Source organism: Equus caballus, chromosome 14 (genome assembly GCF_041296265.1).
Source record: "Equus caballus isolate H_3958 breed thoroughbred chromosome 14, TB-T2T, whole genome shotgun sequence".
Taxonomy (NCBI): Eukaryota; Metazoa; Chordata; class Mammalia; order Perissodactyla; family Equidae; genus Equus; species Equus caballus.
In genome coordinates this window covers 21978503-22050591 of record NC_091697.1, presented here as the reverse complement: position 1 = coordinate 22050591, position 72089 = coordinate 21978503, and the positions used below count along the sequence as shown (strand labels likewise).

General features: G+C 44.4%; 1 protein-coding gene across 37 annotated transcripts; it reads left to right on the top strand.

Annotated features, from left to right (window-relative positions):
- The first annotated feature begins 16297 nt into the window (after positions 1–16297).
- Positions 16298–61905, top strand: SFXN1 (sideroflexin 1). 37 transcript variants are annotated; one of them, XR_011425464.1, is made up of 15 exons: positions 16353–16437; positions 17331–17383; positions 27933–28126; positions 30353–30525; positions 42004–42174; positions 42906–43004; positions 44609–44684; positions 45242–45327; positions 46255–46382; positions 48539–48588; positions 54293–54365; positions 54790–54815; positions 54978–55291; positions 55693–55740; positions 59735–61905. XR_011425464.1 is itself a non-coding variant. In XM_023617204.2 (14 exons), the coding sequence occupies exons 5-14, from the start codon at positions 30362–30364 to the stop codon at positions 59829–59831; spliced, it is 969 nt and encodes a 322-aa protein (XP_023472972.1). In that variant the 5' UTR covers positions 16337–16437; positions 17331–17383; positions 18293–18392; positions 27930–28126; positions 30353–30361; the 3' UTR covers positions 59832–61905. The 37 variants fall into 37 exon arrangements, 24 of the variants coding, with proteins under 24 accessions (XP_070089990.1, XP_023472970.1, XP_070089987.1 ...); XR_011425463.1 differs by lacking the exon at positions 17331–17383 and having other exon boundaries at positions 16298–16437; XR_011425462.1 differs by lacking the exon at positions 17331–17383 and having other exon boundaries at positions 16312–16437; positions 27930–28126.
- The last annotated feature ends 10184 nt before the right edge of the window (positions 61906–72089 follow it).

Genomic DNA, 72089 nt, shown 5'->3' with positions numbered 1-72089 from the left:
TAATTGAACTGAGTCTCCATCTCAAGCCCCAATTTCACTGAGGTGGTTGAAAGTTTATCTTGGTTAGTTAAAAGTTCACCTACCTTCCCATTTTCTTAGGGCTGCATCTAAGTTCCAAGGCATGGTGGGCGGTCCCATTGATCCTTCATTAATTCAAAGAGGTTGCTATTTACATATCCCTAGAAAATATCAATATTTACATATCCCTCGTTCCTATCTACCAGGATCTTTGGATCTGCCAGCTCTGTTTCCATAACCCACACTTGGGAGTCTGACAATCTCAATGAAGATGAGACCTCATCTCCCTAGACTCATGATAGAGCCTGCCAGGGAAGCCGGAAGTGGGCTCCCTCCCCCGGGAATGTATTAATATCTGGATTTTGAACACGTTCCCTCTTCTCTCCTCTTCCTTCATCCTGAGGAAATCATGCCCAGTCTGGAGGAGGAGAAAATCACTACTGCCTTAAACCCCTGATCCACAGTTCAGGCGACAGTGTAGTGAAAACCAGCTCACTCTTTAAAGGAAAATAAATTAGAATCCCTACCTCACACCATATACAAAAGTAGGTTCCGGGTAGATCAAAGACCTAAATGTGAAGTGTAAAGCTACATAACTAAAGAATGAAATATTGGAGAAGATCTTTACAACCTAGCATTGGGGGAGACCTTCTGAAACAAGACCTCAAAAGTTCAGAACACAAGGCAACAAGTTGACAGCTTTAATTACAGCAACATTCAAGATTTCTGTTCAACAAAGCATACTGCAGACAAAGTTAACAGAAAGATGACAGGTTGGGAGAAGATATTTGCAATGTTTACAACAGTCATGGAACACTCAGAAAGTGACAAGGAGAGGAAACCTGATTTTTTTAAAAAACAGGCAATGAATGTGATCCAGCAAGTGCTAACAAGTACATGAGAAGATTCTCAGGTTCATTAACAACCAAAGAAATAGAAATTTAAAGCAACAATATGGTGCTTTATTCCCATCAGATAGGCAAAGACCAGAGAGAGGAATAGCACCCACTCTTGGTGAGACGTGGAGGAACAGGAGCATCTTTTGCACACTGCTGGTGAGTGTGTAGATGTTGCCACCATTCTGCAGAGTCCTCTGGCAGTGTCATCTAAATTGTGTGCTTGTGTGTGCAGAAATCTCACCCCTCGGTCTGTTCTCAGAGTCTTTATTAACAGGAGCATAGCTGGCTGTATGAGGAGGCGTCCATCACAGAGTTGTTTATGGCGTTGAGAAGTGGAAGGCATCCCAGGTGTCCATCATGAGTGGCAGATAAGGAAAATATGGTGGCTCCACTCCAAGGAATTTTATCAGCAGTTAGAAGGAAAATGCTAGATATGTACAAAAGAGTACAAACAGATCCCAAGAACTTAGCGGTGAGTGAAAAAGCAAGAAACAAAATGAGATCTACAGGAGAACATCATGTCTATAATTTAAAAACCATGCACCTGAAACTGCATTACAAGTCCTACAAAGATACAGAGGAACATGTGAGAGCTGCTGCCTATGGAGGGGAGGAAAACAGAGGTGGAGAATAAGGATAAAGTGAGTGAGTAAATCTAAGGGGGCCTTTTCTTTCAAACATATTGTCTCCACTCAACCTCTCTCCATCCCCCTAAGGACTCAGATTTGTTGAAGACCAGAGTCTAGAAACTTCCTTCTGGTGCACTGAGGAAACTGGCCCAGAGCAGCTTGGTCATTTGAAGGGGAAGGACGGGGACAGACAGCAAAGGGAGTTGGGGGAGGAGACCAATTAATCAGCTCACCAGCTAATCTCTCGAAATATTATCCCCCACGGCTGTTTCAGATTTCTTTGTGAGAGTTTTCAAAACCATACAAAATAACGAGAAAAATAAAATCTATTCCATCCTGCATTTTCCTGTGACTTAGATGAGTCTGTTTTAAATGAACCTCAGTGAGAGTTGCTACGTACAGTTGTACAGTCTGTACACTGCACAAAAATACCCCCGACTCAGGGAGTGACAGGGAGCTAGAATCCAGCAGGGGCTCTGCTTACACACTGGGTCAGTCTTTTTGTAATTTGTCTACCAGAAAGGGTGACCTTTTATAATTCCCACAAAAGCACTGTATATGCCAGCTGGAGTCCTGAGTCTCCGTCTGATCAACATTCTCACCAGAAATTCATATATCAGCTCAAATGTTCCTTTGCAGCCTCAGCTTTTAGGAAAATCCTGAGGCTGTTTCACTTGCCCTTCCCTCTGCCTGGAATGCTCTTCCCTGTGCCTCTGCATGGCTCCTTCCCTCCCTTCATTCAGTTCTCTGCTCCAGTGTCACCCTGCAGAGGGGCCTGCCCTGAACACCCCTCTGACACAGCCCCGTCACACCTTGCTCTGTCCTCCTGCCCAGCTTCCTCCATCCCACTGCTCGTGCCCGAAGACCTCACATCTGTTGGCTTGTCTGTGGCCCCTTGAGGGAAGGTCTCAGTTTCCCTGCCTGGTCCCCGTCCAGTGCAGGCTGAGGAGGTGTTGGTTAAATACCCGTTGGATGGATGAATGATGGGACCTGAGCAGCAAGCAGGGCATCGCATTCTTCTCAGAAGAGTTACAGAAATGCAATAGCAAGTGCTTACCCAGCACAAAAAGAAATGTGAAGTATTATTTCTCCCTTATTTCTGCCCTATTTTGTTAAGATTAATTTGACTAATGAACCAGTTCCTTAAAACCAAGAATGGAGTGACTCAGCTTTCTTGGAATAATCCACACTGTATTTAGCCTCCGGGACCTATTTAAGACACAATTGGCTTCCCAGTGATATTTAGCGTTGCTTCATTTTTAAACAAAGAGCCAATTCGTGATGTGTTTTTCACATGCCTTGTACAAGAGACACACTGGGCTTTCACTTCCAAGCAAGAATGCTTTTAGGATTATTGTCTGCACATTAGAAACACAAACCCAAGGCCCATCTACCTGCTGACCACAATCCAGCCTAACTAAGGGGCAGATGGCAGGGCAACTCAGTTACCACCAAGATCCTGCACCTAAAGAACAAATGGGAGGGGCCACTCTGAATCCACGATTCTGTCAGTTCTTTGGAATTTGGTCCTTCCCTTTACCACAGAGGTTGCCATCCCTGGCTGCATAGTGAAGCTTTAAAAATACAGATTCCAGGAGTGACGTCAGCAACATAGCAGAGTGAGCTGTTCCTTTGTCTCTCCCTCTTTTGAACTACAACTAAATGGACATTCACTGACCAAGGAGGAAGCCCACACAGCACAACAGGACGCCTGGGAGACACACACAGATGTACATCTGAGGGTGGATGGCCTGGCCCCCCCGGGAAGTGGTGGAGATAGGTGCGCACTCCCCACTCTCCCCTGGTAGCCCTCTGCACACACACAAATGCTTTCCGGCCTGTACAAGCACCAGGAAAGTGGGAACACGCACTGGGGTGACCATGGGAGGAGGCAGTGGTGACCCTTAGCCCACACTCGTGATTGCTCTCCTGGCAGTGGGGGAGCCCACTGTGCAAGTGCTAAGGAGTGGCCCTAGCTCAATCTCGGCAAGGAAGCCCCATCCACCAAGCACAGTGGCCCAGCGGATGGCAAGCAGAGACTGCAGCAGATCCACATGCCGGGGCAAGCACACTGCAGGCTCGTGCAAGCACCCATAGGGCCACCAGCCCCAAAAGAGGGAACATGTCTAAGGCGGCTGTGGGAAAAGCAGCAGCAACCCTTAGCCTACTGGCGATCACTTTCCTGGCAGGGGCGGGGAGCCCACTGTACCCCTGTGATGTCAAGGAGTGGCCCTAGCACAGTCCAGCGAGGAAGCCCTGCCCACGAAGCACATCCACATAAGCATCTAAACACACCCCAGGCTGGGCAAGTGCCCACAGCACCCCCACAGCTTCCAGGACATGGGCAGGGGCCAGAAACTCTGCTCCTGCTTCCCCCTAGTGGTAACAGGCGGAATCTGTGACCTAATATCACCACAAATGCCCCAACAAGATGAATTTATCAAACACCATGAGAAACCACAGCAACAACTCAGACCAGGAGGAAAATGACAATTCTCCAGAAACCAACCCTGAAGGCACAGAAATTAACAACCTAAATGACAGAGAATTCAAAATAGCTGTCACAAAGGAATTCAATGATTTATAAGAGAACTCAGAAAGACAATTCAGTGAGCTCAGAAATAAAATGAATCTCTTCACCAAAGAGATTGAAACTACAAAAAAAAAAAAAACTCAAGCAGAAATCCTGGATATGAAAAACACAATTAATGAAATAAAAAATAATCTAGAATCCTTAAGAAATAGAGCTGATATTATGGGGAAAGAATTAGTGATATAGAGGATAAAATGTAGAAATTCTACAGGTAGAGGAGGTGGCAGAACTAAGTTTTTTTTTTAAATGAAAGAATTCTTCAAGAAATATCAGACTCAACTAGGAAAAGCAACATAAGGATTATAGGTAATCCCGAGGGAGACAGATGGAGAAAGGAGCAGATGGCTTGTTCAAAGAAATACTTGCTGACAACTTCCCAAACCTGGGGGAAGTTCAGATTTACAATTACACTAAGCCAATAGAACTCCTAATTACAGCAGTGCTAAAAGACTTTCTCCAAGGCATATGACAATAAAAACGGCAAAAGTCAACGACAAAGAAAAATACTAAGAGCAGCAAGGAAGAAGAAAATAACCTACAAAGGAACCCTTATTAGGCTTTCAGCAGATTTCTCGGCAGAAACCTTACAGGCTAGGAGAAAATGGAATTATATATTCAAAATACTGAAAGACAAAAACTTTCAGCCAAGAATACTCTATCCAGAAAACTATCCTTCAGATACAATGGAGAAATAAAAGCTTTTCCAGATAAACAAAAACTAAGGGAGTTCATTGCCACTAGACCTTCCCTGCAAGATACAATTAAAAATGCCCTCATGCTGGAACCAAAAAGGCAAAGGTCTACAAAGCTCTGAGCAAGCAGATAAATAGACAGACATGATCAGAAACGTGCAGCCCTCTATCAGAACAGGGAGGCAAAGACCCAATTATAACGTAAAAGATAAAGGGAAAGAAAGCATCAAAAGTAATGATAAACACTTCAACTTAGTCGCAAACTCACAACATTAAAACAGAACAATTTGTAGCAGCAATAGCTCAAAAAGGGAGAGGAAAGGGAAGGAGCCTACTTAGGTTAATGGAGATAAGAGGCTATGAGAAAATGGACTATTTCATCTATGAGATTTTTTATACAATCCTCATGGTAACTACTAAACAAAAATCAGAGCAGAGCCACAATTCACAAAAAGAGAGAAAGACTCTTCAGAAAACCAGCAAGATGGAACGGCAGTCAGAAATACAAAGGAAGAGAAACAATGGAAACAGAGAACAACCAGAAAACAAGACATAAAATGGCAGTATTAAGCCCTCATATAACAATAATCTCTCTTAATGTAAACAGATTGAATTGTCTAATCAAAAGACACAGAGTGGCTGGATGGATTAAAAAACAAGAGTCAACAATATGCTGCCTCCAGGAAGCACATCTCAGTTCTAAAGACAAACATAGGCTTAGAGTGAAGGGATGGAAGATGATACTCCAAGCTAATGGCAAACAAAAGAAAGCAAGGGTTGCCACAATTATATCAGACAAATCAGACTTCAAGTTAAAAAAGACAATAAGAGACAAAGAGCAGCAGTATTTAATGATAAAACGACATTCCACCAAGAGGATATAACACTTATTAACATATATGTTCCTAACACAGGGGCACCAGAGTACATAAAGCAACTATTAACAGACCTAAAGGGAGAAATTAACATCAACACAATAATACTACAGGACCTCAACACCCACTTACATCAATGGACAGATCATCTAGACAAAAGGTCAACAAGGAAACAGTAGATTTAAATGAAACACTTGATCAGATGGACTTAATAGATATATAGAGAGCTTCTATGCAGAAATAGCAGAATACACGTTCTTCTCAAGTGCCCACGGAGCATTCTCAAAGACAGACCATATGTTGGGTAACAAGGCAAGCCTCAATAAATTCAAGAGGATTTAAATCATCCCAACCATCTTTTCTGATCACAATGCTATGAAGCTAGAAATCAACTACAAGAACAAAACTGGGAAAGTCAGAAATATGTGGAGAATAAACAACACACTATTGAACAACCACTAGATCAATGAAGAAATCAAAGGGAAATTTAAAAATACCTGGATACAAATGAAAACGAAAATACAACATACCAACTCTTACAGGATGTAGCAAAAGTGGTCATAAGAGGAAAATTCATAGCAATACAGGCCCACCTCCACAAGCAAGAAAAATCTCAAATAAGTAATCCTGGGATGCATCTAACAGAACTAGGAAAAGAAGAACAAACAAAGCCCAAAGTCAGTAGAAAGAGGGAAATAATAAAAATCAGAGCAGAAATAAATGAAATAGAGATTACAAAAACAGTAGAAAGGATTAATGAAACTAAGAACTTGTTCTTTGAGAAGACAAACAAAATTGACAAACCCTTAGCCAGACTCACCAAGAAAAAAAGAGAGAGGGCTCAAATAAATAAAATTATAAATGAAAGAGGAGAAATTACAACAGATACTAAACAAATACAAAGGATTATAAGAGAATACTATGCAAAACTATATACCCACAAATTGGATAATCTAGAAAAAAATGGATAAATTCTTAGACTCATACAACCTCCCAAATTGAAACAAGAAGAAATAGAGAATCTGAATAGACCAATCACAAGTAAAGAGATTGAAACAGTAAAAAACCTCCCAAAAACAAAAGTCCAGGACCAGATGGCTTCTCTGGAAAATTCTAATAAACATTCAAAGAAGATTTAATACCTATCCTTCTCAAACTATTCCAAAAAATTCAAGAAGATGGAATGCTTCCTAACTCATTCTATGAGACCAACATTACTCTGATACCAAAACCAGACAAGGACAACATGAAGAAGGAAAATTAGAGGTCAATATCGCTGATGAACTTAGATGCAGAAATCCTCAACAAAATATTGGCAACCCAAATACAGCAATACATTTAAAGGATCATGCACCATGATCAAGTGGGATTTATTCCTGGGATGCAGGGATGGTTCAACATCTGCGAATCAGTCAATGTGATATGCCACATTAACAAAATGAGGAATAAGAATCACATGATCATCTCAGTAGATGCAGAGAAAGCATTTGACAAGATCCAACATCCATTTATGATACAAACTCTCCATAAAATAGGTATGGAAGGAAAGTACCTGAACGTAATAAAGGCCATATATGACAAATCCACAGCCAACATCATACTTAATGGGAAAAACTAAAAGCCGTCTCTCTGAGAACAGGAACAAGACAAGGGTGCCCACTTGCACGCTCTTATTCAACACAGTACTGGAAGTTTTTGCCAGAGCAATTAGGCAAGAAAAATAAATAAAAGGGATCCAAATTGGAAAGGAAGAAGTGAAACTCTCACTGTTTGCAGCTGACATGATTCTGTATAAAGAAAACCCTAAAGAATCCACCAGAAAACTATTCGAAATAATTAAAAACTACAGCAAAGTTTCAGGGTACAAAATCAGTTTTTAAAAATCAGTTGCATTTCTATGCACTAACAATGAGCTAGCAGAAAGAGAAATCAAGAATGAAATCCCATGTACAACTGTAACAAACAGAATAAAGTACTAGGAATAAACTTAACCAAAGAGGTGAGAGACCTGTACACTGAAAACTATAAGACATTATTAAAAGAAATTGAAGAGGACATAAAGAAATGGAAAGATATTCCATGTTCATGGGTCGGAAGAGTAAACATAGTTAAAATGTCCATACTACCTAAAGCAATCTACAGATTCAATGCAATCCTGAAGAGAATCCCAATGACATCCTTCACAGAAATAGAGCAAAGAATCCTAAAATTTATATGGAACAAAAGACCCCAAAAAGCCAAAGCGATCCTGAGAAAAAGGAACAAAGCTGGAGGCATCACAATCCGTGACTTAAAATATACTACAAAGCTACAGTAATCAAAACAGCATGGTACTGGCACAAAAACAGACACACAGATCACTGGAACAGAATTGAAAACCCAGAAATAAAACTACACATCTATGGACAGCTAGTCTTCAACAAAAGAGCCAAGAACATACAATAAAGAAAGGAAAGTCTCTTCAATAAATGGTGTTGGGAAAACTGGACAGCCACGTGCAAAAGAATGAAAGTAGGCCATTATCTTACACCATACACAAAAATTAACTCAAAATGGATTAAAGATTTGCATGTAAGACCTGAAACCATAAAACTCCTAGAAGAAAATACAGGCAGTATGCTCTTTCACATTGGTCTTGGCAGCATCTTTTCAAATACTATGTCTACTCGGGAAAGGGAAAGAAACACAAGAAAAAGTTAACAAATGGGACTACATCAGACTAAAAAGCTTCTGCAAAGCAAAGGAAACCATGAACAAAACAGAAAGAAAACCCACCAACCAGGAGAAAATATTTGAATATCATTTATCTGACAATGGGTTGATCTCCAAAATATATAAAGAACTCATAACAACTCAACAGAAAGCAAGCAAACAGCCCAATCAAAAGATGGGCAGAGGACATGAACAGACATTTCTCCAAAGAAGATATACAGATGGCCAACAGGCATATGAAACGATGCTCGACATCACTACTTATTAGGGAAATGCAAATCAAAACTACAGTGAGATATCACCTCAAACCAGTCAGAATGGCTACAATTAACAAGATGAGAAATAATAAGTGTTGGAGAGGCTGTGGAGAAAAGGGAACCCTCATACACCGCTGGTGGGAATGCAAACTGGTGCAGCCACTATGGAAATCAGTATGGAGATGTCTCAAAAAATTAAAAATAGAAATACCATGTGATCTAGCTATCCCACTAATGGATATTTATCCAAAGAACTTGAAATTAACGATCCCAAGAGACTTATGCAGCCCTACGTTCATTGCAGCATCATTCACAATAGCCAGGATGAGGAAACAACTCAAGCGGCCTTCTACACATGAATGGATAAAGAAGATGTGGCATATATATATATATATATATATACACACACACACACACACACACAGTGGAATACTACTCAGCCATAAAAAAGACACAATCATCCCATTCACAACAACACGGATGGTGTTTAGAGCATTTCACCAGGAATCTGGCAGCCCTGGAGCTGCAGCAGCTCTGTGGCATTAGGCGCATTACTTCACAGCTCTGAGCCTCCTTCTCTGCCTTCCAGAAGCTCCCAGACAAGAAGAGGAGAAAAACTGTGATCACAGAAATATATGTGATGAAATAAGTGCTTTAACAACACGAATCCCAAAGCATGAGTAATACCAAATATTAATACCAAAGTGTGCACCCAATAGAAGGTACGATAGAGTGCCTGGCAAACTGAAGGCCAGCTTCCTGGAGGAGGTGTCTTTTGAGCTGGGCTTTGAAGGATATGTATCAGTTTGTCCAGGAATCAAGACTCTCTGGGGCAAAGCATTCCAGACACAGTTTGTACAAAGGCAAAAGAGGAGGAAAACAGCCTGACACATTCCGGAAACAGTGAGCAGGCAGACATGCCTGCAGCAGAGGGTAAGGCAGCAGGTGGAACTGACTGGAGATTGAGACCGATGTCAAAAAGCCTTGAATGCCGTACCAGGGAGGGTGTGCATGATCAGGAGGGCAAGAGCAGGCTTTCAGGTGGGGAGGGATGTGCGTTTCACACCCTGGAAATGCCACTCTGGAGGCAGAGCTGACGGTCAAAGCTTGTCCACCAAACGCTGAGAACTAAATGCAAAAAATAACTGTTCCTATGGCAGTAAAAAGTTTGTATGTGAAAGTTCATACAGAAGCTTTATTCATAAGAACTAAAAACTGGAAACGCTGGAAGTGCCCATCAACTGGGAAATGAATACAAAAAACTGTGCTATATTCATGTGAAACAGAATTCTACACAACGATGAAAAAATCACACTACAACTAAACCCAACAACATAGATAAATCTCAAAAAGACGCTGAGTGAAAGAAACCAGACACACATGCAAAAAACTGTCTACTGTGGGATTCCATTGAGATAAAGTCAAAGTTCCAGAACAGACAAAGCTAATTAGTGAGAGAAATCACAGAAAGCAGGTGATAGGAATCAGGGTAGCTGTTGGAGCGGGACTGGATTGACTGAGAAAGGGCTCGGGGGAACCGTCCGGGTGATTCAGTTCCCCGTGATGTGTACGTGCCTGTGCAGGGGCAGAGACCACGACCCCTACCGAAAAGGCCAGATGTCGTGCTGGCACATGACCTCAGCTCAGCCAGTCGGATGCCCCTGCCCAGAGAGTGGAGAACCCACTCCGGTTGTGGCTACAGCAAGCAGTGCCAGAGCAGGAGTGACTCTTGTGCGAGCTGCAGTGTGTGATGGTCAGGGCTGGAGCCAGAGTCCTCACCACCGTGGTTCTATGGCATGATTTGGGTGAGGGAGGGGCCGACTGTGGAAGGCACTGTTCGAGGAGCTGAAAATACAGTGGAAGATGAGGCAGACAAGATCCTCACCTTTATGGTGGAACATTCTAGCTGAAGAGACAGAGAAAAGACAATTCCACAAATAAATAAACAAGGTAATTTTGGATAGTGACAGTGCAGTAAAAGAGTGATGAATGATGAGCTCCAATATGAGTGGGAGGGGCTACTCCAGACAGCTGGTCAAGGAAGGCTTCTCTGAGGAGGTGACATTTGACCTGAAAGCTTTCCAGGTACAGGGAACAGCATATGCAAAGGCCCTGAGGTAGGAATAAGTTGGCCTATTCAGGATTCAGAAAGTTTGGTAATATTAACATGAGCAAGGAGGAGAGTAGCATATGGTGAAACTGGAAAAACAGGACAGGACAGATCATGAGGGTCCATAGGCCGCAATGAAGAGTTCAAATTTTATTCTAAGTAAAATTGGGAGCCACTGAGGATTTTAAAGCAGGGATTATAGGATCTGACTCATATCTTCAAAAGATAAGGGGATGGATTGTTAGAGACAAGAGTGAAAGTGCAGATGTAAAATCACGTAAGAGTAGTATGATGTTTGGTTTTACGTGTCAACTGGGCTAGGCTAGAGGCCCAGTTATTCAATCAAACACTAGGTGCTGCCATTAAGGTATTTTGTAGATGTGGTTACCATCTACAATCAGTTGACTTCATATAAAGAAGACTGTCCTACATAATGTGGGTGGGCCTCATCCAATCAGTTGAAGGCCTTAGGAGCAAAAATTAGTCTTCTGAGAGAATTTCAGCCTCTCAAGACTGCAGCATTAACTCCTGTCTAAGTTTCCAGCCTGCTCGCCCACCCTACAAATTTCAGGCTTGCCAGCCCCCACAATCATGTGAGCCAATTCCTTACCAGAAATCTCTCAATAGATAGATAGATAGATAGATAGATAGAAAGGTGGATGGATTGATGGACAGATGGGTGGATGGATAGATAGATGGATAGATAGAAAGATAGATGATAGATAGATAGACAGGTAGATAGATAGATGAATGGGTAGATGGATTGATGGATGGGTGGATAGACAGAGTGATCCATTGATAGATGGATGGATAGATAGGTAGATAGATGACAGATAGACAGATAGATAGATGGATAGGTAGACAGACAAAAAGGGATAGAAACCAAGACATACCCTATTGGTTCTGTTTTTCTAGTGATCCCTGATGTATATAAGTAGTTAACCACTTCGAGTTTCTGTGAGGACTAGAGAAGACGTTTGTGAAAGCGACTACTACGTGCCCAGCTCACAGCGGGCACTCAGTTACTATTATTCCCGTCCCTCCCTTCTATAAGGTTCTGCTGAGTTGCTGGACCCTGAATCTCCAGGTCTTCCCCTGTCCTGAGAAAAAACACCAGTCAAATGCCCCTGAGTGGAGAGTGGGAGTGAGGCCCCTCCCAGGTTGAGTGATGCTGATATAGCCACTCAACAGAAAGTTCTACAGTCATTCAAATGAGAAAGGACCCTCCCCCAGAGGTCGGCCCTGACCACACACCCTGCCACCTGCCATGATTTACGTATGGACAGCACTTGCCATCGCCACTGCTGTCCTCGTTCATTGTGTTCACTGTCCGTCTGCCCCTCCTGGAGTGTCAGCTGCCTGAGGGCAGGGGGTTAAATTTGTTCAGTGTAGAGTCCCCAGCACCTGGAACAGTTACGGATGCATAACTGGTGTCCGATAAGCATGTACTGAATAAAAGCATGAATGAACGAACAGTGAAGATTATAATGCAACCCAAGAAAATGTTTATAAAATATAACTTTAACTGAAGAAAGCAGATCATAAAATATGTGCATCATGATTCTAACCCCATATTTAGCAAAAAAGAATACTGGATCTTCCATATGTCCGCACTGTGCTGGGCACAGAAAGTTGAATAAGATCAACTTTCTCATTTTTACAGGGTTCACGGTCTAGCGAGAAGAAGGACCGTAAGGCTATGGTTAAATGCTGGGCGGTGAGAGCCTGCCGAGAGATTTACGGGGTGCTGCAGGAGCCATGACTCTGGAACCTGAATAACAGAAGCTCTCGATGATCAAGGCTCCCGGGGGCCAGGCGCCCTGCTAGTCTCTGCAAATACATCATCTCAGGTCCTCTTCACAACAGCCCCAGGACGCAGGTGACAGCCTTTTCCTACTCCAGAGAGAGAACCACGGCGTGAGAAGTTAAGGGACTCGTTGCTCAGGGTCTCACAGCCAGTCGGGGCAGAGGCGGGATCAGAGCCGGGTTGGTGGGGCTCCAGAGCCTGTGCTGGCAAGTGCCGGGCCCCGTGATCCCGGGTGTTAGTACAGAGAGCTCAGCCTCAGGCACAGGATGCACAGAAGTTTGATGAGTCAGAAAAGAAAAGGAAATATACTAAAAATCTAAAAGGGAGGTTGCTGGGAGTGGTAGAGTGGAACGTGAACTTTACCGTACTTTTCAAATTCATATGGTTATGTATTTTCTTTTACCACTGAAAATAACTTTGCTAATATAAGCTGGAATTGAAAGTTTTCATTAAAATGTTAATTGAAAAAAAATTTGATTCTCACTGAATGCCCGACTCTACCACGAGGAAACCTTCATCTTGTGACGGATTCAGCCAGCTCTTTCTTCAGCTCACTGAACTTTCACTGTGCTCAGAAATGTCCGCGTCTTTGCTGACTCGGCATTGAGTTGTTTTTGCTGTGCCCTGAAGGGTTCAAAGTCCATATTAGAATGCAAGGGTTTTGCAACCTTTGACAATGCAGGCCTAGCGAGAATTCCCAAGCACTCAGTTTTCCTATCAACAAAGCTGAAAAATACTATTTTTAGCTTCAGTGGAAGCTGTTTTTGAAAGATGCTTATTTAAACCAAAGGTGGGAACACACCCAGACACTTGCTTTTTATTCTTCAATCCTCAGCTCCTTTCTTCTTCCTTTATATGCCTCGTCTTCCTACTTTTCTCAAATTTAGTTACACTCAGCTCAAAAGTCACCACCGCTGTGAACCCCCACAGTTAGTCGAGGATAGAAATCTAACTCAAAAGAGCTTCTACTTAAAAAAACAAAAATATGCGTATGTGGGTGGATTTATTGGCTCCCATAACTGGAAATCCAGAGGGCAGATCCAGCTTCAGGAGTGGCTGAGCCCAGGGTCCAAAATGATGTCATCTGAACTCTCTCTCTCCTGCATCTTTCAGCTTTGCTTCACTTCTGCAGACTGGCAGAAAGCAGCACTGGCAGCCCCTGGTCCACGTTCTCCCAGTTTAGCAATCCCAGGCGGAACAGGAGAGGGGACGACTTCTCTTTCTTTTCGTATGTTGACATACAAATTCAGGGCTGGCTTCTGTTTGGCCCAGCTTGGGTCATGTACCCATGACTGTGGCAGGCATGAGAGAGAGAGTGTCGTGACCGAAAGTCTGACCAGGACCATACGCTATCAGGGAGGGGAGCTCCGCAAAAGAAATTGGAATGCTCGGCAAAAAAACCTACGTGGCAGAATTTTTGAAGAATGATGTCCCCAATTCTCCACCTGTCTGTATATCTACACCTATTTACAATGTCACTATGTAGCTCCTCTCATCGGGTGATAAAGTCTATTTTTCCCTAAATCTGGGCTGGTCTCGTGACTTGATTTAACCAAAAGCATCAAGTGGAAGTGAAAGTGTGCCAGTTGCAAGCCTTGGCCTTAAGAGACCTTGAGTCTCTCTGTCTTTCTCCCTCCCTTCCCCTGCCATTGCCACGTGAACGTGCCCAGGTTCACCTGCTGGAGGAATGAGACGTGGCACAGAGCCAAATCAGTCTGTTTGTCCCGGCTGAGGTCCCAGGCACACAAGAGAGCTCTGCCAAGATCCACAAAGCCACTGATAGCCCACAGCTGACCACAGACACACGTGAAGGCCTTGCAGAGGCCGGCTCAGATCGGCAGAACTGCCAGCCAATGTATAGACTTGGAAACAAAAATAACTGTTTACTGTTGTATACTCCCGAGATTTTGTGGTTATTCTGTATGTAGCATTATTGTGGCAACAGATAACTGATACACTGGGTATCTCCTATATGTCTCTTGCATCCCCATTCTGCAGGCAGAGCTTGTCAATCCCCACTCATAATACTTAGTTATATAGCTCACGTTACACTGTTGCAATTTTTATATTGAGTTGTAATCATTCATTGTAATTATTTGTTTACATGTTTATCTCCTTGCCAATAAGCTCTTTCGCCAATAAACTCTTTGAGAGAGGTTTTTCTTTTTTAATCTTTTGAGTCCAACACTTGGCAGTGGGTATGGTAAAGAGCAGAAACTGGTTAACCACTCATAGGAATTCTGAGAATAAGGACCATCACACACAAAAAAACTCTCTATGAAACCTAGGCTGAGTGCCCAAATTACTAGCCAGGGTCAATATGTTTTCTTCTGTATCAGAGCCATTTGTCTTCCCCCCTGTGTGAGTTCCAAGTATTCATGTTTGTTGTATGTTTTCTATTGGGTTGTTTCTCTTTCTTCTTATTAATTTGTAAATGTTTTTTATATTTTCTGGATATGTATCCTTTGCCAGATCCATGTGTTGAAAATATTTCCTCCCAGTCTGCGAACTCTTTCACTTTTATTTCGGTGTCACTGATGAGCATGGATTTTTGAGTTTTAATGAAGCTTAACTTTTTGATCTTTCCTTTATATTTCATACTTTTCGTGTTTATTTAAGAATGCCTCCTTATCTCAGGGTCATAAACATACCCTCCCCAATTGTCTGCTAAAAATTTGGGAGTTTTGTTTTTCATCTTTTGGTCTTTAATCCATCTGGAGTTGAGTTTGTATGTGGTATAAGGTAGGGATTCAAATGCCCCAGGATCATTCAAAGAATCTTTAACCTTCCCCGCCATCCTGGGGTCCCAGCCCACAGCAGGTTTCTCTACCTGCAGGGGCACCCGATGACTCTGTTTGGCTGTGCTAAGCTGTTTGTTGATCCCTGAACGAAGCACTGCCTCTCTTCTTTACCATCGCTTTCAACAAGTTTTATATTTACTTGGTAAATATAAGGGTAAGTCAGCCCACCTTGCTCTCTCTCTTCAAAATTGTTGTGGCTATTTCTGGGTCTTTATTTTTCCATACACGTTTTACAGTCAACCTGTCAAGTTATACACACACAGTCTTATGCACACTAGAGTTGTCAGAATTTTGTTTGGAATTACATTATATTCATAGGTTACTTTAGGGAGAATTTACAACTTTAAAAATGAAATCTTCCTATCTATGAAAATGATGTCACTATTTATCAGGTTTCATCTGCCTTCAAAATATGCCCCAAATCCAATAATTCTCACCACCTCCACTGTTAGCCCCCTGGTCCAAGCCACCATCGTCTCTCCTCTGATTGGTTAACCACGGCAGCCTCCCTAGTGGCCTCTTTCTGCCCTCACGTCATCCCCGCTACAACCTACTCTCCACACAGAGCCAGTGACTCTTTTTAAGACCTAAATCGGGTCGTGGCACTCGTACCACCTAAAATCGCCTTGTAGCACCAGTGGTGCCAAAGTCCACCCTTAGGGAAACACAAGTTTAGGTGAATAAATGAGGGAGCGAGTGAATGGATGCTGACTCCATGCAAGCCCCTGGGAAGAAGGAAACGAGCAAGTGAGGGGCGGCTTCCCCGGGGAAACCGGAACGGCAAACAGCGGCACCGGCCAGGGCAGAGCCGCGCACCGCCCTGAGCGCGAACGTGGGAGCTCCGGATGCAGACCCGGGGCGCGGCGAGGAGCGCGGGCGAAGGCGCGGGCACGGGAGCGGCCAGGCCTGGCCGCGTGGCTGGCCGGGCACGCGCTCCGAGGGCGCGCTCCTGGCGGCGGCGCGCGGGGCCGCGGCGGCGGGCGAGGGCTTCCGGCGGCGCGGAGGCGGCGCTGCGCGGGTCCGGGAGCGGCGGCCCCGGGAACGGTGAGTGGCGGGCGGCGGGCCTGGCGCGGCGGGTGGGAAGCGCGCGGGGACCTGGCGGGGGGCGCGGGCTCGGGCGGGAGCGCGCAGGCGGCAGGCTGCAGGGAGGCCCGGCGCTCCGAGTCGGAAGCCCCATCGGCACGCCCGGGACTCCCGGGGCCGGGGGTCCTTGCACCTGCGACCCCTGCCATGCCGCTGCCTGACAGCTCCCCTCCTCCGGCAGCCTGACCTCCCCCCGAGCTCTCCGGAGCGCCCGCCGCGGAGTGGGTCCCGCCGCCGACGGGAGGGGGCTCCGCCATCCACGCCCCCGCGCGCCCTGCCTAGCGGTCCCGGTGGCCGCATGATGAAACTCGCCGCGGGGAGGACATCCAAGATGGCTGCCGCGGGGACAGGCCACCGCGCGAGCGATTGCTGGGTGGCCGGGTGACCCCGACCCCCAAGCCCATCGTGCTCCCAGCTCTTGTCTTCTCCTCCTCGGGGCCGGTGCCCTAGAACTCAGTCTAGTAGGGAAGCGAGAGGCAAGGAATTGGATAGCAGTGGCGCTTGCATTTCCGTGCTGCCCTCCTTATCTTTCCCACATGGCACATGTCTCCAGCCTTCCCAGAATGACCATAACCACAATATCTACGAAAGGTGGCAGGTGCTTTAGGTCTGTTTACTTGTACATTCTTACAGCCCTGTGAGATACTTGGTTTTGCCTTCATGATCCTGATGAGAAAGCTGGGGCTCAGAGAGGCTGAGTAACCTGCACAAGGTCACACAACTGGCGTCTGTAGGGTGAGGCCATCTGAGTCTCAGCTTCCTCAAAGATGCTTTCTCCTCACAGTGTTGTCTAAAATTGCCCCCCTCACGCACACATCCTTTGTTACATTACCCCTGTGTGTTTTCTTTAATAGCATTTGTCACCAGTTGGAATTAACTGTGTTGGGGCCGGCCCGGTGGCGCAGCGGTAAGTGCGCCCGTTCCGCTTCGGGGGCTGGGGTTCGCTGGTTCAGATCCCGGGTGCGGACATGGCACGGCCTGACAGGCCATGCTGTGGTAGGCGTCCCACATGTAAAGTAGAGGAAGATGGGCATGGATGTTAGCTCAGGGCCAGTCTTCCTCAGCGAAAAGAGGAGGATTGGCAGAAGTTAGCTCAGGGTTAATCTTCCTCAAAAAAAAAAAAAAAAAGGAATTAACTGTGTTTCCTTGCTTGTTTTATTCTCTCTTTATGATCAGGGCCTGTTTGTCTTGCTTTCCTCTCTCTCCCCTGCACCCAGCATTTGTCTGCACTGAGTAGACCCCCCATGAATATTTGTTGAGTGCCTGCTTGAAAAAGCCCAGCTCTTAGTGACATAAGAGTATGGGCACATCACCAGTCCATGGGCCACTGCCCTCTGAATCCCCATGGCATTTTGTTTGCACTTTTCTCAAAGTCATCATCTCTCTTCTACCTCACTTTTGAAGTTTGATTTGGGTGCCTCTAGATTTTCCCTCCTTATGTCCATCCACAGTTTACTGAGCGGCTTCCATGTTCCAGGCATCGTAATGGATGCCAGGGGGTGGCAGGGGCCGGGTACACAGGGAGATGAGGGGGCTTTGCAGCTCTCACAGAGCTGGACTCAGCCTTGACACATAAGATATGTAAGATGAAGGGGAGCTCTTCAGGAGGATGAGCGGAGGCTGTACCAAGAAGTTCTGGGGCCCCACGGAGGTCCTTTCTCCCCTCAGGACTGCAGGTGTCTCGCTTGTAAAAAAAATGCTGTTTGGAGTGAAGGGTCTGTCCAGCTCTGATATCAGATGCTCTCAGTGTATTCAGGGTTAGACTGAGTGCACAGGCTGGTCCACCGTCCGACATATTTGCTCTCTGATGCCTTAGAATGAAATGGGCATTGAGACCCTACCACGCAAGCCGTCGTTAGGTGCATTCAGCTGGACTGTGGCCATGGGTGCAACCAAACTTCTGCTTGAGGTTAAAGGTAAGAAGTCAGTAGCAGTAATTAACAGTCTCTTAAAAAAAAAAAATAAGTTGACTGTTGTCTAGAAAGTGAAAAATTATGTCTCAGACTTACACTTAATTGTACAAAGTTCAAAGTTAAGTTTTTAGTTAATTATTAATTTGTAAAATATTTTCATAGGCAGTCTATCTAATCTGTGCGTCAATTCTTCAAAGTGGTGGTGAAATATTCAATGATGACTATGTCCAAAATACTAGTTTGGTAGTATTTGATCATTTTTACAGGCTGATGCCACTGTCTCAAGTGGAAACCAATAGAATTTTTTTTAAAAAATGGGTAAAAATTTTATGCATCCTAAGAAATTGATTAAGAAACCCAAACCCAAAGTTGATCTTAAGGACTGGGATATGAACAATGACTGAATTGTCCGCTGGGTGTTTCACAGTCAATAGAAGAAGGAGCTGTGCATTGTGCGCTGGGGAGGACCGTGGCAGGGAGACAGGCAGAAGGCAGTAGCTCTCCATGTCTTCCTGATTCTAGAAAGGTTCCCTGGAATACAGGAGGGTGTGCAGCAGAAAGCCATTGTTGAGTGGAAATGCCCTGTGAAAGAATCTAATTCTTTGTACAGGATTCAGCTTTCTGATTTGTAATTTGGTCTCCTGCCTGGCGACGCCCATAAGAAAGGAATGCTGAGTGTGGAGGACCAGCCCAAAGCCAAACGACTGGGTAAATGTGCTGTGTAGGGTGATGGCCCTTGGCAGACATGTCCTCTCTGGCCTCCCCAGGGTCAGCAGTGTGTTGTAGTCAGGCCCAACCCCCACTTCCACGCTGTGTCATTTTAGGCGAGACACTTGATTCTCTGAGCGACTTTACAAAATAGGGGACATTTTCTTGGAGGGCTGAAATTAAGATTTGCTATCTAACCATACATGGAAAGCCCAGTGTCTGTCACATAATGGGCACTCAGTCATGTCCCCCGTCAGTGACGTTGACAGGCTGTTTCACACCAGCCTGGCCCTTACTAAACAAACCAGGGCAGCCAGACTGTTAACTATTTCAAACTGCAGTGGTTGTAATCAACGCCAGGTTTCAGTTTTAATAAGTTAATTCTCATTGTTCATCTTTAGCCAGGGGTGAAGAGCTTTGTTACTGAATCCCTGATAAAGCACATTTCCTGAGAACTTGTTGGAAATTTTGGAAAATTCTTTTTCTAACAGTTAAGCATTTTCCTGGCATGTAGCTGAAAGTCTGAAATAAAGTTTATCTTGGAGGAAAGTTCTTTTTCCTAGACATTTCTTCTCATCTTTCGGAAGAAGCCCTGGCCACTGAGCCCCCTTGCATGCCTCCCCACCCCCGCCAGCAGTGCCTGCGCTGGTGGGCACGGCTTGAGCCCTTCCAGTCACCAAGGACTGGCTTGTTACGAATGGGCTCTGCCTTCATTTAGCATCTTGCAATAAATAAAGGTTCAAAAGCCCCCTCATACGCCTCAGCTTGCTCATCCTGCCAGCTCTGTGAGCCAGCCCTCAGCTCCATCTTCCAGATGAGGAAATTGAGTCTCAGAGCTGTGAAGTGACTCACCCCGTGACTGCCTGGAAAGGAAGGGACGGACTCAGGACTCTGGTCCAGATTGCATTTGTTCAGGTCCAGTTCTGATTCAGTAGGTCGTCAGGGTAGGCACTGGGCCGTGGGGCTGGGAGCCTCCCTCAACAGGAACCAGCCAGAAAGAACAGGGACAGCAAGCAGCATGATTGGCCAGGCAGTCACCTAAATGTGTATATTGCCCCTGCAGGAGGATAAGCATCGTCCCTCAAATGGCAGGGCCTTTGGTCATTATTTATTTATAATTTTTATATTCTTTCCAGCATAGTGTTTCCAAGACTTAGCTAATCATAGGATACCCCTGGGGTACTTCCTGAAATATCTGATTCCTAGGTCCCACCACAGCTCTACTGAATCCCGATGTCCAGGGAAATGCTTTCTGGGTCACAACCACCTCTCCAGGGAGCGGGGTTCTGGAACTGATGACTAGAGCTTGTAACCAAACTGGTCTGAGGGTAGATGAAATGATATAAGGAAAGCTCTTAGAATAAGTGGGTGTTATTAGGCCATATCCTAATTTTGTCGATAAAGATAGAGAAACTGGGAGCCATGGGCTAATGGATACGAGCTCACAGAGTCGTCGGTGCAGTTGGAGCTGGAACTCAGGTCTGCTGCCTCCACAGAGACGGTCTCTAAGCTCTGCTTATGCCTCCCCTCAGCCCTCCCGTCCAGAGGGTCCAAGTTACAGGACAGTTCGGGAGGTGCAGCCTGGAGCCAGGAATTCAAGTTCAGCTAACCAGCTGGTTCAATGAGCGTATTTGGAAACTAAACTGATCACCATTGCCTCATTGCAGCAGACGTTAACCAGCCGGGAAGGCTTCTGTGCGGTGGGAGGCGGTCCTGGGCCTAGGAGTCAGGGGACGGTCCTCGTGCTTGCATAGCTGTGCGCTGACTGTGTGACACGCAGGCAAAAGGAAGGCAGCATTGCCCTCCCAGAATTGTGGATGAAGATTGTGATGTAATCTGAATAAGGACTTGACAAAAGATGGAGTTAACTCACATTTCCAATAGGCTTATAGTGTTATGAATAGAGAATCTGTGGCCTGGCCCTCACTTCCACTTTAAAAGCTTAGAAATCCTGTAACTGAATTAGTGTGGATTTCAAAGCAGGTTTACTTCGTTGAAATAATGGGTATTTTTGAAAAGCGTGTCCAAACTTGGATACTAGGGTCATTCATATCACAGTCTTCAGTAAGATATACCCAGGTCAGTAAGAGAGTAAGTTGAAGACTTCACCAGCCGAGTTGGGTGATGTCCACACAATAAGCTCTGCGTGGGAAGGGCGTCTGTAAGTGTTCGAGGAAATTTAGGCTCTATTTATTAGAATGTGTTTGCTGGGGCCGGCCTGGTGGCACAGCGGTTAAAGTGCGCGTGTTCCGCTTTGGCGGCCCAGGATTCGCCGGTTCAGACCTGGGTGCAGACGTGGCACCACCTGGCACACCATGCTATGGTAGGAGTCCCACATATAAAGTAGAGGAAGATGGGCACGGATGTTAGCTCAGGGCCAGTCTTCCTCAGCAAAAAGAGGAGGATTGGCAGCAGTTAGCTCAGGGCTAATCTTCCTCAAAAAAAAAGAATGTGTTTGTTTTTCAGCTTATTGTTTCTTGTCTGTTGTGTCTGTCCAAACCCAGGGCCAAGCCAGTGTTGGGTACAGTAAAGGCCTTCAGTGGATATTGAATGCATAAATTACTTTTGTTTTTGGATGAATGAATAAAAACACTTTGAGAAATTTATTTTGATCAGGCTCCATGATACTGTATTTACCCAAAGCCTTAGCCAAGAGATTAAATTTTAACAGGTTTTTTCCCCTTTAAGAGGTTATTTCTGTCCCCTTTGAGGGCTTAATTAATGCATCAATAAATATATAATATGTAAAATAACCTCTTTAGGAATGACTCATTTTGATGCAATCTAATGCTGTAATTATTAATGGGCCCAGATAGCTGACATCCCTAGTAAGTGATTTTGTCTTTAAGTGACTTTGTTTCTTAGCATAAAGGGGTGTCACTCAACCATAGAAAAAAAATTTGTTTTTTTTAAAGATTGGCACCTGAGCTAACAACTGTTGCCAATCTTCCTTTTTTTTTCCCGCTTTATCTTCCCAAACCCCCCCGTACATAGTTGTATACCTTCGTTGCAGGTCCTTCTAGTTGTGGGATGTGGGACGCCGCCTCAACGTGGCCTGACGAGCAGTGCCATGTCCGCGCCCAGGATCCGAACCCTGGGCCACCGCAGCAGAGCACGCAAACTTAACCACTCGGCCACGGAGCCGACCCCAGAAAAAAATTTTTTAATCCTACTTTTTTTCTCATATCAAAAAAATATTTTAATACCTTTGAAATCTAAATTTATCTTTTAAATCATTCGTGAAAAAGATTCTCAAGTCAGAATGAGCGCCTCAGTTGGTCAAGCTTCAGGAAGCTACATAATGCTATTTAAACATACAGAGACATCCCTTCACCAGGCATTTCCTCCTGAAGTCTCTGTTCCAGAATCTTATGTCTCCTTCGCTTCTCTGCACCCCTATTCCATCATTTCATCAGATCTTGGAAAATGAGTTTGTTGAACATCAGAAATCTGCCCATATGGTGTTGTGTCAACCGTAACGTCTTGCTGCTGACCATCTGCAGTTGCTGACCTAGCTGGTCAGTGGTTAGTGAACTGCTGGGGGAGCTCTTCACATGGTCCCCCTGTGGCTGTGAGGCTCCGCCATCCCTGTCTCCTTTCCCAGCCTGAATTTGTGAAGGTGTTTCGCAGGTTCTGCATAACTCTCAGAGCCTCAGGCAGACACGGCAGGGTCGATCCTCCCCACTGCTGTCTTCTGAGTCTCTCCATGGCGCCCTTCGCTTGCTCCAGGTGTTATAAAGCTGATGAAGTCACATTCTTGAACACTTTCTTCGGCGTGCTTTGCAGTCTGCCCCTTTGAGGGAGGACTGTCCCTTGTCCTTGCCACCTCTGCAGTTGGAAAATATCTATCTTGTTCTCTGAGACTTTCTTTTGAACCATGGGGCTCCATGATCGTCCATGCCACCCCCAGGGTCATCATTAAACTGCACAACGTGATGACTTCCCCCAGTGTGCTCTGCAGAAACTCCTAGTTGGGAAGCACCTGCTGTAAAACTGTCACCATCCATTGCTCATGAAATACTGTCACATTTGGGTGGTCGGGGTGCTTAAGAACACCTTCTAAAAAAGATCTCTTAATCTGGACCAATTTCAGTCTTGGTGGGGAGAGGGGCAAGTCCAGAGACAGCAGGTGCCAGATGGCTGTGCTGTCTCCACATCAACCACACTGCGGGGACCCTGATCCATCCCCTCCGCACCAGCCCAGCGACTTTGCCTCCTTCCCACGAAGGTGCCCGCGGAGGCCCCGGCCCCCCACTGCAGCCCGCTGGTCGGGACTGAGTGTGCTAGGAGCTGGGGGAACGACAGGACACGCCCCAGAGCACAGATCTGCGGGATGCTGCAGGCCGACCAAGTGGCCAGACCCCGCCCAAGCCACAGCGGGCGGGTGCAAAGGGGACTTGCCCAGGTACCCCGCATGGTGGCCGAGGCCATGGGGGAGCCTTCGCCCCAGAAGCCACTGTGGGGTCAGGGCCCCAAGCTGCAGCCCTCTCTGTTGGCCGCCTCACGGTATAAAATGGAGCGGGTCCAGGCTTCCATGACAGGGATCCCCAGCGCCCCGTCGGCCTGCCGCTGGCGCCCTGGCCCAGTGCAAAGAGCCGCTCTCCGCCCACCACCAGGCGGCCAGGCCAGGCTGGCGGACGGTGGGTGAGGAGGGAGTCGAGTGACCCAGGACAGTGACGGGGACAATGCCTGGCCCCAATGTTTTCAGTGTGGAATAGGAAATAAGTTTAAAAAAAAAAACATGGGACTCCTAAGTATGGAAACTGGTTGGTTTATTTAGAGTGGAAGAAGTGAAAACTCTGCATGCCCTTGAAGGTTCGTGTGTGACAATGCCGTCTAATGAGAACGGGAGAGTCCTAGTTAATCATTAGAATGTTCTCCGGCTTGCCATCAGCCACCTGTGTGACAATGTTCCTTGGCATTCCTGATGACCTTTCTGTTTGTGACATTGGTGAGGCGGGGACAGGTTACCAAGTCTGGTGTTTCTCATGCCAGTATAGTGGTGTGTTACCTTCCTGTTGCTGCTGTAACAAACTACCACATGTTTAGTAACTTAAGGCAACACATCTTCTCACAGTCTGGAGGTCAGGAGTCTAAAATGGTTCAGCGTTTCTTCTGGGGGATCCAAGAGGGAATCTGCTTCGTGCTGTCTCCAGCTTCCAGAGGCTGCCCGCATCCCTTGGCCCGTGGCCCTGCGTCCTTCCATCCTCTGCTTGTCCTCCAGTCTGCTTCTCTGCCTCTCCTGCCTGCCTCCTTCCCTTGTAGGGACCCTTGTGATTACATCAAGCCCGCCGTCGTAGTCCAGGACAGTTTTCCAGTCTCAGGACCCTTAAATGCCTCACATCAGCAAAGTGCCTTTGCCATATGAGGTAACATATTCACCGTGCGTGGGGATTAGGATGTGGACCTCCTGGGGGGCCTGTCATTCTGTCCACCACATACAAGCCAGTCGATCCGAGCTCTCAGTGTTGTTTTAGTGGGCGTGGCCTGAAGTCTGAAAATAAGCCTGCTTCCTCCCTTGCTGGATAGACAAGGGGTGGATGTGTGTGACATCTCAGAATCTTACTTTCCTCTTCTGGAAACTGTGCACCGTGGGCATAAAGCACACCATTGTGAAAACTGAGATAGAATGTTCTGCACTGGCGCACGGCAGGAGCTCGCTCTTAGACAACCTCTAGCACAGTTCCTTGTATGTGACACAATCTCCAGAAATGTCGTGGTTCCTTTCTCCATCTCTCTCCTGTTTCTCTGCCTGTCGAAGAAGAGTCTTCGTGAGGCCTCCGTGCCGGTCTCCTTGCTCACACGCGCTGCGGAGCCACCCCGGGGTTATCGTGGTCAGAACTGCGCATTGTCAGTAGACTGGTTTTTATTTCAAAGGAAAAAGGAGGGCCTCAAAGAGACCAATTCTGTGGAGACAGCACTTGATATATTTGAGGGAATAAAACAGCTAAAAGTGAGTAGTAGAGTACAAAGCATGGCCTGGCAGGGCTGGGAGTCCACTCCCACTTTGGGACCTCCCAGACTTTCTTCTACCCCAGCACCGGTCACACAGCCCACGAAGTCACTTCTCTGTCTGGGCCTCGCTTTCCTCATCTATATGGTGAGCTTTAAAATGGTGGCTCATTTTAAGATCCTATCCAGCTCTTATGCTATTAGAACATTTTTATTTTATAAAGTAGTCATATTTTAAAACTAGATCATGTTTGCCACAACTTGACCTAAATGTTGCTTATATTTAACAAATTGGTGATGGTTTGTTATTAAAACTAGAATTCTATGAAAGCTACTTTGTAATTTTTAAAAACTATTTGTATGAAGCGTAAAGGAGAAATAGCGACAGTGAGAATTATACTTGAAAGGGAAGAAAAATTACTCGGTGCTCAATTTTATGAGAAAAATCCGCGTCTGATATCCGCTGGGGAACACGGCAGATTGCTCAGGCCGGAGAGAGGGCACAGGCAGTGCAGAGAAAGATGCAGGCAGGAAACGGCTCCCAGCTTCATGTATAGCCACAGCCTGGTGCCTAGAGAGCCGGGGGTGAGGCCCAGAGTGCCTGCGGAGTCACACGCCCGGCCTTATGCTAGACCTGCTGAACAAGAATCTTGAGAAGGGGGATGGCATTTGTCTTTGTTGAAAGCTCTCTGGGTGATTTCCATGTGTGCCATGGGTTAGGAACCACCGGTCTCTGCCAGGGGCTTTGCAGGAATAAACAGTTCCCAGAGAAGGGGCATCTAACCGGCCGTGCAGTCTCTCCCGACTTGCTACGACCGTTGCTTAGAAGTTTCAGAACTTACAAAGGTGACTGTCTTTGCAGTGTTCCCACCCCTAGGCTGGCCCTCGGGAGTTATATCCCTCTCTCTTCACTAGCCCAAAATGGGAGTAAGCACCTGCCAAGGTGTTCTTCCTTTTGGCCAATGGGACTGCGCTAGCCTCGCTTCCCCTGCCTTCCAGGACACCACACTCTCCAGATTCCCCACCACTGGTCCCTCCCTCAGCCTCCTCCGCTGTTAGACTTCTCTGACCTCTGAACGCGGAGTCGTTGGAGCTCTTCTCTATTTTCATTCGCTTCCTAGGTGATCCCACCCCATGGCGTGACTTTAGATACAGTCCCAGTGCGGACCATGCCCAGATGTCTATCTCCTGATTGGGCCTCTCCCCTGAACTCCAGACTCACCTGCTCAGCCGCTTCCTGGACGTCTCCGCTTGGACGTCTCCTGAGCATCTCAGACTTAATCCGTCCTAGCTGATTCCTGTTTTCTCCCTGAGACTTGCTCCTCCTCCGGTTGTTCCAACGAAACGCCTTGGGAGTCATGCTTTTTCTTTCTCTCATACCGCACATCCAAGCTGTCAGGAAATCCTGTTGGCTCCATCAGTAAAATATCCAGAATGTCAGCACTTCTCACCACTCCTTCCTACCATCCCCGGCCTGCGCCTCCACCAGCTCTCTCCTGGATTACAGCAGGAGCTTCACAATTGCTCTTCTGCGTCTGCTCTATCTCCCACTGTATCCTCCACACAGCGGTCAGAGAGAGCCTTTTAAATTGTAAGTCCTTTTAAATTTTAGTCTTCTGATCAGAACACTCCAGTGACTGCCATTTCCTTCAGAGTAAAATGCAAAGGCCTTACAGAGGCCACAAGGCCCCAGAGAGTCTGGCTCCAGCTTCAGTGTCCCACCATCACCTGTCTGACCGCCTCATCCCCTGTCTGTCCTCCTCACTCCCCTCCAGCTGCAGGCCTTCTTTCTGTTCTTTGAAGACACCAGACACTTTCCTGCCTTAGGATCTTTGCAATGTCTGTTCCTTCTGCTCTTCCCCCAGATACTCACGTGGTTCAGCCCTCCACTTCCTTCTGGTCTTGCTCCAATGTTATTTTCTCAATGAGGCCCACCCCGATGACCCTATTTAAAGAGGCAGTCTGTCCTCAGATCTTTCTTATCCCTTCTGTTATTTCCCTACACCGTTTATTACCTTCTGATATAATGAACAGTTGATCTGCCTTTGATGTTTTGCGCTGTTGCCTGTCTCCTCTTCCATCCCCACCATCCCAATGTCAGCTCCACTGGGGCAGGAATTGCTAATTTTGTTCACTGATGGAGCCCAAGAATGTGTCATATGGTAGGTGCCTAATAGGAGAACACTAAAGGCAGCAGCATTTTCTAGACCTTAAAGAAAAAACAAAGCTAAAAGATTTGTCCTGCTAAGAATTTCTTCTGTTTAAACTTTGGTCTAACTGAGAGTATGAATTGTTGCTTTTATTCACCCATTCAGAAATGGGAGGGGATAAGACCCGATTATCCGCATAATTATATGTAGCAATTATTTGGTGACATTTAAGTGTAGAAACAAATTGTGAACTATACACATAAGTGTACATTCAAGTTATAACCCGTGGACAAGGCCAGTGGGACCTGTTTCTTACAGGTCCGCATTGAGGTAAGTACAGAAATTGAAAGTAAGCATTTTAGAAACTTTCTTAACAATGTGACAGAGTCATATTATAGTTGCTGAATCTAATAATAAAAAATTAGGGCTTTTATTTTATAGCTAACATTTTCATTTAATTTGTCTCAAAATTCGTTTTTAATATATTTTACGAAAGTATTGGTTCATGATAGGGATTGGAAATTAGAAAAACCAGAGCAGGTTCTTCCCCACGTGTGGTTTGAGAAGTGCTGGTCAGATGACACCAGGGTTGACGTATGAAGTTGGCGTGAAAAAAAGATTGAGAAATTTTGGGACCTTCTGGAACTTTATGAATCATCTCGTGGATTTTCATAGTCTTCTCTTGTAGTAGTTTTCAGCTTTTTCTACTTTTGTCTTTTTTCCCCCCAAGCAGTAGAAGTCTCTCTTCAAATGATCGCTGCGATAAAACCCGGATGTAGACGGCGAATACAAGCACACCTGCTCTAGTTGAGTGCAAGCTCAGGGGCTCGGAGCCCCCCGGCCTGCATCCCCGTGCTCCGGGAGGCCGCTGTGGAACCTCGAAGAGCCTCACGTCCCTGCAGACCAGTCTAGAAGCTCTGCCCCCTGGTACGAACTGGAATTTTGTTTGGTGTTTTGTATGTTTTATAAATAATGCATTTGATGTATTCTAATTTGAAATTTAGATATTTCTGCATACAATGACACAGCTCTTTGATGTCCATTCTATTTCTTGTATCCCTGGACTTATTAAACATGCATGACTTTGATGTGTTCTAATTTGAAGTCCAGACATTTCTCTTATCATAGCACAATCGGCGGAAAACCAGCAGGGACAAACCTGTCGTCTAAGGAAGTTGTTTCTTGGTTTATTGCAACCACACGCCAGAGGAACCGGGGGTCTCTCACCAGCAGAGGGGAGAGGGGTCTTTTAGAGCGCCTTGGAGAATGGCAGGGTTCAGACGAAGTCTAATGAAGCAGCTTTGTTCGGCTCACAGCAGGGCTGGGTGTAAAGGTCTGGACCGTGAGGTGGACCCGCAGCCTTGTTTCCTTGGAAACTACAAATTAAGAAAGACGTGGAATGTCGAGTCCAGAGACTCTCTAATCGGAGACCCCACCCCTGGATTGTAAATCCTGGCTCCTCTGCTCCATCGAGTGGGGTGCTTCCTTCTTCCTGTTCTGGCTTCAGACAGCACAGTTCCCAGTGGTCTGTGATTATAGAGAATAAGGTTTCTCAGTGAGATAAGAAAGCAGTGGTCACTCAAAGAAGGGGGTTGTGACACTCTCTGGCTGCATTGTGACCTTGGGAGAAGTATGGCTTCCCACAGACTCTGCAGCTGGCTTTCTCTGTGCAAGCTGTCCCAGCCTGCGCGAGTATGGTGGGGCTGAGTTTTACTTCCTCACTCTCACTGACCGGCTCTTTCACCTGCACTAGATTGCTCAGATCCATGGGCCTCACATGCTCGATGCTGATCCAGTGGCATGAGATGTATTCATTTGAGGTTGTGATACAGGACGAATGACGGGAGTGCCTAGCATCTGCACCTGACATCTTAGCGTGCCTGGGAACTAGTAAAGCACTAAGAAACAGCCTAGTGAAAAATGACCTAGGAAAGAAAACTGCTATGAGAACTGGTGTTAGAAATGCAGGAAAGGGAAACAGGAATAAGAAAGTGATGGTGTGAAGCCTTCATCGTGGCTGCATCCTTTGACCTTCTGATGCTGTGCAGAGCGATCTGGTCCAAGGCAATCACCAGCTACAAGGGGCTGACTCATAGACAAGGATGCAGCGTCACTTATCCTTGTGAAAACTGAAAATGACATAAACACTAGAGGTGTTGTTATATTCCCAAAATGAGTGCTTAGTACCCTGGGGAAAATTCATGCAGTAAGTGCAAAAAGTATCAGGATAGTAAGATATAGAGTATGGCATCAACTTTATTTTTTTCTATTATATGATAATATTTTAGAAAATGTCTGCAAGGAAATGGACTAAAACAACAGTGGTTACTTCAGTGTGGCTGAATTATAGGAGATTTTGTTTCTTTATTCTTTATTTCCTATAATCAGCTTATATTATTCAGAATGTTACAGTAAGCACATATTACAATACAATGCCATTCCAAAGATAAGCATGTATTACTCAGAGAAAGAAATTAGTTGCTTTTGGAAAAAAGTAATGGTTCTTAGCCAGAAAATAGGAGTTTTATGAGGGAAATTATATGCTGCAATGTTATTCCTGTTCAGGGGGTTGTCAGAATGTGTTTTTCCCATTATGTCCCAGTTAGATTTAAGAACATAATTTTTCGTTTTCAATTGGCACTTTATATGCTGAACTAGACTGAATGAATCTGAATGTTTTTTAATTATAGAATTTTTAGCAATTAAGCCTTTTTTTGCACAATTAGTCACTTCTACTGGTAGAAATAACAAATTCAGTAAACCAGAGTACAGTAGTAGTTTGACATTGGTTATTTCACCCAGGAAAAGGGTTTCAAATTTCAGACCCTGTTACTGTTGATGTATTTTTAACTTTTTATATTTCTAGTTTTTCTACAATTTTCTAGATTTCCGAAAGTAAGGAATGATAAAATACAGTGTACTTACAAAGAGAAATATGTGGGAAATTACTGAAATTTGGTTAAGATCAACTGAGATTTGTAGACAAAATTCGCTTTGGATTTAGATTGTCTTTCTGCCATTTATAGCAAAGTTATTTTTGTAAATAGCAATGTGCTCAAATCTTTACTTGAAGATTAGCGTGACTATGAAGTTTCTAAATGTGTAGCAGCATTATAAATGTTAACTAGACTTGTCTTTTTGACCCTCCTCCAGCCCAGGACGATGTCTGGAGAACTTCCGCTGAACATCAACATCAAGGAACCTCGATGGGATCAAAGCACATTTGTGGGACGAGCCAATCATTTCTTCACTGTAACTGATCCCAGGAATATTTTGTTAACCAACGAACAACTAGAGAATGCAAGAAAAATAATACATGATTACAGGTAACATTAATGACTGTGCTTTTTGGCTTATGATATTAATAGATTGTCACGTTAGCCTATTGTCTTTAAACCTTCACTGAGTGATTTTACCACTTTTTTTTGCAATGGAATCCTTTCTACAAAACAAAGAAAAAATGTGGGAAATAGGAAGACTTGTTTTATCCCCCATTTCTGACCCTCAATACAGATATCAAGAGTTCACAGTAATCTGAAAATTAGGCAACCCTCCAACTCCTAGGTACTAAGCTGTGAGGTCCCTGTTTCCCAGCACCCTGCCTCCTACTCCACCGCAGCCGCCCCCTGCATCTGCAGCCGCCCCCTGCATCCACAGCCGCCCCCTGCATCCACAGCCACGCCCTGCATCCACAGCCACGCCCTGCATCCACAGCCGCCCCCTACGTCCACAGCCGCCCCCTGCGTCCACAGCCAGCCCCTGCATCCACAGCCACCCCCTGCATCCACAGCCAGCCCCTGCATCCACAGCCACCCCCTGCATCCACAGCCATGCCCTGCATCCACAGCCGCCCCCTGCATCCACGGCCACCCCAGGCATCCACAGCCAGCCCCTGCATCCACAGCCACCCCCTGCATCCACAGCCGCCCCCTGCATCCACAGCCACTCCAGGCATCTTTCTGTCTCTGTATGGAAACAGCATCATGCAGAAAGCAAGTTGCCAAGAATTAGGGTGAGTTGGTTGCTTCTGAGATGAAGCCCCGCTGAATAGGCCCCACAGGCAGGAGCTGAGATGGGAGGACGCTGGTGGCAGTGCCTGTGGGGATTCGTAGGTTTGGGATGCACTCCATCAGTTCAGAAGGCCAGGCAGGAGGTGAGAGAAGAGAGAGACTCTAAGGCAGTGGTCACAGATTTCTCAATAAAAGACCAGATAAGAAATATCTCAGGCTTTGTGGACCACCAACAGTTTCTGTCACATATTTTTTGTTTCTGTTTTACAATCCTTCAAAGCTGTAAAACCACCCTTAGCTAGTGGGGCCTAGAAGCCATGGACAGTAGTGTGCTGACTCCCGCTCTGTGGAAAGTCAGCCAGAAGCTGCGAGCTGGATTAGCGGGGGCAGATAGTACGTGCAAGACAGGTGTCTGATGGGCACGTGGGTAGTTGCGGGGGAACCAAGGGCAATTTATAAACTTTGTTGTGGAACGCCGAGATGGCCATATCTTACCATGTGCCAACGTGCATGAAGAGGGAATGCCCAATCAAAACAACAGAGCATCAAGGAGCCTTCGGAGACAGTGCTGAGGACAAGGCAGACAGACAGCAGAAGCCCAGGTCAGGAGCTCAGGAGAGTAACTTCTGTGAATCTGGAACAAAAGCCATAGAAAGAGGAGAGGTTGAGATGAATAGACAAGCGGAAAAGAAGACGTGAAGAAGATTGCAAAGAACTAAAACTGTTAAGAGCGAAATTCAGATCTTCGCTGGCGGCAGTGGGAGAGAACTAACTCGGCAGAAACCACACGGAGAGGAAGCAGAGGCAGAGATGCCAGAAGAAGGCGGAGACGCTCTCCAAGCATGGAGATCAGAGGCTGACAAACTCTTCCTGCAAAGGGCCAGCTGGTAAACATTTGAGGCCTTGCAGGCCATATGGTCTCTGTTGCATATTCTTTTCTTTTTGTTGTTGTCTTTTCTTTTACAACCCTTTGAAAATGTAAAAACCACTCTTAGCTCACAGGCCGTGGGCTGTGGCTTGTTATCTCCTGATATAGATGAAAAGGTGAGAGGTGTGAAAAAAATCCTGTTTAAGGGGAATAGCGAATGGAGAGTGCAGAAGTCACTAACTGTTGCTTATACAGGAGAAACTAAGAAAATGCAAAAGAAGTGATATTAAGTAAATAAAGAAAGGAATTTGCCTCCGGTGAGTAAAAATATGTCTGCAGATTAAAGAGACTCACCGTTTCAACCAAAGGGATCCACGCCTGCAATTTTTTTTATTTTCTTTTTTCTACAAAGAAACTTTAAAAAATTTCATAAGCATCCAAGAACAGGAAAAAAGTTACTAAAAAAGAATAAATGACAGAGGGGCTCAGTCTTGTCATCTGTACACTGAATCCAGAAGACGCGGGGCAGTGTGTGCAGAGTGTCAGGAGAAAGCACTGTGACCCAGGAATTTTATACCAGATGGTCTTTATTTACAAAGGCAACAGAAAAATATGCAACATCAGAAATAAATTCCTCATAAATCCCTCCTGAGTTCAGGAGATGAAGCAAAATTGAGTTCAAAAATAAGAAATCCATAATACATGATGATTCCTCAAACAATTAAAAATAGAATTACCATATGACTCAGCCATTCTACTTCTGGATATATACACAAAAGAATAGAAAGCAGGGTCTTGAACAGATATTTGTACACTCGTGCTCATAGCAGCATTATTCACAACAGCCAAAAGGTGGAAGCAACCCAGTGTCAATGGATGGATGAATAGATAAAATGTGGTATATACATACAATGGAATACTACTCAGCCTTTAAAAAGGAAGAAATTCTGGGGCCAGCCCAGTGGCGCAGTGGTTAAGTTCGCACGTTCTACTTTGGCAGCCTGGGGTTTGCCGGTTCTGATCCCAGGCACGGACATAGCACCGCTTGGCAAGCCATGCTGTGGCAGGCGTCCCACATATAAAATAGAGGAAGACAGGCACAGATGTTAGCCCAGGGCCAGTCTTCCTCAGCAAAAAGAGGAGGATTAGCAGCAGATGTTAGCTCAAGGCTAACCATCCTCAAATTAAAAAAAAAAAAAAAAGGAAGAAATTCTGACACATGCTAAAATATGGATAAACCTTGAAGACATCTTGCTAAGTGAAATAAGCCCGTCACAAAAGGACAAATTATTGTATGATTCCATTTATATAAGGTCCCTAGAGTAGTCAAATTCATAAAGACAGAAAGGAGAATGGTGGTTGCTAGGGCCTACGGGGCAGGGAATCAGGTGTTAGTATTTAATGGGTAACACTAGTTTCATTGGGGAAGATGAAAAAGTTCTAGAGATGGATGGTGGTGATACATGTTGCACAATAATGTGAGTGTACTTAATGCCGCAGAACTGTGTATTTAAAAATGGTTAAGATGGCAAATTTTATATTACCTATATTTTACCACAATAAAAAAAGAAAAAATAAGAAAGCCATAATATAAACAGACTAGCAATGAAATTGAAACCTGTTAAAATAGAAACAATTGTTGTATTTCTAGTTATACATTTTATAAGCCAAAAGCAATAAAAAATGTTTGTAAAAGATAGTGATATTTATCCAAATCTAAAGCCCTAGATTGTAATATCAAAAAAGAAGAAGAAAGTGGAAGAGTTCAAAGTATACCAAACATCTTGTTTTAAATAGGAGGTAAACTCAAAAATATACATGGTTTTAGTCTTTACTGTGCTAGAGAAACGCGTTATAGAATGGCTTGGAGAGCCTTAATGGTAACTACTAGTCAAGTGAAACCTTAGTATATATCTTCTAAAACCCCAGAGGCTCTATAAAAGCAAAGACAATGCAATCAATGTAACTAAAACTAAAACCAAAGAACTGACATAGAAGCCTTAAATGCCACATAAAATGAGATGGAGCAGGCCAGAGAGCTTAGTAACAATATATGTAAAAAGGATAAAATCAGACTTTAAAAGTGAGTGAAAACACTTAAAAAGCCCAATAATGACATGACATCCCAGTTGGAAGGCATGAGGGTTTCCGGCCACATGACAATTGCATATGTGAGGTCGTTGCTCGTGGGAAAATGCAATGCATTCTTCCAAGAGCCTCTGAGGGCCTCACCTCCTTCCCTCTTCACCTTTCAAGGCATATAAACCCCTAAAGTCTGTGTGGTAAGCTGCCCAGGCCTGCTCCAACTGGGGGTTTAGGGGGATTTGTTGTGGTTTGATGCTGCTTTTGTATATGTCAGCTTATATATATATGTATAATCTGTATTATATAATATGTATATAATATTATATATTATAAACAAAATAATCATGTAATATATGTTCATCAGTAAAACCAATTGCTGAATTAAGGGGTAAGAAATACCCCAGAGTTCCCCTCCTCCCCAGCAAGAGACATGTTCGCCATGGGCTTTCAGGGGAGGGAGCTCAAAGTGCCAGTTGGGGTCAGAGAGATGCTAGGTCATGTTGCACCTGCAGGAAGTGTGTATACCAACCCACAGTTCCAGTGGGACACCAACAATGCTATTTCACTATGAACCCTAAAGGAGGTAATAAAAATAGCTAATATTCCAAAGCAAGGCAAAGGTAACTGCAAATAAAAAGGAAGCTGTATGAAAATCAGACAGAATACAATTCAGAACAAATAGATCAAAAAATTTTGATGTTGATAAAGTGAACATGGAACAGACAGCATTCACGAGCCAGTTAATGTTGCATCAAAATAGACAAAGAAAAGACTGTTAGAAACACAAATAGAACTAGATTAAACCAATAATCGTAGGAAATCCTAACACGTCTTTCTCACTCTTTGCTAGATCGTCTAATCAATCACATCAGAATTATTAAATACTTTCCTGTAACTGTACAAAAGAAAAACCAAAGGTAAAATTAAAAAGTAAAAACAATGAGGAAATTAACATGAAAACTTAAGGGATTGTGCCAAAATTGTACTCGGAGGGGAAGTTTATAGTTTTACGTGTCTCTATTATTAAACAACAAAGACTGACAATAAATGAACGAGAATTCGGCTTGAGAAATTAAAGAACAACACAAAATAACAAAAGAAAATAGCAGACACTGCTTAGTGCATACCGTGTGCTGCTACAGCTTGAAGCACGTTGCGTTTGTTAATTCAATCCACACAACAGCCCTTGAGGTAGATGCCGTTGTTCGCTCCCTTTTTCAGATGAAAGAACTAAGGTTTAACTATCTCAGGGTCCTGACACCAGTAAGTGGTGGAGCCAGGATAGGAACCCGGACAGGCTGACTCCAGAGCTCATGCTTGAACCACTGCAGATACTGCTTTTCAAGGAAAGCGGAGGGGAGTTAATATTTTTTACCAGTCAGAAATTAACTAATAGAATTGAAAAATAAATGTAAGAAGTAGTTCTTTGATAAACCCAGTAAATAAGTAATAAGCCCCTAAACACGTTGAATCAATACAAAATAAATAAAACCCCAAGTTTGTAACAAGAGGAATAAGAAAGTTACCTAAAAGAGAAATAGAAATGTAAAAATAAAGATTACTGGGGCTGGCCCCATGGCCTACTGGTTAAATTTGGCACCCTCCACTTCAGTGGCCAGGGTGTAGTTCCTGGGCATGGACCTACGCGCTCGTCAGCAGCTGTGCTGTGGTGGCAACCAACATACAAAATAGAGGAAGATTGACACAGATGTTAGTTCAGGGTAGATCCTCTTGAGCAAACAGATAGAAATAAGTAATAAATAAATAAAGACTGCTATTTAGCTTTTTGCTAAAAATTTTGGAAATCTTGGTGAAATATATCACCTTCTGTGAATATACAAATTACCAAAATTGACTCAGTCCAGAGAAGGCAAGGAAAGAGAAAAAAGGAACAAGGAAGAGATGAGACAAATAGAAAACAAATAGCAACATGGTAAAAAAAAAAAAAAAGCTTTCTACAAAAATCTCTGAGGCCAGTTGGCTTTACAGGTAAAAGGAATAATTTCTTCATGGGAAGAAATAATACCAGTTCTATCACAAACTCTCTCAGAAAACAGAACAGAGGGGAACACTTCCCCATTCATTTTGTTATGTTCTTTTTTTTTTTTTTTTTTTACTGGGGAGATTCACCCTCAGCTAACATCTGTGCCAGTCTTCCTCTTTTTGCTTGAGGAAGATTCGCCCTGAGCTAACATCTGTGCCAGTCTTCCTCTGTTTTGTATGTGGGACGTTGACAAACGGTGTAGGTCCATGCCCAGGAACAAAACCCAGGCTGCTGGAATGGAGCGTGCCAAACTTAACCACTAGGCCTCAGGACAGACCCTCCGCATTCATTTTATGAAACCACAAATACCCCGATAACAAAAGCAGACAAAGGATTACAGGAAAAAAAAATAGAGATCAATATCCCTCATAAATATAAACACAGAAGTCTTCAACAAAACCCAACAAATTAAATCTAGCCGTATACAAAAAGGATAATACTCAGAATAAGCAGATTCCAAGTGAGGTTATAACAAGAATGCAAGATTGTTTTACATTAGAAAACCACTCTATCAGTAGAGTAAAACAGAAAGCCATATGATCATCTCAGTAGATGCAGAAAAACAGACAAAATCCAGCATCCATTCATGATGAAACTCTCAGCAGATTAGGAATAAAAGGGATACAGTACATCCACAAAAAACCTACAACGAACATCAAACTTAATGGTGAAAAAATGGAAACTTTTCTCCTAAGATCAGGAACAAGGCAAGGATTTCAGCTCTCGCTAGTTCTATTCAGCATTGTGGTGGGTCCTAGCTAATGCAATAAGAGAAAAGGGTAACAGCAATAAATGATACACAGGTAGGAAAGGAAGAACTAAAACTCTCTTAATTCACTGAAAACATGATGTACTGTCATGCATCACTTCTCAGTATGGATACCTAGACTGTGCGGTACTGATCTCATGGGAACACATCATCTATGTGGTTCATCATTGACCAAAACATCATTATACAGCACATGACTGTATATAGAAAGAACCTACCAAAAAAAAAAAATGCAACTAGAGTAAGTGTGTTTAACATAGTCACACGATATAAGATCAATAACAAAAATCAATTATACATCTATGTAGTAACATTTAACAACTGGAAATTGAAATTTTAAAAATAATACTATTTTCAGTAGCAACAAAAATATTAAATACTTGGAGATCACTTTAACAAAATATGTTAAATACACCAAAATACATAAAAAAAAATTACAGAGAGAAATCAAAGAAGACAATAAATGAACTGAGAATTCTGCTTAAGAAATTCAAGAACAAGACAAAATAATAAAAAGAAAATACGAACACTGCCTAGCACTTACCTGTGTACTGCTGCTGCTTGAAGCAATTTAAATGGAGAGACATGCCATGTTCATGGATTGGAAGACTCAATATTGTTAAGATGTCATCTCTTCCCAAATTGATCTAGAGATGCAGCATAATTACCTAAATCCCAGGAGGTTTTTTGTGGAAATTGACAAACTAATCCTAAAATTTATATGGGAATACAAAAGACATAGAATATTCAAGACAATTTTGAAAAAGAGCAAGTTGAAGGACTTATACTATCTGATTTCAAGACTTACTATAAAGCTCTAGTAATCAAGACAGTATAGCATTGCTGTAAGGATAGACATATAGATTAATGGAACAGAATAGAGAATCCTGAGATAGACTCAAACATAAAAAGTCAATTGATTTTATATAAAGGTGCCAAGATAATTCAATAGAAGAAGGATATTCTGTTCAGTGAAAGGTCCTGGCAAAATTGGGTATTCATATAAAAAATGAATGTTCATCCTTACTTCACAACTTAAAGCAAAATTCAACTCGAAATGAATGACAGACCTAAGTATACAAGCTAACAGTATAAAACTTCTAGAAGAAAGCAAGAGGAAATCTTTTTGACTTTGGGATAGGCAAAGATATCTTAGATAGGACATAAGCATGAAGAATAAAGGGAAAAATATGTCTTTCCACTTCAGAAGACACTATTTAGGAACAAAAATGCAAATCAGAGACTGAAAGAAAATATTTGCAAAACTTATATCTCATAAAGGACTTGTGTCCAGAAGTTATAAAGAACTCTTAATTCCAACCCAATTGTTTTAAATGGTCAAAAGATTTGAGAAGAAGTTGTGACAACGCTTCACCAAAGGAAATATAGGAATAGGAAGTAAGCATATGACAAGATACTCAACGTCATTCATTGCTGGGGAAGTGCAAATTAAAACCACAATGAGATACCACTTCGTACTTACTAGTATGGCGAGAGAGAGAATTGATAAATAACTGTAGTTCATTCATGGAATGGAATGCTACTCAGTGATTAACCAACTATTGATACAACAAGAAAGATGCATCTCAAAGCGTTATGCAGGGCGGAAGAAGCCAGACGCAAACTACTCCTCACTGTATGATTCCATGTATGTGCAGTTCTCAAGGAGGCAATACTGAAGTGCTAGAAAGCACATCACTGGTTGCCAGGAGGTGGGAGAATGACTCTGAGGGGGCCTGAGGGAACTTTTGAGGAGATGGAATGTTCTGTACCATGATGCTGGAGGTGGTTACGCCACTGTGTACATTTTTCAAAGCTCTTCAAATGGCACACTTAAAATAGGTGACTTTGATTATATTTCAATTACACCTTCATAAAACTGATTTCGTTATTTAAAATGTTATGGGAGTATAGAACACAAGGAGATGCTTCCCAATTCTTTTGCAGCCCTGATACTACAGAAGGCAAAAGGACACAGAAAGAAAACAATGGTCCATCTTCCAAATTAAGAATGCAAAAATCCAAAATAAAATACTAGAGCATCAAATCCAACCTTATGTTAAAACATGAATGAGTAGGATTTATTCCAAGAATAAAAAGATGATTTAATTTTAGGACATCTATCAATGTCCTTTATCACATCAAAGTAGAAAAAAACCCTTCTTAACAGATGCCCAAAAGAAGGTAAAATTCCATCTATTTCTCAGAAAATAATTAATGAGCTGGGAATAACGCGCAGTACTTTAGTATGATAAAGAACACATAGCCCGAGTTAGCAGCCAGCATCACACTGAATAGTGACACTTCTTGAAAACAGTTCTGCAGAGAAATCATCCTATGGAATATTTGCCCCAAAAAAAGAAGATGATGGTTTTAGTAGTGAAGTTTGGGAAAGTTTACATCGCACCTTTGAGGATGTCACATCCCATTAACTTTTTTTTAAGATTCCAGGAAGTCCTGCAGTAAGGAAAGTTGTTTAATCCATTTTCCCAGACTTAGGTACGGGCCCTTTCTTTTTTCCCATAACGTCTATCAACATCCGAGAGAACGCTCCCCTAAAGATGTTGCCCCGAGAGCCTTCTCGTTAAATCCAGCAGCCGCCCAGGGTTGCCCTTACCTTCACTATTATGTAACGTTGTTCTGGAAGCCCTAACCAGTTCAGTAAAACAGAAAAAGAAATGAGATGGAGAGATACTGAAAAGATGAGAATTTTTTTTTTTTTTTGCACATGATGATATGCTCAACAATCAACTGGGAAACAAATGGAACAAATAAGGACCTATGAGGGGGCTGCTTATAAGACGCAAAAAGTCAGTAGTTTCCTATACACCAGCAATAACCAATTAGATGATATTTTTTAATCTCATTCATAAGAATGATAAATATGTGTATAAAATATCCTGGAATAAACTTACCTGGAATTGTGAAACAGTGACAAGACCACTAGGGGTCATTAAAAGAAGCCTTTGAGTAACTGCAGAAATGTAGTAGAGCTGGATGAAAAGTCTTAATTTGTAGAGATGTCACTTCTCTCCGGATTAATAGTTTCTGTCAAAATACAATGTGATCACCCATAAAATTGCCAAATAATTCCAAGGTTTATCTAGAGGAATAAATTAGTGTGACTAAGGCATTTTTGAAAAAGAAAGAGTAATGAATGAGGGGCCATTCTTCTCCCAGATGCTAGAACGAACTGTCAAATTAAAATGGTGGGCGTTGGCCACCGGAAGATGCAGACCACGGGAACACTATAGAAGGTCCAGAAGTCCAGCCTGGCGTTCACCAAATCCCAAGTGGTGATGAATATAGCGTTTAAATCTTAGCGTTGGAGTGGCAGACCAGCCAAGCGGAAAGGAAAGTTAAGCAAATTTCATGTTTTCGTATCTTAAGATACATTCCAAATAGATTAAAAAGTTAAGTGACAAAGAAAACCATTTTGAAAATGCAAGAAAGTATAGGTGAACATTTGTATAATCTTGAAATGGGTCAGACCTTTCTAGACAGAAACTTCATTTGTTCCCACCTCACCACATGAAAATAAAGGTTTTCGAGACAGCTGATAACACTAACTAAATTATCTGCAGTGTATAATATATATACAAGTTACCTAAATAGTAATGATGCTGCTGCTGATGATGATAGAAAAGACATACTCAAGTAGAGAAAAAGGATAAAAGACATATTTACAGTTTTCATGTTTTATGCAGCCTTTGTCTCAGCAAATGTACTCATTTCTTTCTAAGTAATCTTGGATGTGGGGAAAGATTTATTTATGAGGATATTCACTTTCTCATCCTTTACAAATGGGAAAGATTAGAAGCAATTCAAACGTCCAGCAGTAGGGAATCGGGATCATAGACTGTTTCACGGTCGTCCAGTGGAGTCCTGGGCAGCATTTAAAAGGATGATAGGTCGAGTTTCCTGGGGCTGCCAGAACAAATTACCACGAACTAGGGGGCTGAAAACAGTAGGAATTTATTCTCAGTTCCAGAGCTGGAAGTCCGACATCCCGGTGTCGACAGGGCCATGCACGCTCCCTCTATCAGCTCCAGGGGACACTGCTTCCTTGCCTCCTCCAGCTTCTGGTGGCTCTAGGTGTTCCTTGGCTTGTAGCTGCATCACTCCACTCTCTGCTCTGTCATCACGTGGCCTTCTTTGTGTGGCTGCACAGGCCATCTTAGAAGGGCACCAAGTCTTGGCTTTAGGGCACATGCTAATCCAGCATGACCTCATCTTAACTAATTACATCTGCAAAGACCCTATTCCAAATAAGGTCATATTCTGAGGTTCCAAGTGGATGTGAATTTTGGCGGGACACTATTCAACCTGGTGTAGATGATATAGAAGAATATGTAAAAATGTAGAGAAACGTTTACAAGATATTATTGAATAAAAAGGGTGGTTATGAAGTAGCAGATTTGGTGCGATACCTTTAAATAAACACATTGTGTATGTAGATCCTAGCAGAGAGTGACAGTGTGTTCACCAGAAGATTCCCAGGGGTGATGAGAAGGTCAAGGCTTGAATGATTTTAGTTGCTCTAATGAATTTCTGTATTTTCTAAATTTCTAGCAATGAATATGTGTTTCTTTGATAAGGAGAAAAAATAATAAGCCTTTCTAATCTAGGTTGTCCAACTATAGGTTTAAAAATGGATTACTATTCCTGAGTGCCACACCTTTAGTCGAATCAGTTAAAAATATTTGAGTTTGCAAAGTGCAAAATACATTTATAAATATGTCATTTAAAACAAAGAAGATTTCAATGTTGAATACTTCCCTATCATATAAGTCTTTGTTTTTCCAAATTGCAGCTAATTTGAGATATATGGGTTTGAAGTGTTCATTTTAAGTGTTTATTGCTGTTTTTGTTATTAAAATTTCACGGGCTTTGTGATAATTAGCTGTGTCCGCCATCCAGGCACAGTTGTCTAAGGTGAGTGTGAACTTGAGAACCTTCTAGCTGTGTGTGTCTCGAGCGCTGTGAGATATTTGAAATGAACAACTGCCGTGTTTGTTGTTGTCCTAGACAAGGAATTGTTCCTCCAGGTCTTACAGAAAACGAATTATGGAGGGCAAAGTACATCTACGATTCTGCTTTTCATCCTGACACTGGCGAGAAGATGATTTTGATAGGAAGAATGTCAGCCCAGGTGCCAATGAACATGACCATCACAGGCTGTATGATGACATTTTATAGGTAAGTTAAGGAAATGTAACGATTCTCTTTATATGACAGAAGCTTAAACTACGTTTTTGTATGTAAATAGTTACATTGAAATAAATGTCATTTCATGTTACCATTTTGTATAAATGTTGTATCTCTGGGCCTTGTTGACGTTTTCCCTCTGCTGGATAGTATTCTCTTTCTTGTTCAAACAGAAGTTGAATTTTTCCTTAAATCTTAGACCCAAAAGAAAATGAGATGGAAAAAGAAAATAAAGAGAGTCTCTAAACAAATTCTCTTTTTAATCCATCCCGATGATAAAGGTGTAAGCGTAGGTGCGGGTGTAGATGTGGAAATAGACACTTAGACTTGTACGTGCAGTGAGGGGATCAGGACTATTTAGCCTACAAAGGGCTTCTTTTTTCCCCCAAGAGAAGGGGCCTGACATTTATTGAGCGCTTACTCTATGCCAGGCTTTCTACAAAATTAAGTTTGCAAAATTGAGTGAGGTAATGTCATCCTCACTGTAGCCCTCCAAGCTTGGTGTTACCCACATCTAACAAATGAAGAAACGGAATCACAAGGACAAAAATCTTTCTAGCCGCACGGATCCTAAGCCTTTGACCCAGAAGGCACAGCCTTTGTCTCAGAGTTCTCCCCTCTCCAGCCCTCCGCCCTCCAGTTACCGGGGTTCCCACTTTCCGTTCTGCACAGCGGCCGGGCCCCGAGCGATGGTGGGTGTGTGATGGGCTGCTCTGTTGCAGGACCACGCCGGCTGTGCTGTTCTGGCAGTGGATTAACCAGTCCTTCAACGCCGTGGTCAATTACACCAACAGAAGTGGAGACGCGCCCCTCACTGTAAAGTAAGACTGTAAGATGTAGCCATCCTCTTCGCTCTCCAGCCTTCGTTTGATTCAGTGGTGATGCTCTCCTGTTTAGGTGGCCCAGGGTTCACCGGCTCAGATCCTGGGCACAGACCTACACACCACTCATCAGGCCATGCTGTGGTAGCATCCCACATAGAAGAACCAGAATGACTTACAACTAGGATATACAACTATGTACGGGGGGTTTAGGAAGGACCAAAAAAAAGGAGGAAGATTGGCAACAGTTGTTAGCTCAGGGCCAATCTTCCTCACCAAAAAAAAAAAAAGTATATTTGGACAAATTGTTTATATTGTTCAGACTATTATGGAGCATATTTTAGTGCTTCTTTTCTTCCCTTTCTAGCAAGATAACTGTTTTCTCCAGCCTCCCTTCTAGGCACTCCTAGTGCTGTTAGTGGTGCTGGTGGGAGCATAGCTCTCCCACACCTCAGCTCCTTCTCCCTGCAGAACACACAGCAGGCAGTTCAGATATACCCTGAACCTGGGGACAGATACCAAGTCAAAATAGGGGATCAACAATGTGGTCTCTGCAGAAATCAAGACAGCTTTTTTTAGATCGGATTTGTCTTTAAAATAGGTCATCTTTGGAGCTAAAAAGAAAGAAAATGGGCTTAAAATTTTGCCTCCTGTAAAAGAAATTTTAGACAGGCTTAAGTGATTAGTTAACCAGAGCTTTCAGCACAACTTGTGTAACACTTCGAAGTGCTTTCTTTTTTGTGTTATCACTTTAAATTGCATCTGACAGTCTGTATTCTTCTACTGTCGTCACCTGGAATGAAGGATTTGGAAATCTGCAGCCAGCAGTGTTACCACCCCTTCCTTTCGTCCATTCTTGAATTAAAATTTATTTTAAAATAAGGTAGACTTTCTTGGGCTTAATTGTATTTTGAAGGTGAAACTTTGAGGATTTTTATACACTAAGATGTAATTTTAAGAATGGCAGCATTGTATTTTTACTTTCAATAAATGAGAAGTTTTTTTTTGAGGAAGATTAGCCCTGAGCTACCATCTGCTGCCAATCCTCCTCTTTTTGCTGAGGAAGACTGGCCCTGAGCTAACATCCGTGCCCATCTTCCTCTACTTTATACATGGGACGCCTGCCACAGCATAGCTTGTCAAGCGGTGCCATGTCCACACCCGGGATCCGAACCGTTAAACCCTGGGCCCCTGAAGCGGAACATGCGAACTTAACCCCTGTGCCACCGGGCTGGCCCGAGAAATGTTTTTGATTTAAGCAAACATACTAGAAGCATTTGGCCCAGTGTGTGTTTCTTTACGTTTGTGGGTTTCTGCACACTCACAGCTCCCTTCCTTTCTTTCCCCTGCACGTCCATATGTTCTCTGTCTGCTTGTTTTGGGTCCTAGTCAGGTTACATGTGAAGAAGCACATTTGTTGTGGGTCTACTTGCTTTTTCTCTGGATTTCTCTACTTGTAGAGTAATAATGAGTATTATTTTGTGGCATCTCCATTCTCCATTCTTAATCATGCTCTTTCACATTTCCCTCTCATTTCTTCAAAAAATGTTGTCTCTGAGTTTCCTGACACGCAGTCGTTTATGCACTGTTCTCTTTCTTCTCAGTGAATTGGGAACGGCTTATGTTTCTGCAACAACGGGTGCTGTGGCAACAGCTCTAGGACTCAATGCATTGACCAAGGTACTTGGATTTTTATTCCCATAGTATAGCTTCTTAATTTGTCCTCACCTGCCGGGCTCTAAGTCTCTCTATTATTTCTCAAAATAGCTCAAGTCTTGGTACTTTTTTATTATAGTCATTATCTTCAACTGTATATTTTAATTATATCTTCCAGTAAGCTTGGGAAGGGGTGTCACCGGTAAGATCTGCCAAGCCCCTGGTCTCTTCCTGACACTGTGCTTTAAGTGCTAAATTCAATGCTAAGTGCTCACCCTCAGAACCCCCCCTCTGAAGAGGTGGGGGAGCCAGCATCTGAACTCAGACTTTGGGACTCCAGAGCCCCCTCCTCCGACAACCACACTAAGCTCTCAGAATGTTCTAGAAGTCTGCATTGTCCCAGTGTGCCCATGCTGGAAATATGAAAATATCTCTAGGAAACAAGTTTTGAAAGTTCTCTTGGCCTGAGTTTCTGTACAAACAGGACTCTGCATTTTTAGCAATTTTCAAGAAGAAACAAGTATTTCCATCCAATACTGCAGGGAAAGTCACACAACACTCTTGGACTCTCGTTTCTGCAGCACGTCTCACCACTCATCGGACGTTTTGTTCCCTTTGCTGCGGTGGCTGCTGCTAATTGCATTAATATTCCATTAATGAGACAAAGGTAAGACTAACGTGCACTCTTAGGACTTGTGCTTGACACTGGAATCTCTTGTAATAATTAGCTTTGTTGAAACTCTTAAAAAATTATTTTAATATTTACAGATGAAATTATATGAGATCTGAAATTTGCTTCAAAATAATCTGGCGTTGGGGGCGAGGATGGCTCCATTGATGAAACAAGCTTAGCCGGGAGTTGTTAATTGTTGAAGCAGGCTGATGAGTACCTGAGGGTTTAGAATAGTCTTTCTACTTCTGTATAATAAAAAGTTAAAAAAATATATCTCACACTTACATTTAGTTGTGCTAGGGCTGGGCAGAGAAAGTCTACGCAAAGAAAGTTTATTCTCTAAAAAAGGTTCTTTTTCACCCTAGAATTTTTGGGGGAGATTTAAAATAATCTATATCTTTGAAAGTACTTTATAGAACGGCAAAAATTAAAGGAGAAGAAAGAATGAGAAAAAGCATTTAGGAGTGGATAACGAAAAACGGGGTAACGCTAGGAGCTCTCCTTCTGGTGTTAGTGTAGTTAGCAAACGTCAGAAGTGCCGCGACCTATGACGCCCTTGTCAGTGTAGTCAGTTGGCTTACTAACGCTCCGTACTGTGTCTGTCTCATTTGAAGACTTGCTCAGATTTGCACATCAGCATAGAAATTAGCCTTTCCTTTATGTTAGCGTTCGCCCTTTGAGTCATATTTTTCTTAAAACTGCTATACCTTTTTTACAAAGTTTATTAGTGTTATTTTACTTTTGTGCCTATCACACGAGATTAAACTTGTCCGTGCTATTTAAAGTAGACTTATTAGTGCCGCAAATGACACTTGAGCAGGTTTTTGGATCAGTAGGGACCTGACCTTTCACAACATAAGCGCTGTTTCCAGCCATTGCACACCGGGATCTGTGAACGCCTGTGTGCCGTTTGCTCCATAGGGAACTCAAAGTTGGCATTCCTGTCACCGATGAAAATGGGAACCGCCTGGGCGAGTCGGCAAATGCTGCCAAACAAGCCATCGCACAGGTAGTCATCTCCAGGATTCTCATGGCAGCCCCAGGCATGGGTTAGTAGAACTTTATCCTCCCCTCATTTATTCCATAAACATAGATTGAGCGAGCGTTTCTGCATCTTTGAACCAAAGAAAAAGTCATTCCCCTTGGTGGAATTTACTTTCTAGAGGAGGAGGCCGAGAATCAACAAAATAAGTAAGTGAAATATATATGTGAGATGATGATGAAGCCTGAGGGGAAAAGGAGGAACGGGGGTCTTGGGTGGAAGTAGACGGGATGGCCAGGAAGGAGTGCTGGGCAGAGGGGGAGGGAGCTGCGTGGCCCGGGGGCAGATTCTAGCAGTTAGAACAGCAGGAGGGGGGGCGCCTGCCTGGTGTGTCAGAAGCATTGCAACATGGCAGGTATGGCTGGAGTAGAAAGAGGGAGACGGGAGCAGGAGAATGGAGTGAGCGAGGCCCCAGAGGGCAGAACATGGATGGCCCGCAGGCCTTTGGAGCCCTGGCTTTTAATCTGAGGGGTAGGAAGCCATAGAGGGTTTTGAAGGGGAGTGGCATCATTCATGTGTCCACGACTCCAGGGTAGGCTGGTCGGGACGCTGTCGCAGTGCTCCAAGCAAGCGATGACGGCAGGTTGGACCAGGGCAGTCATAGTAGAGGTGATGAGAACTTGAAGGGAAAGAATTTGATCTTTGTAAATCTTGCAAAGAAACTTCCCGAAGTTCTTGAATAGGAATTTCTCCTGAAAATGTATTTGTATCAATTGGAAACCCTTAAAACACAGAGCAAGTTGGGTCGGCTAGAGCAGCCATGAACAAACTGTGCACCAGGTTCCTACTCAGTTCCGTCCTTAGGGCTTGGCAGCAACATGACCAACAGCAGAAAATCTACATTGTGTTTTCTCCTCTGGGAATCACCGGTCCACTCCCAAGGCTTCTTAGAGCTCTCCTCAGGCCAGGGGCCTAGAGAAGCTTCTCAGACTTACTCAGGACCTGGAGGGCTGGGAGTTACAGTGCCCTTTGCAGAAAAAATAGAAATTAGTGCGTTTAATTTCCTCATCTAAACTGTATGCAAACAGCACTTGGCTGTTAACTGAGCTCTCAACAGAAGCATACGTAATCAGCCACTCTCAAGTTTTCCCACTACTTGTTGTTGGCTTTAAATTCCTTTCATCGCTGTGAATGCTCATCAGCAGACAAGTAGGAGTGGGCAACAAAGTTGAAAAAGAGGGCATGAAGGAAAGCTTTGATGACCGTCATATTCACCTTCCAGCTCATGGGGGTTATCTGACTGAAGCCCCATTAACTGATGTAACGAGGTGCACTGTGGAAACCACAGTCGTGAAATGTAGGCCAGGGGTCCCCCGAGCCACTGACCTGCCAGGAGGTGGCGGGGACGCCCGACACGCCTGCGGAGCCCAGATTTCCAGATTTGCCAAAATCCAGCTTCTCCGCTGGGCTTGCTTTTGGTTTTGTACTTTCCCATTTTGAAGTATGAGTCTCCGCTTTGGAGTTCAGCCAGCCCAACAAATCCATTTCCTCTGGCTTAGATAATAATCTAGCCCCCAGAGGAAGAACATAGTTTTTCTATCCCAGTGAAAAAGGTGATTGACATATTGGAGTTATGGATGTCACCATTTAGTCTGATAAAAACTGTGAGTAAATCATCTAACACTGCCCAATGTTTTACGAGTGTTATTACATCCAATCATCCTGTCCAGTTTGGGCCAATTCTCCCCCTGTTATGGATGAGGAAAGCAGAAAACTAAGGCTCAGAGAAGTGAGGTAACTTTTCCAGGAGCACCAGCTAGCCAGTGGTCTGCCTGAGTCAAGGCAGCAATCTTTATGCTGCTTTATACGCGTGGAATGGACACCCAGGGGAGGTTGGGTTTGTCTTATTAGTACGGGGGTAGAGGTCCTCATGTTTGTATTGTTACATATTTAATGTTAAATATAAAGTTCTCTTCAAGATTATAAAATTTTTTGCCTGGCAAAGAGCATTACATTATTTTTCAAAAATCTAGAGAATGGGAATAGTGGATTTTTTCTTAAATACTAAAGTAGTTTCAAGAATTATTGCAATTGGCTTCACTCTGCTAGTGTGAAAATAGCCAGAAAGTGACTTAAGCCTTTTGTGAAATTGTTGGGGGAAAAAAATGTGAGCTAAAAATAGATATTAAGTGAAGATTTAAGTAGATCTATTTTTACTTCCAGCTATCCCTCCATTTATCATGAACACTTTGGAAAAGAAAGCCTTTCTAAAGGTAAGCCCCAATTCTGTTGATCATTGTCTCACTCTTTCAATTCACTTTCAGACTTCAAACTATACAGATATTTCCTCCTACATAAGTACTGAGTAAAGAATTCGGGGGCTGGTTACATTTGCTCACTTATGCAAATAAAAAGATGTTTCCAGAAACATTTTGTTTCTAATCTCAGATAGTTGAAAAAGCTCTCATAAATGCAGACTGCTCCCCACTTCTGTTGAGAAGTTGTCCCGCAGGTACATGCTTAGCTTAGTCATCAACTGGATGCTTCGCTAGCTAACAATGAAGAGGTGGTGTGAATTTGGAATTCCATGTTTATAACTCTCTATACATACTATCAGAAATGAAGAAATAATATGGAGTAGTAGCTTCATGGAACACTGAATTTAGTATCCTGATGTATTTTTCTTTGGTGATCTTATCTAATGATTCATTAATCTAGCAGCTGCCTCCCCTCAAGGTCTAAAAATATTACAGGATGAATTTGTAACCAAGGAATGTCCATGCACTGTATACATTCTTTCTGCATTGCTTTTTGTAGTTTCCATGATTTAATACAATAGTATTTATCCTTCACGTTAGTTTTCCAATTCTTGTAACAAGTAGGAGACAGTGGCGTAGGGTGACTCATTGGGCTCATGCTGTTTGGGAAGTGACACCATTAGATCTGCCAGGAGAAATGGGTCAGGCTCCTCGCTGGAGGGGCAGCTGTGTTGTGGTGAAGACCACAGCTCCCTTGGAGTGAATTGTTTTCAGTCTTAGAACCGTGCCATCGATGGGACACTAGAGCTTTGAAAAAAGGACATAGTTCTCAGACCAAGCCCTTCCTGAATGATTTCAGTGATTGAGAAAATTCTAAATGTCAACAGGTGTGTTCATGAAGCTGTAACCCTCCCTGTGGGCCGCAGATGGAAAACTAAGGCCAACACTAAGTCAACACTTCCTAAACACTCTTAGTACAATCACATTTTTCGAAAAATAAGCTAAGAAGTTTGCTATGAAGAAACAGTGCTGTCGAGCATCTCATTTGACTGACACACCCAGGTTGTTACGTGTTAATGCACCAACCCCGTGGGAGTGAAAAGGGCCCCTCTCTGCAGCGCCCCCTCCTATTGTCTCTTGGAAACGTTAGGAATCTGGAAGCCTCACATTCCATGAGCTTCCTCCTGTTGCAGTCTTACACAACACTATGAAGTGTTAGGTAGAGCGTCACAGTGGCTCTGCATTGACCGAATGGTCCCAGTGCTCCTTGTCCTCATAGGGAATCCAGAGACCCCTGGGCTACCCCAGGAAGCTACACCCTCAAAAACCCTCTGAGTCTCCATCCATCTCCTTTGTGGGTTTTTGACAGCCTTCGTTGTAAGATTAAGCAGAAATACAAAGCAGTTACGTGTATTTAAGCGGTAAAGCTATTAGTGTGGACCAACATGTAACTGTGCCTTGTTTTACATGTTACCTACTTCGTAGCTCTTGTTCTGATGATTCTTGAAAAAGTTTTCCAAAGTCATTTTCTGCTGCAAGGTTTCGAAAAGATACATCTAACCTCCGCCTCCCACTGAATTTAAGCAAAAGCAGGTTTTTTAAAGCAAGACCAGATTTCTGGGTAGGTACAGGGCTTGGAAACCGTCATCTTACCATGTTAGTTTGTCTGACGTGAAAGTGACAGCTTTTACGAAAGAAGAGAAGTAACAGGTTTTGCGAAAGAAGAGGGGTAAATGCGGATCATTGCACCCATAGGATAGCAGGGTTCCAATTGCGTGAATTTGCAGGTGACTGTGAAAGCAGTGGGGAGGCCGCATGCCCACTGTGGAGGCTTCCCCATTCCTTTCTCTCTGCCTCTCAGAGCCACCCAGCGCCCAGGTAGCAGAGGGGTCCAGCAGCTGGGCTCTGGAGCAGAGGCTCTGAATCTTGCCTCTTGCCACTGCTGCTGGGACGTTTTTCTGTGGTGTCTAGCTCCAGCCTGTGGATGTTGGGCACACTCTGGCTGCTAACATGTGTCCTGATCATGGCTTGGGATTCCAGAAATTCTCTAAGAAAGTCTACAATTGTACCTACATTAACGCTGAAAAGTTAGGTCACCGGGGAAAACTTGATTCTCCCGATTCAGGCGTTCCTTCGAACTCCTGGGGGCTCAGTGCTGTTGGCAGAGTTGCCGCAGTTACTCTAATCTCTCAGTGACAAACACTGAATAGAAGACATAGTTGGTCACACTGCATAATTTTCTTGCTGTGACAGACAGAAATTGCTATAGACACAGCCTGGCATTTTCTTACATGAAGGAACCAGCAAATGATACAAGCGGTTAGCTACCATTGCCACACTCTCCTAGGCTTTTTCACAATAATAAGTGAATACATCTTTTGTTTTCCTTCCTCGTGTTAGTTTGCGGTTTTTAGCTTTGCTTGATACCGTACCCTTCAGTAATAATTTGGAGATGTGCCATCTTGCTTCCCTTTCCCAAAGAAGCCCTCTGCCTGCCCCGGCCCACCCCCCCAGAGCCAGAAGGGGCCACTGGCTGTAGAACCTCCGTGACAAGGTTGGGAGGAAGGATCAGAGTAGCTGGTGCGTGAGTCCGAGTGCCTCGCTAGCTGCAGGGGGTCTGGCTGGAGCTATACTCCACAGCTCAGTGGAGGATGTTGCTTTGAAAACGTAGCAGCTAAATGTTGTTGAGCTCCTCATACACACGTACCACTCCCAAGTTCGTGGTTGCCGTTACACTGAAATACGGCATTCTGCCCATGTGGAGAAGACCGTAAGACTTAATTGATAGTGTAGCCATTACAAAAACATAGGCAGAGTCGGCTTATATTAACTTCCATATGTTTCCATCTCCAAAGCATTTTCACGTGCTATTTTGAAAGGCAGGCTTTCCCGAGCGCCCTTACAAAGTCCCGGAGACGGTCCTCGGTGGCTCAGAATGTCCACGTGGGTGGCGTCTGCCTCGGTCGGCTCGGCTCTCTGGTTGTTCCCATAGCTCTGGAGGCCACATGTGCCTCTGCAAGGATGTAATTATCTGGGCTTTTACCTTGGGCGTGACCCAACTCGTCTGCAAACACAAGGCCGATTGAACATTCTTGGCTTTTTAAGTGGGGAGCCTGGGGAGCTTTCGGCATGACTCATCCTTCCCCTCCGCCTTATCTTTGCCCAAGTGCAGTGCTGGAAGAAAGCAGCAGCTGCAGGCAGGTGGCTCACGGCAATCTGTGCAGTAAACCAAAAAGTTCACTGCCTGAAATCTGGTACTTCAGAACAGTCTTCAGGAAGAAGAGCTCCTGTGGTCTCCTTACCTTGCTGGCACTCTCACTGGGAACAAAACTGATATGGTTTGGGTGAGAGAACAGTTCCTCATTCCTTAGGTTCTAGTTCTCTGTCCCTATAATAAAGGTAGGCCGCTCCGCCTACTCGGTAGGTTGTCAGGATTGTCTGCTAATTGAGTGTGAATGTAGCATTTCTTTGTTCATTCATTCATTTATTCAGCAGCCCTTTGCCGAATGCCTTGCATGCCAAGCAACATGCTAGTGCTGGAGTCATAGAACAGGGCTTGAGCCCTGCTCTCAGGGGCCTTATAGCACAGTGATGGGAAGAGGCACAGGGAGTGGCTCCGATGCACGGTGTCTACAGCACAGGGCTCAGAGCAAGTAGTGGAGGCGTCTCCCCCGACTGCAGGAGAGGGCAGAGACTTGAAGAGGTCTGGCCAATGGCACATGCTCTGCAGAAGCTCAAAGGGGAGACAGAGCATGGCTTGTAGGGAGACTTGTGGATGGTCAGGTCCTAGGATGTGGGCCATGTGTAGGAAATTGACTGTAGCATATATAAAAGTTAATTTCCAATGATTCATAGACTGCAAATGTAAAAATCTACAATTGTCAAACTGCTAGAAGAAAATATACTAGAACATCTTTGAGACCTAGAGTTAGGCAAAGGTTTCTTAGACACAACCATAGTAACATAGTACATAAAAGAAAAATTGACAAATTGGACTCCATCAAAATGTTAAAATTCTGATGTTTGAAAACTACAAAGAAAATGGAAAGACAAGAAACAGACTGCGAGAAAATTTATGTAAAGCATGTATCTGATAAAGGAGCTGCATCCAGGATGTGTAAAGAGCCCTCAACACTCGTTCAAAAAAACAGCTCAATAAACAGATGGGCAAAGTGTTTGAACAGACATTTAACCAAATATATGCAGTTTTCAAATAAGCACGTGAAAAGATGCTCAGTATCTTTAGTCATTGGGGAAATTCACGTTAAAACCACATTAGCTACCACTCAACCTATTGGAATGGCTAAAATTAAAAAGACTGACTATAACAAGTGTTGTGGAGGATGCAGAGGAACTGGTACTCTTGTCTTCTGCTAATGGAGCTGTAAAATGGCACAACCACTTTGGAAAATAATCTGGCAGTTCCTTAAAAGGTTAAACATATGCTTACCATGTGATGCGGCCCTTTCACTTCTAGGTATTTACCTGGGAGAAATGAGAGCATGTGTCCAGAAAAGACAGACCTTCACAGCGGCTTTATTTGCAGGAAAGACTGGAAACAACCCAGATGTTCTTAGCAGGAGAGTGGATTATCAAATTGTGGTACATGCACACAATGGAATACCCAACTCAGCAGGGAAAAGCAATGAACTGTTGACACATGCAGCAACATGAATGAGTCTCAAAAGAATTATACAACAGAGTAGATGCTCTATCTAAAATCCCAGAAAATATAAACTAATTTATAGATCAGAGGTGGCCAGGGAACGGGGTGCAGGGTTTAAGGGAGAGGGTGGAATTGCCAAGGGCACAAGGAACAAAGAAAGCCTTAGGGATGATGGCTATGTCCGTCAGCTAGATTGTGGTGATGGCTTCACAGTGGAATACCTATGTCAAAACTTATACTCTGCACATTAAATATGTGCAGTTTATCATCAGTCAATAAAACTATTGGAAAAAAGATCATTGGGAGGAGAAAGAATTTAGAGTCATAGTAACTTTTTGAGCTTTTACCTCATTGAGTATCTTTTAAACTTGTGATTGCTGTCTGTAATTCCTTCACACTTTTATTTAAAATACCCTCTGTTTGCACAGTTCTGTGCTATGTGAGACATGTCCCTACCCCGAGGAGTTCTGTGAGTGTGTGGGCGAAGACGAGACATTCACAGCTCGCTAATCCCATCTCAGACTAAGTTCTGTGGAAGAAGGAGGGATGAATTAAGCAGGATAGGGTGCTGGAGAGGAGGCAGGAGACGGGATGACATCCAGGTTGGGTTCCGTGGGATCAGTCAGATCTCTCCAGGATCCTTGTCCTTACCAAGAGCCTTTCCAACAAAACCATCCCTGCCACCACGTCGGCCTTTCATTTGCATGCGTTCTTCTTTGAGATTACACGAGCTGTTCCCCAGGATGCAGGCAAGAGTCCACTTGAAATGAGGAGGCTGCTCACAGGGGCTCAAGTTCCTTCTTCCACAGGATCTCGTTCAGTACCTAGCTTGCCTTCCCATCACTGAGTCCGTCTACCAGCACAGACATCACACGTCTGGGAAGTGCTGGGGTGAGGATTTACCATCTCCTTGTAAAAATCCTTCATCCTCAGACAGAGCCGGTTGCCCTGGATACAGTATTTTCTTATCTTGCTCTCCTTTGAGGGGTGGGCCCTCTGCGTGAGCTCTGTGGGTCTGCCTCCTCTTGATGACGTTTCTCCCTTCCTCTCTAGTCCATGCCTCTCTCCCCTCACGTTAGCCCGTGTGACGTACCTTCCCACCAGAGGAGCATTCTCGGGGACGAGGGTACGCCTCTCATGCAAGCCTCTTTGGGACCCTGATCTTTTAACAGCTTGTGTTGACTCGTAACTAAGTCGGCTGATTTCATTACACCAACTCACAGCTTGGTTGCAGCTTTTTCAGTGGCCTCCTTTATATAACCATCTATCTCATCGCCCTTTATATTGTGTATTTTGCTACCACTCCTTTTTGAAAACTGAAGGTCTAACAGCACTTACTCTCCAAAAGACCAACCAACTTACTTGTTTCCGTTAAAAAAAGTGGCAGTCAAACTTTTTTTATGCCGGCGATAGTTTTAACCATACTGACAGCAACGAAAACTAAGAGAGGCAAGCTGCAGGGAGGAGGGGGGAACGTGTGTTGGGTTTCGGCCCTGTCCCCAGCCCTGTACTCAATGAGTGTCATCTGCGTGTCTCCCCCACACTTTCAGGAGGCTGCTGTGATCCTCATTAGCAGGTAAGGAGGCCAGAACTCGCAGAGGCCGGACTCTGCCCTTCCCACAGCCGGGCGGAGGTCTGAGGGCAGGTGTGTTTGTCTTCCAACCGGGCGCCAGGCTAACCTGCCTCCTGAGCCGGGAGATAAGTTAGAACTAAATGATAGCGATTTCTCCACCTCCAGAATACAGCCCGGCGTCACTCAGATGGTACGTGCACCGGGAAAACGAGAGCCACTGGTCTGTGCATGCGCATTCCTCGACCGATCAAGTGGGGCTGCAGGGAGTCAGGACTAACACGCTTGTTGCAGTGTTACCCCCGAATGTCGCTAATCACCTTCCATCTTGCTCTTGTGATGTGGAGAGGTTCCTTCCAGTGAGTCAGCAGGAGAAACTGTCTCTACGAGCCCCGGGTAAAAAGTATTCAGATAATTTATTTCTCAACACAGAGGTTCCCGTGGATGAGCGCACCTATTCAAGTTGGACTAGTTGGCTTCTGGTGAGTAGAGTTACTTTGATATAATTAACTTATTTTTTAAAGATACGTATATAGCATATGAAAGATGAGGGAAAGGGTAGATAATATGGGACACAAGTTTTGAAAACGAGACCATCCCAGAACATCTGGAACTTATGGTCCCAATAATTAGCTAGAAGTAAACTCCAGAGAAACCTACATTTGGGGCTAGTTGCATGATTCTTTTTTAAACTCCTGTTATATCTTTGATTTAAAAAATATTATTTTGGCAGTCCTTGGTAATAAAATTACACAAACAGGACATATTTTTGTGAGGCAATATAATGCTCGAAAGAAAGAAAAGGGTTTGTTATAAAAGTAAAATAGAATCCAAAAAGCCAACCATTTCCAAATACTCTGATTTGTCTTTTTTTTTTTTTAAGTTTGGTATTTGCCACACCCCTGTGCTGCGCTCTGTTTCCTCAGAAAAGGTACGTATTTGTTACTCTTCAGAATGATCATGCGTTTTAATCCTGGAAACCAGTTGAAGACGCAGGGGCCGTTGCTCCATTTCACTGGTGGGGAAGTTGATGCAGAAAGTGAGTGAAGCCAGGGTCTCTGAGCAGAAGAGAGACGCAGAAATCAAACGCGCGTCTGTTTAATTTCAAAACTCGCTACCTAGCTCTTTTCTACCCACTGCCATTACATTTGAAAACACTTTATTCTTTGATAAGAGTCAGGTTAAGTCTGATGCAAATTTGCTTTTATAAAAGTTTAAGCGTGGTTCATTGTCCTTCAGCCGTTGGCAAATGCGTCTCTAACGCGGACAGAGTAGCATGCCAGTCCCGCCCCCGGGACGGCAATTGCACACACTCGGCTTAGGTGGGTGGGGTATTTGCTTCCCTTCTGCCTGCTTAGTTTTTTGCCTTAAAAGCCTTATTGTGCGCTTGTCTTTCATTCCGAACTGCCCTTGAATCCTGCTTTTGATGTCAGGCCCGGAGTGACAGGCATTAAATCGGCGTCGCATGAATCTAGGTCTCAGCCTTCTCCTGACGGAACATCAAGGCACAGAGAGCCAGCATTTTGTTGTCTTGCTTTTGTTTAAGTGTCACCAGGCTCCTGCCTTTGTAACACTATTCTGGGGCCAACCGGTCCCAGACATCTGGTCTTTAAGGCCCTGGGCTTTCCAAGCAGGTCCGGGATGAGGTGTTCTGTTCTCGAACTGACTTTCTCAGGTCCCTCCACCTGATGAGAACCCCAGCTTTCATCCTCTCCTCCCCACTTTGAGCCCCACTGTTCTTAAGGAAGGAATTAAATCTCAAGGCGAGGGAGCCTTTTCTCACCGCGGTGCCTGTAGCCAGACCCCCCTTGGAGCAGGCGGCCCTTCAGGACCTGTTCTCCAAGCCCAGTGCAGATACATTTCCTCGTCTCTAAAGAGGAATACCCATACTGTCTAACTGTACAGACCCCAGAATCTCAGGCCGTAACGTAGGACAAGTTTGTTTCTCTGGTATATGGCACTGGGATCCCAGTGTCCAGCAGCTGACCTTGCACTCAGAGATTCAGAAATAGTGCCTGGGAAATGCTGAGGAGAGCGCCTGATACGAAGGAAACCCCTCATAAATGCAGCTGTTATGATTCTGAGATTAAAAGGATTTGAAAATCCATAAAGAAGCTTCCTACATAGGCTTTGATCTTGTTTAAGTGTTATGAGAAAAACAATATATTCATTCTAACATTTGTTTTATGATTAATTTAAACTCTAGGTATGGAAATTAAAAGTTTTCTATAACTGCTAGTGCCATGAGGCCACGTGTCCATGGAGAGTACTTGGTTTTACATTTGGGAGTCCAAGAACACTCTTAGCTTCCTCTGTTTAAAAATGATTAGTCTAGTTTTTTTACTTATACATTTGTCTGTATGTTTGTTTTTATTGTTGTTTCTTTCTTGTCAGTTGCATAGAATAGGATTAATCATATGTCTTAGCTCTTAACACACTGTCCTCGTTGGTCCAAGCATGACCCTATTTTATTTTATTTATTTCAATGATGCAGTGAACATCCATGAATCCACTGCCCAACCCATGAATGAAAGTATTACCCTTAAGTTACCTCTATCTGTGGGTTCCTCCCAGCCCGTCTCGCTGCCTCCCCTGCAGATTTAAGCACTGTGTAAATTTCACATTTACATGCAATTACATTTTTAAATTTTCATCCTATATATGTATGCCTAATATTGTTTAGTTTTATTCTCTGGGGACTTTTTAGACAAGGGTGTTATACTATACGTATATGTACCATATAGTCTTCTGGTACTTGTCCTTTTTGTTCAACATCTTGTAACTAAGATTCATCCACATTAGTGCATGTAGCTACCGGTCATTTCATTTTCTGACTGCTATATAATAGTCCATTGTATGAATACGCCACAGTTATCCATTCTTCTGCATGAATGAGAGAGAATGAAAACACTCCTTATCAGAATTTCTGGGGAGCAGCAAAAGTATTGCTTTGAGAGAAATTTATCACTTTCAATGTCGATATTAGAAAGGAAGAATGGCTGAAAGTCAGTGCGCTGAATGTCCAACTTAAGTTTAAAATAGTACAAAAGAACAAATTCCAGAGAAAGAAAAAAGAAAGAAGTAAGACCAGAAATAAATAAAATAGATAACAAGGAAAAATAAAGGATCCACAAAGTCAAAAGTTGGTTGTTTGAAAATTGTAGCAAAGTAGACAATTGTCTTGTGATATCAATCAAGACAAAAGGCACAAATAATAATATGAATGAAAAAGAGGCATAGGTATAGATTCAGCAGAGACCAATATGATAAGAGAATATTATCTACATTATCGTGTCAGTAGATTTTAGAACAGGCAACATGGACAAATTTCTAGAAAAATGTTAACAATGCTTAAAAATTAGAAAGTCTGAATTGTGTTATAGCCATTAAGGAAGTTGAAGTATTATTTAAACTGCTTCCTACAAAGAAAACACAAGAACCAGGTGGTTTTACAGGTGAATTTTCCTCAACTGTCAAGAAACAGATTATTTCAATTTTAAACAAACTCTCCTAGAAGATAAAAAAGAGAATATTTCCCATCATCCAATAAGGTTTGAATAACTTTGACTCCAAAATTGGGTTAGCCTTTAAACTACCTTAATAGTAATTATGTTATAGACCCGTGGAAAAACAGAAGGACCAAGAGGCAGTACAGCCTAGTGGTTAGGAGCATGGCTTTTGGGTGGAGAAAGACCTGGCCTCACATCTCAGTTGCACCTCTGGTTTCCTTATCTGTAAAATGAGGATAATACCTGACCTTGAGAGTTTTTATAAGGATTAAAATGCCTAACATCTGGCCCAAAAGCTGATCAATAAGTCAGAGCCATTACCATTATCATCAGCAACATCCTTTTTTGTGAAGTGTGGGGTGAGGAAGATTGGCCCTGAGCTGACATCTGTGCCAGTCTTCCTCTATTTTATATGTGGGACGCGGCCACAGCATGGCTTGACAAGTGGTGCTAGATCCACGCCTGGGATCTGAACCTGCAAACCCTGGGCGGCCGACGTGGAGCACGCGAACTTAACCACCACGCCACCGGGCCAGCCCCAGCAACATCCTTTTAAAAGTACTCAAAGTCCCACTACACAGAAAATAGCCACTGCGTTTTTTTCTATATTCTTAGTTTTTCTTTTCTTTGCATATATCTGTCTGTAAATCTATGGCTTATCCTTTTTACCTCATGTTTTATCACATCTCAACTATCGTGCAGACCAAATCTTTTGAAAAGACTAATTCCACATCAAAATGTTACCAGTTTTTCTGGTAGTAAGCATTCTGGATAATTTGTCTTCATACTTTTATGTAGTAAGTACGCCTGTATAACAAAAAGATAAGCTTGAATACGTACATACATAGAATACATTCAGGTACTCGTTTTAAATGCAGAAAGCGGAGACTAACAGTGATCATCTCTCAGTGGTGCGACTACCAGAGGTGTTTTCCTCGTACAGTTTAGTGTTTCCTGAAAGCTTTAGGGTGAGCATGTATCATAACACAGTGGACAAAAGCACATTAGTGCAAGTGAGTTGTTGGCATCCAGAGTCCCACTGAGCACACGTGTCTTTTCCATTACGGCTGAACAGCTGTGTGCTTCTCCCCGGGAAGCCGAGTTTCCACAGATGGTTTTCCGATACCGGCAGGGTCTGAGACTGTCGATACCATCCAGCCTTGCCAGCGATGAGTGGTTTTAAGCTTTTAGTAATCATTGGATCTTTAAGGTGCATTTATTTGATTATTAGTAACAGCTGATTTTCTGAAAGGAACAGGTCTCTCATTTTCTAGGCACATGAAGCGTTGCTTAAACAGGACTCTGTTTCACTGCCCCAGTCACGGGGGAGTGGGTGGCGGTCCTCTCTCTGCCCTCTCCAGATCTGGGTCTCACCGCTGCCCGTGTGATAACCCTGTCGTTTCTCCCTTACCCCAGTTCCATGTCTGTGACCAGCTTGGAGGCTGAGCTGCAAGCCAGGATCCGAGAGACCTCCCCTGAATTACGACGGGTCTACTTCAATAAGGGATTGTAGCTGAGGGAGAGCAGCTCGACAGCTCACCCGCCAACTGCGCACCTGGGCTCGCCACGCCGCGTGGGTGAGGAAAATCCTGCTTAGCCCGGGTGCTCCCAGTTACAGAAACCTTTTAAAGATCCACGTTAGCCTTTTAGAGTCAAGCTGCTCCTTACAGCACAGCGCCTGGGGTGGGCCAGGTGCCCGACGCCTGTCGGCCCCCTTGCATTTGAATCACGGTATAATTTACAGAAATACCCTTCCTGTAGCTTTTATAGTAATTGTTTTTCAAGACAACATCCAAGTCCTCACCCAGAGTTTTAAAGAGCACGGCTAGGCATAGAATAGATGTTCAGTGTATGCTCAATAAATACTTATTGATTACCAGACCCTGAAAAGGAAATCTGTTTAAAATATTGAATTTTTAATCCCATTCTTGTTTCAAATCAAGGAGATCTCAGCACTGATTTGGGAAAACATGAAAGCTCTGAGGCTCAGCTGTGAAAAATGTCTCATAAATATTAAGAGCAGTTTGCTTCCAGTTTGGGCAGCCGGCAGCCAGAGGTAGATGATGAGTTTTTGGGTCTGTAGGATAACAGCTCCTTCACAGACCTCCCGAAGGTCATGGTGATAGACAAGTGTAGCGAGCCGTCCCTGCTGTCAACGCCTGGATGCTTTCATGTCGCTGGGGGGTTCTTTGGTTGACTTTTAAATTTATTCTGTTTTACATTCTTATGAAGATGTTAATCCTACCTTGCACTTGTTGACTTTATCATCAATTATTTGCATCAAATAATCAAATAACTGAAATGTACAAATGTCAAGTTTTGGCAGAATATTCAAGACCAACGCTGTGTGACGGGGTTGAATCTGGTTGGTTTGATTCTTTAGCTCCTACCTGTCTTTTCTTGTCAAGCTCATACATCTCTTTGGCCTTCAGAAAGATACAGAAACAATGTGTTTGTGAATCAGTGACTACATGAATTTTACTTGAATGATGTATATCACATTCCAGCCTGTTTGAAAATAACGAATCCTTGGACCGCTGTTTACATCATCTGTAGTAGTTTCACATATGATATATTTAATGTACTAAAGATTATGTTTCGAGTCTGTAGGTGTTCAAAGGCATACACAAGGTAGTGGTTGAGTGTAGACCACTCAATTCAATTTGTAATTCAGAGACTTGTAAGTGAAAAAAGTGTAGAACCTAGTTTCGACAGATTTTCCTGACAATGTGCCCAAACTGAATTTCCTCATAAAGAAAAAATGGCGTGCCTTGTGTCTGTGTTTCTCTTTTCTCCGAAAGGATCAATGGATCTGAAAGTTGGGGCCACTCTGAGCCTTCCTTTATGCTGCCAGAACTTTCTCATTTCGATTTTTCTGTCTTAAACCATTTGAGGCAAAGTAGCTTCCCCACGACATTCTGGCCTTGGATGCATTTTGTTGCCATAGATGCTTCTCTTACAAAGCGGTAAAAGCCTGAAATTCAAGGCAGATCTCCATGAGGTGCTTAAAAGGGCGCTTTTAACAAGAAACTAAAGGACTGAGGCACCCCCCACCAGCCCCAGCTCACCTCCAAATTCTCACCCCCCGGGTGATTGGTAGCTCCATTTCAGAATCTTAACCTTCACTGAAAAATTAATGACTGGTTGGAAGATTGACGAACTAACTGAAATTTTACACGCACCAGGAAGATACAACCAAAGCTCCGTTATAAAGGGGATAATGAACATGGAGATGTGTCTTTTTAAACATTGAACCTTCCAACTCTTGATGCTTTTATATAGAAATATTAACTGTATAGTTTAATCATGGTTTATAAAAGAGAACAAATGAACCGAGATTGGCAATCGTTGCTGATCTCTTAGAAATACCTTTTCTGGAGAAAAGTTCACATGAAGTGCAATAAGCCTGTAAAAGTAAGTAGTTATTCATATTTCTATTAGCGTGATAGGAAGAATTATGATTGTGCGTATTTACTGGCTGGCAGTTTTTATTTCAGTATTAGCACAGTGTCTTGCCAGTGTGGGACTCAATGTATTATTTCAGTTCAACTGGATGAAATGTTAAATAAACTCAGAATGAAAATAAATCCTCTCTTTTATTTGTATGTGAAAGATAATGCAGTTTTGTGTTAGAATCGATGGCACCTTCCATTGAGACTTAATATGTGGGTACCATCAGGAACGCCTAATGCAGAGATATTTTTGTATTATGCCTTTAGCAGAAAATATGTTTCTAGTTTTGACTGCCAGTCTTCCACCTTCTTGAACACCATATGCATAGAGCCCCCCACCCAAGCCCCACACAGTGTAATTCCAGGAACGTTAATTATGAGCGGGGGGCGGGGGGGTGATTCTGCCTTAGATTCCGGTGACTAAGGCCACTGCACATGGTGGTGAGGCAAATTTGCTTTTATATTGTCAGATTCTAATGTGGAACTAACATTTTCCACAGTTCACAGAGAAAATCTAAATTGACCCAAGACTGAGGAGTGCCTTATTAACAGACATGCTAAAGAACTGAGCATTTTAACCTTCTCGGTCACATCTCTGTATCTGTCCTGCTACCGTAACTCTGTTCATCACTTCAATTATTTAAATATGCTCTAGAGCTTGGGTTTAGGAGTCAGACAGACCCAGTACAATCTTGGTTGTACCCACTTGTAAAACATACGTATTTGGGCTGCTGACATTCTCTGCGACCTTCAGTTTTGGTTGTTTGGAGAAAATAATCGAATCTGCCTCCTAGAGTTGTTTTGAAGATTGAACAAGATAATCCCTGTGCAGCAGTTTGTTCACTGAACAGTGCCCGTCGTGTATTCGTCTACAGACACTGGACATGCGTTCAAAATGCCTGTATATATCAGTGTTAATGGTAAGATTTCAGAACCCTGGCAGCTTCCCCAGAGATAAGCCACAACCTAACTAAAAATATCAGATTAAAATGGTCAAATGGAGACACTTGAATCCATCCTTTTAAAATGTCTAACTGTTAAGATTTTGCCTAAATGAGACAGAGATGGGAAAAGTGCCTGCACCCAGATGAGAAAGCTGGGGCTTCCAGGAGTGACAGCGTGCTCGCACTGCCCCTGGGCACTTGAAAACTGAAGTGCGAGCCAAGATCTGACACCCAGACCTGCATCCCAGCCCAAAAATGTAAACCGCTGAATACTCTAATAAAATTAGTCTTCCCTTCGTGCATTCAGAATTTCACGGAAAGCTGAAGACAGTTAAGGTTACATTTGGTAGTGAATGACATAATATGTCACTTAAGCCCTAGCTATTCAAAGTGTGATCCCTACAACCAGCAACATCCAGGCTTGTTGGAAATGCAAGTTCTTGGGCCCCACCCTGGACCTGCTAAGCCAGAATCTGCAGGATGACAGGAGCCCAAGATCCTCATACATGTCATAGCTTGGGGAGTTCTGGCTGTAGCCACATCTCTGGGGTTCCTGGAGATCTGAGCTTCATTGGATCCATTTCAGACCAACTTAAAATTTTCTGTGAATTTGCATATTTACCCCTTACCAGATTGCAAGAAAGCATCCGACTTCAATGTTGACATACTTAGGGACACAGTATCAACAAGCTTTTGAGGGCAGGGGTTTCTCTTTTGTCCGCTGGCACATCTCCAGCAACTAGAACAGTTGGCACCAGCCAAGGGTCCACTTGGGCATTGGGTTCAACCTGGGCTCTTTCCAGGAATCTAAAACAGTTCTTCATGTTTCCAATTTCCAGTTGCGGAAAAGAGCCCATTTTGTGTCACAGAGACATCATCACCAGGATGTGGAAGGAGTAGGGAATATGAGATTTTCTGAGAACAGAGGTGACAATGAACATTATTTCTGAGAATCTGGAGGGGAAATGACTGTGAGCAATGAAGTTGTAACCATTGTTCCAGAACCAGCCCTTCTGTCACTGAGGGCGCCACTGTCCCTGGAGCTTCTGGAACAGAAAGAGCACTTGGGACAACGCACATAGGGGCTTGTTTAATGCTCAAGGAGCCCATAATATCCCTATTTGTAAGAAAAGGAATTTGAGGCTCAGAGAAGTGGCCTGACATCTAGTGTCACACACTGGCCCAACCCCCATCTCAGTCCTGGCCTGTCCAACTATCCTTCACAGCTTCTCCATCAATAGGAATGTTTATAACTAGCTTCGGAAGAGTGTTTATGATCTTCAAAGCATTTTTTTTTGCACACGTGCATGCATGCATTACTCCTTGCAATCCCCCCCAGGGGTTCCTCTGAGCATCATCTCAATAAAAAAGTGGGGGGACAGTCTTGAAGAAGTGAAATCACTTGCCACAAACCTGAGTTGGTGCATTCAAAGGACTATGAAAGGTATATTCACATTCCCACACATACACAAACCAAAGGTCTGCAGAACACATAGAGTTCAAGCAAGCACCCAACTGAGGTCGAAGCAGGTCAGCAAGGTCATGTCCAGATAGGGTCCCATATGAGAGTAACAGGAGCGATGGTTCTCCAAGTGCGGCCCTTGGACCAGCAGCATCAGCGTTACTGGGAACTAGAGGTGCGTGCGCCCAGGCCTTCTCCACACACGCTGGATCAGAAACTTGAAGGTGGGGCCCAGCCGGCTTTTAACAAGTCCTCTGAGTGGTTCTGATACATTTAAGGTTGAGAACACCGGGCAGATGTTAGGATGAATGCTGGTGTTGGAGTCAGTTCAGGTCTGTGCATTGAGGCGGCTAAGCTCGCTAAACCTCCGTTTCCTCACCTGTGAAGTGAAGATCCTACTACCTCCGTCCGTGGGTAATGGTGAGGATACAGTGAGCACTAAGACACAGACAGCTCTGAGCCTGGTGCTTGGCTCGGTGCACACTCAGCACAAGTTTGACGACATTCTGTTAGTGATCCTACTGGGAAACAGGCGCTCTCCTGCCTGCTGGCGGACGTGCAAATGGCTACGATTTCTCTGCAAGCCAGTTTGGCAGCATGTATCAAAACTTATAAAAGCACATACCCTCTATTAAGCAATTCCACTTCGAAGCATCAATCCCACAGATGAATCCACTCAGGCTCATGCAACGCCTGGCTACTCCCATGGGGCCATGTGGATGGAACGTGTCGGCAAGAGGTTGGAGGATGTTTCTGGAGAAATTGCATGCAGGAAAAAAGAGAAAGTGTACACTACTGTGGGGTAATCCAAGATATAAGAATGAATATTCCCTTAGGACATTTTTTTAAATTTCTGATTTGAATTCTTGCAAAATAGATATATGGTTCTCACAAATATAAACTAAATTGGGGGAAAAGGCTGTCTCTGCTGGGATTATAAGTGATTTTTAAATTTTCTCCTTTATGCTTTTCTGATTTTCCAGGTTTGCTTCTATTTCTGAACTTAGGACATATTAAATGCTATTTTTAAAAATCTCTCTAGGTTATTGTCCCAATTTTGTAATAATGCATTGATAGATATAAAAGACAAATTAGAAAGATATCACCAAAATGGTTAACAGACGCTGCCTCTGGGTTGACAGGTAATCTTTATTTTCTTTACAGTTTTCTGTTTCTTAGATTTTCTGGAATGCACCTGTATTCATTTTATGCCACTGAGTCATGTCGGAGCTTGAGGCAGCTCCCACTTCTCTAGTGCCCCCTAGGGGTGGGCAGTGACCTCCCCTCCCCCCTCCCCCCGCCCAGCCTTGAAAGTGGGCATGCCTGGGCTGACAGCTCCCCACTCACAAGCGCTGGGGATACTGAGGCAATCACCAACCCTCCCCTCGAGTCCAGCTTCCCGCTGGAAACGATGAGGGTGCTACCTGCTCACAGGATCCTCCTCAGGCCAGAGCTCCAGGCCGGAAGGGAGCCGCAGCACGGAGAGACACCACCAGGGTGCAGCATTGCCTGCAAGATCCCGGGGCAGGAGCCAGGTGCTCCCCAGGAGCAGACGGCAGGTGGCCCCAGGCAACCAACTTGGGCCGTGAACTTGGATCTCTGAACCTCCAAGGCCAAGTCAGGAAGGCGGTAGAGGAAGATACGAGAAAACGTGGTCTCTCCAGCTGCGGCATGCTGGAAAGATGCCCTGGTTTGGTGTCGGACAGGCAGGAGTGGATCATCCACTGGGGCTCATGGTACAGGGCACCTGATTCTGGGTGGGAGGGGGCGGGGCGGAATGCAGAACGATGGTAGACCAGACCCAGTCCCTACCCTCAGGGCCGTCGGTGCTGTGACACGGGCCAATGACACTAGGAAGAAGAGCCCTGAACCCAGCTGGGGAGGGGCGCTGGGACTCAGAGAGGGCTTTGAGGAGTGGCACCTCAGCCATGCGGGGAAGAGGGTGGGAATCACTCACAGGGAGGAGAAAAGGGGCAGGAAGCAAACTAGGGCTCTGGGTGGAGGGAACAGTCTGTGTGAAGACCTGGAGACCAGAGAAGGTGTGGATGAGCAGAGTGTGCAGGGGAAGGGTCTTCAGGGAAGATGCCACCAGGTTCTCGGGGGGCCCGTCATGAGGCCCTTCCGTGCCCAGAGACGGAGCGCGGTCTTCCTCCTGAAAGCCGGGGCTCATTCTGAAGGGTTTCATGCAGGGAAGAACAGCATTCAAACCTCAGCTCTGCCCCTACTATTTTGATAATGTGGGACAAGCCAGTTCCGCTCTCTGAGCCTCCGTTTGGTTATTTGTAAAACGGAGACAATAAAATCCACCTGACAGTCTTATTTTGAAGATTACAAGGGGTAAAGGGTGGGACTGGCCCGGTGGCAAAGTGGTTAAATTCAACGCGCTCCACTTCAGTGGCCTGGGGTTCACAGGCCCAGATCCCGGGTGCGAAGCGAATTTATGCATCGCTCATCAAGCCATGCTGTGGCACCATCCCCACGTACAAAATAGAGGAGGATTGCCACAGATGTTAGCTCAGGGACAACCTTCCTCACAAAAAGGGCGGGGGGTGGGGAGGTAAACGGAGACCCCTATGTCATGCCTTTCCTTCCCTTGCCGTTTTACTGTCTCTGCAGTAACATGAAACGGAAACCACAGACAAGCAGGTCCTTTCTGCAGAGCCACAGCGTCAGCTCACAGACGTCAGTTGTGCTGGGGAGTCGTCCCAGCTCGTTTCCAGGGGTCAGACGATTGTTCCATCATGTGTGGCTGCAATCAAGAGCAAGCTCTGCCCCCTTATTCCTGTTTCTAAGGAAAATATATTTTAATCATGATCTCCAGGTATGGTAGCATGAGAGAACAATTTTAAAAAAAAGAAAAAAAAGCTAAAAATAGAGACGAAAACGTCAACTCTGTTGAAATTCCAAAGGACACAACCTCATGATACAAACTCCGAATAACAATCTCAGTGCAGAATGTGGGAGGGGGATGCCGGGAACCCAGTCCCCAGGACGGGGGTGTCAGTTGAAGCAGAGCGGTGAGCGCTGGCGGCTTTCCCACTGCTCTGCTCAGTGCAGGAAGCACAGGACCCAGGCACAAGGCTCTCCTCTGACCCGGCCTCCTCCCCAGGGAGCGCGTCACGGCGGAAAGTCCAGTGATGACGATCCAGTGAGGACGGAGAGGACACTGTTGCCCAGAAAGAAGCTCAGACTGCATCCCACTTTCCCAGCAAACCTCTAGCTTCCCAGCCCTCCTTTGAGAGGCCAGATGTGGACAAATGGGGGAAAGGAAACAAAGGAATTCCAAGATGCTGAGTAGAGCCTGACAGTAAACCTTGGAGAGAGGGAGGGGAGGAAGCGGGCAGAAAAGCGCCTGGACGACTGTCCACAGCAGCTCTAAGTCTGGGAGTTGAAAGTGGGGTTGAGAGGGTTTGGGGGACCCTGCACAGAGGGGGGGCAGCAATGGGGAGACGCTGGGCATTAAGAGGGCACCCCTGTTTGGCCTAGGGCAGGGTTTCTCACCCTGGCTTCACTCCAGAATTGCCTGCAGAGCATTTCACAATCCCTATTGCCCAGGCCCCATTCAAAACAATTGCACCCCAACACCTGAGGGTGGCCTGGGAATCGGCATTTTAAGCTCCCCAACCTGTTCCGAGGTGCAGCCAGGATTGAGAACTGCTGTTCTAGAGATCAGGGGCCGGCCCGGTGGCGCAGTGGTTAAGTGCACATGTTCCGCTTTGGTGGCCCGGGGTTCGCTGGTTTGGATCCCAGGTGCGGACATGGCACCACTTGGCAAGCCATGCTGTGGCAGGCGTCCCACATATAAAGTAGAGAAGATGGGCACAGATGTTAGCCCAGGACCAGTCTTCCTCAGCAAAAAGAGGAGGATTGGCGGCAGATGTTAGCTCAGGGCTAATCTTCCTCAAAACAAATAAAAATATAAATAAATAAGAACTGCTGTTCTAGAGATCAAGGAGAGCTTTGAATAACTTCATGACTTTGGGGGTGCTGGCTTGGGTTTTAATGTTCTGCAGTGATATGAATGGCAGCACCGAGCTGGAGGATGGAAATGAATCATCAGTTAAATCCACTCAACCACCAGTGGGCCCCCATTTACGTACAGCGATGGCCAACGTTCACTGATTGGTGATTTTGCCTCTCACCACCTCATTTCATCTCACAGCAGCCCATGAAATAACTGCTGTAGTTGTCCCCACTTCACAGATGCAATTGCCACATTCCAGGAACTCACTCAAGATCGACTGGAGGCAGAACGGAAGCTGGGCATCTGGCTGTACACTTCCTGGCCAATATACCAGCTGCCCCTTCTGTCCTGGCCCAGCCCTCCCCTCAGCCGGCCTTCCCTCTGCAGGAGGGGACAGAGCCAGCCTCTGACCCCAAGGTAACCACCACCAAGACTCCATTCAGACGAACCCGGGAGAGGGGAACCTGGAACCACGCCGAATGCAGACAATCGATGTCCCCAAGACCGCAAGTCGTTGGTTCTGGAGAACATGGCTCTGACGCTTCCAGTATGAAGGAGGCTGTGATTTGAAAAATGAAGCTTCTGGAGCCCTGCAGGGTGCTCTGTTCTGGGCCGGCACCTGCTTCCTCCATTCATTCCCATCCCAGCTCCTGTCCACCATGCGCTCATCCTCCTCACTCTGCCTCCTTTCAAGCCTCAACCTCTCTGACCTAAAAAGCTTTTTGTTTCTACTACAAAAATAACGCATGCTCATAAGAACAGACTAAGATAACACAGAAGTGTATAAAGTGACAGCTTCCCCCTTCTCCTTTCCTGATCCCAACCAGCACCTCCAGGGCTGACAGCCGTGTAACTTGGTCTCTGTGCATCCAGACCTTGTATACACCTATGCAAACATATACGCTCACTGGTAAATGTTTTTGGTTTGGGTTTGTCTATAAACATGAAATCCTGTTATACATATTATACTATAACCTCATTTTTCCCCTTAAAAAATAAACCATAAGTATTTTCAAGGCAATATATATAAATCTTCCTCATTCTTAAGAGCTTCATAGAATACTGAAGTATTAATCCCTATAATTTATTTATCATTCCCCTTTCGATGGACATTTTGGTTATTTCTACGTTTTAGCTATTACAAAATAAGACGCTGTTGTGAATAACGTCGTGTGTAGCTTTACATTCTTGTGCTGTTGTTTCTTTAAGAGAGGGTCTTAGAAGTGAGATCAGCTGGGTCACAGGACATGAGCTTTTAAAGTTTTGTTAATGATGGTGATGATGATGATGGTGATGGATGATGATGAAAGCTAACCGTATTTGGCATTTATTTTGATGTGCCAGGCAATATACGCACTTTTATTCATCATCTCATTTAAGCGTCTCATCACCTCTATGAGATAGATTCTATTATTATCCTCATTTTTTATGCAATGAAATTGAGGCCTTTTGAGAAGTTGAATCCCTTGCCCTCAATCATACAGCTGGTAAACAGACTGTCCTCCACAAGGGTACTCCCAGTTTTCACTCTAGCAACAGGGCCCCTTTCCTCACTCCCTCCCTGACAGAGGACAGGACTGTCTCTGTAAGAACTCACACCTCAAGGTTCAGCCCCTTGAGGTTGAACATCTTCTGCGGCCTCCGCTGCCCCCACCCTGTTTCAGACCATTGACATCTCCACTTGGGCCAGAGCTTCTGCTGGCCCCTGCTGCGAGCCTTCCTTCTTCCAGCACCCTCCACACCCCATGAGCAGGCACATCCTCTCCTGAAGCCCTTGGACAAAGTCCTGGCCCCTTGATCCGACATTTGAGGCCCTCCGTGGCCTCTTTCCTGCCAGCCTGTCCAAGTTTGTATCCTTTCTTGGGCCCTCCTGTCTGTTTCCAGTCAGCTTGTGCAAACCATGTCCGTGCACTGTCACATCTTCTGGACGCGTGCTGTTTCCTCTTTCTGGAAGGCCTTTCCATCTTTCACATGCCTGGCAAAACTCCTACTCATCCTTAAGAGACCATTTAAACCGGCCCATCTTGAAATCAGGGTGAAACCAGGAAGAACACCAAAACATTTATAGTGACAGTAAGACTGCAAGTGATGTTTTTTTCTGTTTTATACTTTTTTGTGCTTTCTAAGTGTTTTGTAATGAGTAGCTATTACTTTCATAATTAGAAAAAATAAAATAACTTTAATTTTTGCACATTTTTCAGTTGAAATGTCTTAGTCTGCGCTTTTTATAAAATAGTGCTTTAGGGCCCTGACCTCGATAATTCTAAATTACTCTCTGAGTCTTGGCCTTGTCTCTTTGTTCATAATTGGGTCAAAGTAGGTGTCCTTTTCCTTTGAGAAAATTGCAAGGGTGCCTGGCATACAGCTGACCCTCCATAATTGCTGAGTCAGCAATCAGTTGCTGACAAATTGCAGCAAAATGGTTGCTGAATGCATTAATTAATTAACAAAAGAGTCCAGCACACACACGTGCCTTGGCTGACATCTAAAGCAAAGGCTCTTCGTGTATCCAAAAGAAGACACCTCCGTGGCCTCTCCCACGGAAACTAGGGATGGGCATGACCCCCATCAAGTCCCTGCATGTGACAATTTTAGGGCTTCGGTAGCTAAGGGCGCAGACAGTACATCTGGGCTCAATGATGGCCCTGTGCTTCACTCCCAGAGGCTGGGAGGCACAGTCTGAGAGCCAAGGGATGGAGCTCGGCACTGTGATGGAAAATCTTGACCCCTCTGACCCCTTGGTGTGAGGTGCAGCTTTGAAATGATCCAGCAGCTGGGAACCATGTCTCCGCCTCCTGGTGGACTGACATTGTGAGGTTCCAGAGAATGATCTTTTCTTCTTGGGATACACGTGCATCAGCTATCTATTGCTGCGTAAAAAACCACTCCAAACGCAGTGCCTTGAAACAAAGGTTTTTGACTTTGCCTGATTCTGTGGGTTGGCTGGGTAAATCTTCTGCTGGTTTCCCCTGGGCTCACTCCTGTTGCTGGAAGGTCCGAGATGGCCTCAGCTGCATGCCCGGCAGTTGGTGCTGGCTGTTGGCTGGGGCACATCAGCGCACCTCCATATGGCCTCTGATCTCCCAAGTGGCTAGATGGGCTTCCCCCCTGGTGGCCTCAGGGCAGCTTTCCAAGAGGATAAGCCCAGGGCACAAGCACTTATCAAGCCTCTGTTTGGGCCATGTTTGCTGATGTCCCCTTGGGCAAAGCAGTCACAGGCGGAGGCTTAGAGCTCAGCTCTCCCTGGGAGCAGTGATAGAGGGAAAGAACTTTATCCTCACTTAGCTGCTGGGCAACTGAGATTACAGACGGTGTGTCTCTAGCACAGAGGTGGGGAGAGGTCAAAGCAAGTACATATGGATGACACCCACACCTGGGCCTGTGCTGAGGGAGCTGGAGCCCCAAGGCCACCCCTGGCTGTCCCCCCAGCCCCCTGGCTCCATGAGGTTCTGCTCTAGACAGACTGGGATTTGAGGAAACGCACTGCTGGGGGATGGAGGTGGATCCCGGGGAGAAACCAGTCCCCATGGGTGGGGTGGGGTTTTCCAAACTGGATAGAGACCAGAGAACGACCAGTTTCTCAGGAGGTGGCAGACCTGAGTGGGGTTAGGAACTGGGTCTGCTTACCAGGAGATTCCCAGTGGCACCAGGGAGGGGGCGTGCTCCGGTTTCCTTCAGAATGTTTGCCTTTCAGTTACAAGTGCGGCTGGCTGCTGGCCTCCTGCTGCTGCAGTCCTCAGGACCCAGCTCAGCATCCTAGTTCTAACTGAAGCCAGCTCTTCCCCAGAAGCCGCGGCCCCTGACCAAGTGTGACAGGGGTACTTGGGCCTGGCCATTTCTGTCCAAAGCTGATTCTTCTAAAAACAATCTTCGCTCTAGAACTTGGTGCTGCATTGGCCGAATCTCAGATCTCAAGGTCTCCCTGCCTCCTCCCTGCTTTGTCTTCCTT

Excerpts from the sequence above, each read along its gene's own strand:
- SFXN1 (XM_023617202.2), top strand. The coding sequence starts at position 30,362 with ATGTCTGGAGAACTTCCGCTGAACATCAACATCAAGGAACCTCGATGG. Across the intron at positions 30,526-42,003 it reads AAAATAATACATGATTACAG|ACAAGGAATTGTTCCTCCAG; the intron begins GTAACATTAATG and ends TTGTTGTCCTAG. Across the intron at positions 48,589-55,241 it reads AAAAGAAAGCCTTTCTAAAG|AGGTTCCCGTGGATGAGCGC; the intron begins GTAAGCCCCAAT and ends TTCTCAACACAG.